Below are 72,089 nucleotides of genomic sequence, written 5' to 3'. Positions count from 1 at the left end.
CTCCTCCTTTCTTCTTGAATCCGCAATGGTTTTCTTTCTCCTTGCGGATTAAGGCCTTTCCCCAGCTCCACCCTGCCGCCGCTGGAGCAGCTGTTGTCTCTTTTCTCCCTTTGTAGGGGGAATTCTTCTTTTCCTCTCCACGAACCCCGAGCTTTGCCCCCCGTTTCTTCAGACTCCGAGCGGGACATCCGATCCAAGATCACACGCTTTTTCTTGTGCCTCCCTAAATCCCCGAGTAGCCGTTGGACACTCGACCCCTTCCTTCAAAGGACTGTCAAAACTCCGCCCCGGGAGGGTTTCATCTGAATTAAATATTTGAGACTGAAATCAAAACTTTGGCAAAGAGGTCGATGGGCATGAATGAGATTACTCCTCAAGAGTCGATGATATGCTGTTACCGTATATATCCCGAGTTTTCAGCCAATGATTATTGCTGGATCTGCACTGTTGATTGAATGCAGTGTGGCACCACTTGAACTGCCATGGCTCATTGCTCTGGGATCCTGGGAGTTGTAGTTTTGCAAGGTCTTTAGCCTTCTCACAAAGTCTTCTGGTGTCTCACCAAACTACACATCTCAGGCTTCTTTAGTTTTGAGCCATGGCAGTTAAAGAGGCGTCCCTTCAGGGAGAGAGGGCAGGTTATAAATATATTATTATTATTGTTGTTGTTGTTGTTGTTGTTATTATTATTATGTAAAGGTAAAGATTTCCCCTAACCTTAAGTCTAGTCATGTCCATCATATCCGACTCTTGGGGTGTGTGTGTGTGCTCATCCCCATTTCTGAGCCGAGAGCCGGCATTGTCCGTAGACACCTCCAAGGTCATGTGGCCAGCATGACTGCATGAAGCGCGTACCTATGTATGTAGCGTGTTTTTTAACTGCTAGGTGGGCAGAAGCTGGAGCTTATTATAATTATCTTTATATTATGATAAAGAGCAATACTTAAAAAACAGGGGAAATCCAGACTGGAAATAATCAGGGCCAGCCAACACCAACCAACAAAGGATTCTCCCAGGCAGGAAGCAGCCAGGCTTTGACGCTGCAAGGCCATTCAGTGCTAATCAGATATATAAATCTCACTTACCTAATTTCCAACAGACCTCACAACCTCTGAGGATGCCCGCCATAGATGTGGGTGAAACGTCAGGAGAGAATGCTTCTGGAATATTGCCATACAGCCCGGAAAACTCACAGAAACCCTATTATTATTATTATTATTATTATTATTATTACTACTACTACTATTATTATTATTAAAATGCATTAGTTCTCTAGTTGTGTGTGTGTGTGTGTGTGTCAGGAGGGAGTTGAGAAACTGCAAGTCGCTTCTGGTATGAGAGAATTGCCCGTCTGCAAGGAAGTTACCCAGGGGACGCCTGGGTGTTTGATATTTTACCATTCTTGTGGGAGCCTTCTTTCATATCCCAGCATGGGGAGCTGGAGCTGACAGAGGGAGCTCAACCCGCTGTCCCCGGACTGGAACCAGCAGTCCTGCCCGCACAAGGGTTTAACCCATTAGTCTTCGTCTTCTCAAAGGACGTCTTTGCCCTCCTTATAAATGTATGCTTTTAATGGGCTGAGCTCCGTGTTTATTTTTTTTTTTAGTACCTTGGAAGTCTTTCCATGTAAAGAGACGATTTCCTGATCTGCAGCAGGGCGAGCAAAAGGCGGTCTTCTCCTTCTGTAACATTTTGTGGCCTTCCTTGCTGGGAGGTTTGGAGTCTGCTCCTCTTTTGCAGTTTTACTTGTCCTTTGCGGCTGGTTTCACGGATGGAAACTCCTGTCGTCTTCCAGGATTTGAATCCAGGCCCTTTAAAATACCTGGTTCCTCTGAACGCCTCACAGCTCCCGCCCCAAAGATACTTGCAAAATATATTCTGGGGAAACAGTGGTGGCCAGTGGCCTCGCATCAAAATATAACACAACATTTACCATGTTTTGTGTTTTGTTGCATTTCTAAATCCTTAACAGGCTCAGGAGAATCCACTACCTGGAGAAACAAATGGATCCCGACCCAGAAAGGCAACTCAAGACGTTCAGGAATGGATGGATGCCTTGCTTCAGCTCTGCCGCGATGTTGTTGACCGAAAGATATAGGAGTGTGGGTCAAAAAGTAATGCCTCCATCGCTCTAAACTTTATTTCTTTCACAGCTACTGGACTAGCTATATATGATATGATAGCGGGAACGTTACTCTACTGATATACATATATTGTTTTTCAGATTGACTTATGAGAACTATGATTCTGAAGCTAAAAGAAAGAGTCGCCATTGAGTCTCAATTAAATCGCCATTGAATTTCTGGCAAAAGAAGGTTGCACACCCAAGGAAATCCATAATCCCTAGGTTTCTGGGGAGGCGTTGGGTGAAGTTGAATGGTAGTTTTGTGTAGAGGACAGTCCAGGCTATGATCTGTGGCAACTTCTGCTGTTATATGTTAATGCATAACATTTTTATGTCACAGGAGGCAAAACTTTTTGATCCACTCCATTCTAAGACTTCATTTTTCCGGGGAAGACAGCACTAGTGTATCTTAGAGAGGAAAACCTGGACCTAAGAATTCGGATTTCTTATGTGCAATGTGTTAAACCCTTGTGCCGGCAGGACTGAAGACGGACAGGTCAGAGGTTCGAATCCGGAAGAGCGAGGATGAGCTCTCTATGTCAGCTCGAGCTCCACATGCGGGGACATGAGAGAATCCTCCCACAAGGATGGTAAACCACCAACATCCTGGCGTTCCCTGGGCAACGTCCTTGCAGACTGCCAATTCTCTCACACCAGAAGGGACTTGCAGTTTCTCAAGTTGCTCCTGACACAAAAACAATTGGACGCAATGATTTCTTTGTGGCACAGGAGGCAAAACTTTTTGACCCACCCCATTCCAAGACCTAATTTTCTGGGGAAGACAGCAATAGGGTATCTTAGAGGAAAACCTGGACCTAAGAAGGCCAATTTCTTATGCAAGGAGTAGGACCCCATTAAACGCAATGATTTATTTATGACACGGGAGGCAAAACTTTCTGACCATTTCTTATGTATGAACCCCATTAGACCCAATGCTTTTGAATGACACAGGAGGCAAAACTTTTTGACCCACCCCATTCCAATACTTCATTTTAGGGAAGACAGCACTAGTGTATCTTAGAGAGGAAAATCTGGACCTAAGAATGCAGATTTCTTATGTATGAACCCCATTAGATGCAATGCTTTATATATGACATAGGAGGCAAAACTTTTTGACCCACTCCATTTCTTATCTATGATGAACCCCATTAGACCCGATGCTTTTGAAGGACACAGGAGGCAAAACTTTTTGACCCACCCCATTCCAAGACTTCATGGATGTGGATTTCTTATGGATGAACCCAATTAGATGCAATGATTTATTTGTGACACAAGAGGCAAAACTTTTTGACCCACCCCATTTCTTATGTATGATGAACCCTATTAAGCACAATGCTTTCCATGACACAGGAGGCAAAACTTTTTGACCCATCTTATTCCAAGACTTCATTTTCCGGGGAAGACAGCACTAGAGGAAAATCTAAACCTAAAAATGCTGATTGATTAATACATAAATCCCATTACACTCTATGAACTTTATTTACCACTAAATACATAGCTATTGTTTCCCCATCAGCAAGCTCAGTTTGATTCAGGATGGAGGGATTCTGTTGACTTCAACTAGAACCATTTAAATCAACTTAGAACCATTTTAATTGTCTTCCTAATTATCTCGCATTTCTCGGGGAAGTTTTACTCCGGTTTCAGTTCTGATTTCGAAACAGAAGCCGTCTCAAGAGGAAGGAAGGAGCGAGGTTGGCATCAAACGTGCCCATCAAGTCAAACCCCGAGCACTGGTTTTCCAGGCTTGTTTGCTTTAATAAATGACCCTAAGTGCCAACAATAAAGCAATAAAGGAATGATTAAAATTGTCCAGGAGACTTTGAAGGAGGAAACACACTCACTCACAGTCACACACATATGCGCGCGTTATAAAAGGTATTTTAAAAAAATCAAATGGTGAAAAGGTCACTTTCTTTTCCACGGCGTTGCAATAAGACCCAATATTGGGGGGAAAGTGGTGAAAACCTTTTCTGTTTTGGAAGCAAAGTCCCATCTCAATTGGTGAGCGGCAGTTTTGAAAGGGCGAAGTTAAACTCTTCCAAGTCCCACTTATGTCAGTGGAAAGGCTGCCTCCTATTCCTTCTCCTTTCGAAAGCTCACAACACTCTTACATTGGGACCCTAGACATTCCCATTTTAGGGAAGGAAAAGCGAGGCAGAGAGAGAAAAAGACAGACATGCAAAGAGAGATTTGCTTCAAAGTGTTCAAGGGAGGCTAAGGCGCGAATTGGTTTCCCATTTCAGTATCCATCACACTTCCCAAAGGATACCCAATGGCTTATATCTTAATGCTAAATGGTTCAACTTTTCTAGTTTGAGGATATAGCCGGAGAGCAAGCCTAGAAAGAATAACACTATGTAACATAATGTTTATTCCTGGGTTATGAATGTCATTTTCTAATTGGGTCTGTCTTAAAAAACATGGAAAAAGTTTATTAAACTGCATCCTGCAGCACATTTTGCTGTAGTTTTTCAATGACCTCATAGAGTTTCAACCAAGTCAACATAATAATAAATAATAAATAAACTTTATTTATATTCCACCCTATCTTAACCAAATCAACATAATAAATAATATAATAAAATTTTATTTATATTCCACCCTATCTCATAATTTATTATCAACATAATAAATAACAATAAATAATATAATAATATCATATAATAATATAAATAGTAATAATAAAACTTTACTTATATTCCACCCTATCTCAACCAATTCAACATAATAATGCATAATAAATAATATAATACATAATAATATAATAAAACTTTATATTCCACACTATCTTAACCAATTCAACATAATAAATAATAAATAATATAATAAATAACAATATAATAATAAATAAATACAAATAAAACTCTATTTATATTCCGCCCTATGTTCCAATGGGAATCAGGGCGGATTACAACACACTAAAAAAAACATAGAGGCAAACGTTCATTGCCTCGCGACAAAAGCAGACAAAGATACAATTAACAATCCTTCCCAATCCCAAATATAGTTTGCGGCAGTCAAAGAAACCAAGTTTTTGGAGTATAACAATTACTTTCAAAGTAAGTATCGCACAATTGAAATAAGGAAATAAGACTTTCAAACCAATAACAGATCCCCCCCCCCCCCATTTTAGTTACATAGTGTAATATCACAAAGACCAGCTCGCCTCACAAATTACTGGAGGGCATACAAATTGTGTTAGGGTCTATATCTACACTGTAGAATTAGTGCATCTTGATCCCACATTAAGTGCCATGTCTCAATGCTATGGAATCATATTAGTTGTAGTATATGATGAGACACCAACACTCTTTGGCAGAGAAGGCGAATACTTTGTAAAACAGCAACTCCCACGATTCCACAGCATTGAACCATAAAACATTCACGAAATGTAACTTCATACATCTGAGGAAACAGTCTATGAAATAATATGCTACCAAATTCCTTCTCTCAGCCTCTCTTTCAAGGTCTTTTTGCATAAAAAAACTCATCTGGAATGTCAGCTGTACAAAATTCAAATTGAACCGGATTAAATGGCAGTGTGGACTCAGATAACCCAGTTCAAAGCAGACACTGTGGATTATCTGTCTTGTTATTCTGGGTTATGTCACTGCATAGAAGGGCCCTTTGTCCCTGAATTCAAGATTAATCAAGCCTTCAAGTTAATTCCTCTGAGGACTCTTCCAGACAACCCTATATCCAGGAATATCAAGGCAAAACATCCCACAATATCTGCTTTGAACTGGGTTATTTGAGTCCACACTGCCATATATCCCAGTTCAAACCAGAAAACGTGGGATTTTTTGCTATTCAGGGGAATAGGGCTGCCTGGAAGGGCCCTAAGAATGTGATCCTACAGCAAGCAAGATTCTCCTTAAGGTCTCAAGAAGCATACCTTATTAACCAAAAGAAAACGGAATCAACTACATCAATTTTACGTAGCCCTTCCGCGGAATTCGGAGTGAAGGAAGGCACAAAAGAGGATGCGGAGCGAAGGGTGATAGTAGATACTCTGCCTCGGATCCTCTGCATAGTAGATACTCTGCCTCGGATCCTCTGTGCATCTCCAAGGGTTTGTCTAATAAGGAGACCCCCCAGAATGCCCCTCCAATCGTCCCCACCTGGGGAAATGCCGGCTCTACGGGGCAGGTTGGAAAGATGTTGCCTTTTCGGGGCTTCTGTCGTCTTTTTCTGCTGCCCCGTCTTCTGGAAAAGGGAAGGAAGGAGGACGTCTCTTTCTTCGGCAGGGCTGAGAGGAGGCGTCGGGGTTCAGGGAGACCCTCAAGAAGCCAGAGAAGGCAGGCAAACCGAGACCAGGGGTGGCCAAAGCGAGAGAGACGTCTTCTTCCCGGCTCGGTGGGTCCTTTTGATCTCTGCGGTTCGCCGGCAGTGGGGGGCGCAAGAAGACAGCAGTTTGGAGTAAGGCTTCCTCAGTAAAGGGAGGAGGAGAGGAGGAGGAGGAGGCGGATGTGGGATCACAGGGATGGAAAGGGTGGGGAGGAGGGAGGGAAGGAAGGAAGGAGGGAGCAAGGGGGAAGGGAGGGGCAGCGCCGGGCATGCCCAGGTCGGCGCACTCCCTGCTTCTTAAAGTGTGGGTCCCCACCGCAAATGGGGTCCCCCTAAGCTCAATGTTGGGTCACGAAAAAAAAATGGCGACAGAGAAAGGGCAGTATTTACAGTGGACGCGACAGAAAATGCTTCAGCTGTACTCCACAAGAAAAGGAAAATCAGTCACAGAATCATAAAGTTGGAAGAGATCCTAAGAAGCAGGAAAATCACATTTAAAGCACCCCCCACAGATAGCCATCCAGCCTGTTTAAAAGCATCCAAAGAAGGAGCCTCCATCACACTCTAGGGCAGGGAGTTCCACTGCTGAACAGCTCTCACAGTTAGGAAGTTCTTTTTCATGTTCAGGTGGAATCTCCTTTCTGTAGTTTGAAGCTATTGTTCCTTACAATGAATGGTGTCTTGCAATTGAAGAAATAGGTAAAGGTAAAGGCTTTCCCCTGACATTAAGTCCATTCGTGTTCGATTCTGGGGGCTGGTGCTCTTCTCCATTTCTAAGCTGAAGAACTGGCATTGTCTGTAGACACCTCCAAGGTCATGTGGCCAGCATGACTGCATGGAGTGCTGTTACCTACCCGCCAGAGCAGTACCTATTGATCTACTCAAATTTGCATGTTTTCAAACTGCTAGGTTGGCAGAAGCTGGGGCTAAACAGTGGGAGCTCACCCCACTCCTCAAATTTGAACCTGCAGACCAGTATTGAAGAAATACTGCTATTTTATTTTGTGGATGCACCCCAACTCTCCTGCCTCAGTCCCTAACTAAAATTACAAAGTCAGAAATACTTTATAAGTAATATATATATGCCTTTCATAGTTAGGTCAAGCATTGCCTCAGTATCCAATTTCTGATTTTCCCAGTTCTAAAAGGCAGAGCCAATAATCTTGATTCAGCTGAATGAATTATCTTCCACCTCTATCTCTGTTTCCTCCAGTCAAGAGAGGGGGATAATTCAAAATGCTAGACTAAAACTCCCAGCACTCTTTACTGTTTGTTGTGTCTCCAAAGCCATTCAACATCTGGGAAGCTTCACTGTTTCCCCCATCCCTGGTTTAGAGGGTAATGGGTATTACTTTACTTCAAAATGTGTTTAAGTAGCATTTATTACATCTCTATGCCTCATTCTGTTGCAGGAGATTCTAAACTTCTAAACTAGGAGGAAAAATAGAAGGAACCAGAAAAAGAAGACTGCGAGTCTGCAAGATTTAAGCAAGACTGCCAAGGATAGAACTCCCATTCATAGAATTACCACAAGTCTGAACCGACTTGATAGCAGTTAACTACTCATTGAGGACCCAAAACTGTCACTGAGGGCCTACATATAGCTTAAAAGCCATCTTTCTTTTACACTTGCTTTGGAGAATGGATTTTGTAATCTGGAAGCTGAGGCCAGTCTCAAGAAAAGCTGAAAACATGTCAATACTGGTCAATGGGGCTTTGATATAAAGTGGCTTGTATATACCCTTTATGTGATATCAAAAGATGGATTTCTTTTGCAGACTACTTTTGCCTCACATTGCTGAGTATATAGTTTTAGTAGAACTTACCAAGTGACTTCTGTCAATGAGTCCATATGATCATGTTCCCATACATGTATCTCAAATATAGGAGAGGATTTTAGAAAAGACTGCAAGAAACTATCATACCAGAACAATCTTGAATATTTTCAAACACTCTGAAGTAATAAATATAACCATGATGGTACTATTGATTCCAAGTGAGTTGTGCTCACCAAAGCTGAATTAATATTAAGAACAAAGTAGCAAGCTTTGGTCGCTATATATGTTATGGTTCCATGTGAAATAATAGTCCTGATTGTGTCAAGATTTTAACATCCATGGCAGCTAGGATTATGTTTTCTGGTAGATTGATGGGGCCACGGTAGCACAGCGGGTTAAACCACTAGCTGCAGAAAACTTGCTGATCAGAAAGTTGGTAATTCGAAGCTGTGGGTTGGGATATGCACCTACTGTAGCCCTAGCTTCTGTCAACCTAGCAGTTCAAAAACATGCAATGTGAGTAGATCAATAGGTACCACCAGGGAGGGAAGGTAAAAGGCACCCATGCAGCCATGCCGGCAAACAACAGGCTCCTTGGCATGTGTAACCAATGAATGTGTGCTGAGGAACCTCTTCTGTCATGAGGCAGGATATATCTTATCCTTTTTAAGTCCCAACTGTCAACTTGGTTGGGGGCTTGACTGAGGATTGTATGAGAGAGAGATGATTTTTAAAAACACCTGTTTGTGCCACTTTAATATGTGTAATTCCAATGTAACAAAATTGTTTTCGGCTCCAGAAAATCTTCAACTTCCTCTCTTCTAGGGAAGCTTCTCTTAAATAAGCAAACACAAATTCTCAGTATTTGAACTGAACAGAAACTACATTTATTTGAAGATTTCTCAGGTCCATATAAGCTTGACGGTTACACAGTATCTTCACTTAACTCTTGGTTCTTTTAAACATATGAAACTGTTAATATCAAACTTTTAATATTGGCTTCTTTTTTGTCACTTTAGTGTCTGTGGTTTCCTTTCTTTTAAGACTTGGTTTCTCTCCTCAGTCTCACTTTTGTTGCTCTGGGTTTGACTCTGAAGTCAAAACAAAACAACTGATAATTTCTTTCTTCTAGCACCCTGGTTAGATCATATCTTGGAGTTAAATATTCCTATTCTTAAAATACAAGGCCGAAGATTATATCAGTTACAATGGAAATCTCTGAGTCCTGCTCCTACATAGCCAGGACAGGTCGATCCTCTTAACTGACCATTACCAGACTCTTTTTGAAACTGTTTTCTCTCCTGCAGTGGCAGTTAGCCCTGCCCCTTTCTCTTCTACCTGGGGATCTGCGTCCTATAGCAATGCCTGGACTTCAAGCCACACATCAGCTAGTTTGCACTTATATCATAACATTAATAAATATATTAAAACCCACATTATAATTAGGCATTTCATTACAGAATGGAAAAAAATGGAACAGGAGCACCTCCCCATGGCCAGAGTTGAGCATCGCCTCCAGATGCTGGAGATGGAAAGGGAAACCTTTGCCTTTGTTTGTGTATTGTATGTCATTGTTGCTACTGCATAAAATACATTGAATGTTTGCCTATATATGTTTATACTGTAATCAGCTCTGAATCCCCTCAGGGAGATAGAGCAGAATATAAATAAAGTGTATTATTATTATTATTATTATTATTATTATTGTTATTGTATTATTGACCCTATACTGTACAATAGTTTCTTCAGGAAGACAGTAGTATCCTTTAGGCCCAGGTCTTGTCCTAGTCAATGGTAAAGGCATTTTTAAGAGGTGGACATTTAAGACCTGACTAGCTGGGAAGGAGTAGGTTTGTAATGGGAGTTTCTATGAGTTCTTTCATTGAAATACTTTAAATATTTTTAATCAGGTTTTTTTTAGTATTATGTTATAATTTGTTTTAAGATTGTGTGTGTTGGTGCTAATTGACTTAGAGCAAACCCATGCATTTCGTATCATTTTCTTAGGCAAAGAACATGCAGGGATGGTTTTGCTGGTTCCTTCCTCTGAAATACAACCTACATTTAACATGTTTTTATTCAACCCTCTTTTTTAAGCTTGTGAGTTGGCTGGAGTTTTATTTTGCCAAAAGGTGAAAGACAGAATTATAAGTAAGCAAATAAATAAATAAATTCCTTTTGCTTTGATGTCTAAACATAAGCAATACCGATTGATGGTGGACCAATAAAATCTCAAACCACTGATGTCAGCTTCCCAACACCAGCACTGAGTCATCTTGCCTTCACTACAGCTTTAATGTTAAGCAATTTTTTTTTGTGGAAAACTGTAACACAAAGCTATACAGTGCGGAATATCTTAATGCATTTCAACCTTTACTAGATCTTTTTTCCTTTTATGTGCTTTTATTTGCAAATGAACTGCTGCATGGTATTGTACTGATCCCATCTAGTTCATTTTTGTTGATATTGTTTTGCTCATTTAAGTCTTGATTAAAGATCTTCATTGAAGTGTTACGTATTTTTTTTGTATTCATTAGCTTGTTGTCTCAATATAATTATTCTAAGGTCTCCAAGTATCCAGAATCAATTCGCCACTTGTCCCATAGCATTTCCACTTATTTTTATTAAACCTCTAAATGGCACGTAGGATCCAACTTGAAGACTGTAGTATTTTTGCAAGAATTTTCCATGTTGTCTCCCACAGAACCTTAGCAACTCTCATAAACTTACCAGAGATTCTTCAGAAAGATCAATAGTGAAATTGAAATTTCCCTAAAATAAGTTGTCATTAATAGTCTTCTGAGAAATGTTTTGCATTATTTGATGTGCAACCAAAGGAGATAATTATTATTTTTTGCACTCTGAACAAATTCGGTGTTATTTATTTATTTATTTTACATTTGCCATTGCTTTCTGAGAAACAATTAATGGAAATGTAGAAAATATTGTCTTTATGGTAGCATCTATCTATGAAATTCCTTGCTCCAAATTGTTCACTTGCTTGGGGCTCTTCCAGACAGGTCCTATATCCCAGGATCTGATTTAGGATTTTCTGTTTATCCCAGGTTATCTGGCAGTGCGGATTCATATAATCCAATTTAAAGCAGAAAACCTGGGATCTGATCCTGGAATATAGGACCTGTCTAGAAGGGCCCTTAGCTTCTATGGAGGCTGGGAACTTTCATTTTTAAGCAAGCATTTTGATATTGCTTAATTTAGCTTATTTCCGGTTAGTGTTGGCTTTTTGTGAGTGCGAGTTTGTATTAGTGCTCTTCTTGCTATTTTAAGTCTGGTGTTTGTGTTCTAATGACAGATTGCTGCTATTTTTACCTTAGTGTTTATTTTCCTCGTTTCTATGCAGTGTGACTCCTTTTTGGAAAGAAAAGGCAGGATATGCATTCCTTCCCCCCAAAAATAAAAAAATGGCATTCTGTGTTCATGCATGGCAATATTAATATGGAAGATACTAGACAATTTCCCAAATTAATGGAAGTGGTTCATAGAAAATGTCAATTGAGTTGCCAGACTGAAATATGGAGAGAGCTCCTGTCTCTTTAAAGGTAACAAGCATCATCTGTTGAAATTCCCTCTTCTCTATGTTTCTATGTGTCTTCAAGTTATCTATCAACTGACGATGCCTCCATCTTCTACACAAACTTTAAACCATTTCCAGTTTTAATATTCAATCTGCCAACTTTTCCAGCATAGCATTAAATGTAAGGTGCAAAGTGTGTCCTTAAGTGATAGATTAAAGTGAAAATTCAAATGTGTTTCACACTGATGTTACAAAGTTTGTAAACAACTGTTTTTGATTCATTTTAAGACAATTTTTGTATGTGATGATATGATGCTGTTCCTTTCATTTATGGATATTAGTAACATAGGGCAGAATATAAAAAAATGTATCTTTGGGGCAAAACTTGGAAACCTTATTTTTGGACTATACCTGCTAGAACATTTCACAGGTGGCTACAGGGGGTAGAAGCTGGAAGTCCTATTCTAGGAAAGTAACTTTTCTGAACTCATAACTGGTGAGCAGCTGAGGCTCTGATTTTGATATGGCAGTGTAGAAGGGGCCTGAGTGAAAGGAGAGGCATTCTTGTTGCAAAGACGGTGTGCAGTTTGTTTCTCACGAATGGCACAGTCATCCACTCAGTAAGGGCCGGATCCAGACAGGTCTTTATCCCAGGAGAATCTGTGTTTTAAAAATGTGGATTTTCCTGGGGGCCTGCCCACACCCACCACAGAAAGTGTGTGCAGAAAGTTGCGACTAGCACGAGAGAACGTCTGGAGGCCCTACACCGATCTCCTGAAGCTCCCAGACCCCTTAGAAAAGTAATAAAAACTTACCCAGCCTCCATTACAAGCCTTGGCTGGTTCTCCCGGCATGTAGAAATGATGCACCAGGAGAGCGGTGGAGGGGGGTATAGGGCTTTGGGGGAGGGAGGTGAGTATTCCCACAGTTTACCGGGCTTATTTAGCCCAGTAAATTGTGGGAATACTGTATGGACTACAGTATTCTACAGCCCAAAACTGGAAATAGTGAGTTTATTTTGCGCCTTCCAAGAGGGCGTGGAATAAACCCACTAATTAATTCGCTAGAAACCAGGGTTTTCCTGGTTTGTAGTGAATTAATTTGGCACTGTCCAGATGTTGTCTGGACAGCCCCTCCTTTAATGAGGTAGATACTGCAATAAAGGTCCTGTCTGAACTGGCCCAATGAGCACAGAGATTTTTTGCATTTGTAGTGTAAACAGTAACTTTCCCAATCAGTGGTTCTGGCCTAGAGAAGGGAAGACTATTCTCTTGGGGGGACATACAAAAAAAAATCATGGGAGAAAACTCATTTCCTAAGGGATTATGGGTGGGTGGGGAATTTTTATTTTGCAGGGAGAAAGCTTTTTTCCATTCTTCCCTGTTGTTTTTCCCCCATATCTTTTGGCCCTGTAGGTTTGAAATGCTCATTACAGCCCAATTTAAGTTTTCCCCATGGCAAACATCCTTCAAATTGCAGGCCATCCACTGAGAAGGATTGCATGTTTTGGAGAGGTGTTCTTTGGAGTTTCTGAAAAGCCACATTATCTTGGTAGCAATGCTTGGCTGAGTGCCACAGTTTATTAGAATGTTGACTCCAGCTGGAGAAGAGGCAACTGGTGGGCTGAATAATGAGGCAGAGAGGGGAAAATAAACGCTTTGCTGAGCACATTTTATTAACACAGCCAGAGCTCTGGTTTCTCAGTGCATTTACTTTGTTCTTAATCTAGCTGCTAAATCTTAGAAAATATAGCAACAACCTGACTCTGGCAATATCTTGGGTGCATAAGAACAACTGAAAATCAGAAATGGGGAGAGATTCCCTAATATGTAAGAATAACTCTTAATGAAAAGAGTATCCTATGTATTCAAGTAAGCCAACACAAAGGATAATGATATTCTTGCAGTAGCAAATTATATGCCAGTTTTCAAAGGCTCTCTGGACTTTGTTAAAACTGAATAGATAAAGAAGAACTGTCAACTGCCTATGTAAAATAACTTGGTTTACACATCTCCTTATCCTTTCTTTCCATTTCTTTTCTGAAAAGAGAAACGTTGTCATTCATGCCTACTTGTAATTCACATTCATTGTCTTCACCTCAGTGCCCTGCCTTATAATCTCAAGCTTGTGTGGGTGGACAGGAGCTATTTATTGGTGAATCACTCATTTTTTGAAAAGTCGCTGCTTCAAATGTTTTAGATTTCAAAACAGATTCTAGGATTTTACTTTGAAGAGCCACGGCTCATAAACTCTTCCAATATCTGAGACAGCCAGCCTGAATCTGAACCATCCAGATGTTTTGGACGTCAACTTTCCACAGCTCCAGACCACATGGCTAATGATCAGGAATGCTGGAAATTATAGTCTAACATGGCAGGAGGGCACAAGGTAGATAGAAGCTTGTTGGCTTAGGGCGGGTGGGTTCCTGGAGTGTCAGTCCCTTTTCTGGAAAAGATGAAGACTGCTTTAATTACAAGGGTTGCATGAAAAATAATGCCTCCACCTTCGTAACTCCTCAACAGATGGCAGTACTGGTATGCGGCAGGTACTGGATTGTTCAGTAGACGCTCCTCTATAGTTCCATTTTGGCGGGAAGTCTTAGCATTGAACAATTGTGTTGTTAAAGTGCGAAGTATGGAACCCTGCACAGACGGTTGGTCAATGCAACTTAAGCAATGTGCAGTTATTGAATTCTTGACAGCAGAAGGTGTCACCCCAAAGGAGATTCATCAGAGAATGCAAGCTGTTTATGATGATTGCATTGATGTGAGTACTGTGTGTTATTGGGCGAGTAAGTTTAAAGATGTTGAGGTGTGAGCATCCAACTTGCATGACAAACAAAGAGTTGGACGTCCTTTGACAACAACTACCGAGTTTCACAAGCAAAAGGTTGACAGATTGATTCAGGATGATCATTGACTGCAACTGGACAACGGCTTCTCTTCATGGCTCTTTGTTTGTTTGTTTTCCTTGAACTGTGTGATTTTGGTGTGCTTTGGAAGAACTCTTGTTTAATCCGGGTTTTTTTGCCAGTTTAATCTGGATTATTTTCTGAGTTTGTTTTTCAAGCTAAAAAATGCTACAATCTTTGAGTTTTGACCAGAGGCACTGAAGCAAGTGTCTCTGAGTCTTGTTTACTTTGCTTTAATAAGCTATTGTTTTTGACATACTCCTGTGTCTGGCTCTTTAAGGCATCTGGGTTCCGACACATATACACACATATACACACACAAAACACATATACACAGACTGGGCCACAGCATGCATGCGCAAAACCACATATATACACAAACTCACATATATACACATATACGCAAATATATACACACATATAACTGCGCTCCATGCAGTCATGTCGGCCACATGACCTTGGAGGTGTCTATGGACAATGCTGGCTCTTCGGCTTAGAAATTGAGATGAGCACCACACCCCAGAGTTGGACACAACTGGACTTAATGTCAGAAGAAAACCTTTACCTTTACCCATACACACATATACTCATATATATACACACAAAGCACATATACACAGACTGGGCCACAGCAATGCGTGGCGGGGATGGCTAGTAAATTAATAAAAATCTACTGTTTATACAACTTGTATCATTTTATACATGTCTAACATGTCTCTCTAGCTACTTCACTATACAGACACTCACACATACACACAGTACCTTTTAACTGCCAAGAAGATATTTAGCCTTTCAATTTGTTTCTCTTCACTTTCAGAGCTTCTCCAGGTCTCTAATATCCTTTTGGAGCTCTGGTGACTAGAATGGTAGGTGGTATGCCACGTGTGGTTGCATTATGATTTTTTTTACAAAGGCACTGTGATATGATTTTTCAAGTTTTCTTTATTTTTCAAATATGCTCTAGGCTGGGATTTGATTCACCCCATATTGGTAAAGCATGTTGGATATAGCAACCTTCTACTAGCCATCACTAGTTATTTGTTATATATATAATTCAGATTGCTTACTGTATTGTAAATGTGTATATTGGTATGCAGATCTCCTTAACTCTATGTTGTAGGAGGAGGCAGACCATGTGATCAGAACTGGGACTGTTCAGGATGCAGACTTCATTTTAGAAAGGCAGAAGTCATTAGACTTTCTATGTAGAAATAGCATGCTTTTAGAAGTCAGTAGAAACTGAATGCTTTAGAAAACAGAGACTCTATTAGCCTCTTAGTCCAGAGGGATGCTTTATATTATGGACTGTTGATTAGGAGAAAGATTCACTGTGATATCTGCACAGAGAAACTACTTCAAATTCTATCTGTAACTAGACTGATAAGTAATGTATGAAATGCGTGCCATATAAATGCTGTGCTCTGCCCTGAGTCCCCTTCAGAGTGAAAGGGGCAGAATATAAATGTTTCAAATAAATAAATGTACCTGTATGGTGAATACATGAAGTCTGTGAGTAAACCAAACGGTTCTGGCCCAGACTACCTGTCCAAACGTATCTCCTGTAACGAACCATCATGAAGTTTAAGATCTTCAGGAGAGGCCCTGTTCTCGATCCCGCCTCCATCGTAAACGTGGTTGGTGGGGATGAGAGAGAGGGCCTTCTCGGCAGTAGCCCTCCATCTGTGGAACTCTCTCCACAAGGACATCAGATTGGCCACCTCCCTCGTGTCCTTTAGAAGAAAACTGAAGACTTGGCTTTGGGACCAGGCATTCAATTAATGGATAGTGGCAATTGGAAAGCAGACTTGGATATGACATTGAATTAACCCCAAACTTGGATTTGGTTTTAAACTGACGTGACTAATCTATTGTTTTAGTGAATTGTTTTTAATGTTTTTAATGTAATTGTTGTTTATTTATATGTTGATAGCATTGTACGGTGCTTATGTGAGACCGCCCTTCTTCCCCCCTTGGGGGAAGAAGGGCAGGGTAAAAGTGTACAAAATAATAATAATAATAATAATAATAATAAGTCTATTTATTTTGGTCTCTTGAGAGCATAATTTAAACCAAGATGTTTTAAGGGAGAGTAGATGCTTTTTGAGCAACTGAAATAACACATTTGAAACTCTGATATGTGTGTGTGTACATGTGTATGCATTGACATATCTTTGTCCTGAATGGTTCAAAGAGATATCTAGGTATATCAGTTTAACAGCTGAGAAGCCTAACTGTCTTGCATGAATACTAGTAGATATTTATTACTAAGGAAAAGGTTGACTCAAGCAAATTTTTAATTCTGAGGAAGATTTCTGATTTTCCCAAAATGATGGTGAATGCCATTTTCCAAAAGATTATGGAGATTTCCATTTCCCAAAAGGTTATGGCATCATTTTCCCAAAAGGTTATGATTTCTAACATGGTCATGCCTTTCCAAAGATCATAATTTCTCCAGAAACGCATTCAGTCAATATTTTCCTCACATGACTCACCATTAGTACATGGACTCTTTTCTGGCTAGTTACTGTTCATTCGCATTTATCAGCATATGTGTAATATTAGGAAGCATGTGTCAGCATGTATGTAATATTAAAGTAAATCACTTTGAAATTACTTATATTGAGCAATCTTTGACATTTTGCTACCTAATCATCTTGGTTTTGAGATCCTGCTAAAACTTGGGTTTACATTACTCTGAATGAGTGTGGAAAAGGTTGATATATGGGAATAGGTGGTTCAGATTCCTGTGTCCACTGTATCATGAAACTTATGGTGTGACTTTCATGCAGTCAGTGTATTTCAACCTGAGCCTATTACAGGGAAAACCAGCTGATACCCAACCCATCTAAAACACAGACATGTGCCTTTCATCTCAAGAACAGAGAAGCATCCCGAGCTCTGAAGATCACCTGGGGAGGAATCCCACTGGAGCATTGCAGCACACCCAAATACCTGGGAGTCACTCTGGACCATGCTCTTACCTACAAGAAGCACTGCATGAACATCAAGCAAAAAGTGGGTGCTAGAAACAATACCATACAAAAGCTGACTGGCACAACCTGGGGATCACAACCAGATACAGTGAAGACATCTGCCCTTGCGCTGTGCTACACTGCTGCTGAGTATGCATGCCCAGTGTGGAATACATCTCACCACACTAAAACAGTGGATGTGGCTCTTAATGAGACATGCCGCATTATCATGGGGTGTCTGCGCCCTACACCACTGGAGAAATTACACTGCTTAGCCGGTATTGCACCACCTGACATCCGCTGGGAAGTAGCAGCCAATAGTGAAAGGACCAAGGCAGAGACATCTCCAGCTCATCCCCTGTTTGGGTATCAGCCAGCACGTCAATGACTTAAATCTAGACATAGTTTCCTAAGATCTACAGAGACACTCACTGGAACACCTCAGCAAGCGAGAGTCCAAAAGTGGCAGGCTCAAACCCAGAACCTCAATCAATGGCTGATACCAAATGAGAGACTCCCCCCTGGGCACACAGAGGACTGGGCGACTTGGAAGGCGCTGAACAGACTGCGCTCTGGCACCACAAGATGCAGAGCCAACCTTCAGAAATGGGGCTACAAAGTGGAATCCTCGACATGCGAATGTGGAGAGGAGCAAACTACTGACCACCTGCTGCAATGCAACCTGAGCCCTGCCACATGCACAATGGAGGACCTTCTTGCAGCAACACCAGAAGCACCCCAAGTGGCCAGATACTGATCAAAGGACATTTAATCAACTACCAAACTCACAAATTTTGTATTTTGTCTGTTTGTTTGCTTTGTTCTGTTAGAAATGTAATATAATTGACTGGTTGCCCTGACACGACAAATAAATAAATAAATAAACCTGAGCTACCTCACAGTCTTGCTGTGAGCATAAAATGCAAAGGATGAGAGCTATGCACACCACCTTTGATTAAAGAAAAGCATGAAAAAATATAACAGTCATGATAGATAGATAAATATATATGTAGTCTTCAGCTTAGTCTCAGAGGAGGTGTGTCTTTAAATAACACCAGCTGATGAACATATGATTAAGACAGTGTCAGCTAATGGCTGCCACATTAATGGGGCAGCGAATATGCTATGAATTTTAAAGGAAGGGACCAAAATGCTGAGAACGCCTCTCAATAATTTCAGCACCCTGGCTAGTTCTTTAAAACTTGAACTAAAACCAGAATTGCATTCACTGTCACATTGACATGATAGAAACTAGATGTTTCAAGTAGGAGGATGCTATTTCACTTTTGCTTTGCATTTGGGCTTCCCAAAAACAACATGCTGGCAACTGTGAAGTAAAATAATGGACTAGATAGGCCTTTCATTCAAACAAGCAGAGCTATTCTTATTTTCTTATTGAAAATGCATCTCTAAGATGCCGGAAATAAGATGGGAAAAACTACCTTTACCTCTGTTTGTGTGGTGTGTCCTTTGTGTTGTGTGTCCTTGCTAATTGTACAATTGGAATTGAATGTTTGCCCTATGTGTGTTTTGTAAAGCTGCTCTGAGTCCCCTTTGGGATGAGAAGGCCAGGGTATAAATACTGTAAATAAATAAACAAACAATACATATGGAGACCAAAAAAACTGGTAGATAAATCTTACTTCGATAGTAATAAAGGGGTCACATCCCTCACACAATGCTGACTAGTTAAAATAAGAGGGGTTGTTTGGAGCACATAGTTGTCTCTTCCAACTAGATGGAACACTAAGAAGGTTGACATTGCATTCATTTCCATACCACCCAACATCGGCCAACTGAGACCATGGTCTTTCTCTGCATAATAGCCAGGACGGTCTTCCATGCAACCCATACACAAAACTAGTTTTTCAAATCCATCATGGGAAAGTACTTTTCTAGTATCTGGGCTATTCATTATTTGAGAAGCCAAAGTGTGTGTTAAGCTTTAGAGTAAAGAAAGTACATTATTTTGAAATAGCTGGGTCATATATATGAAAATGTGTACAGGACTGGCAAATCATTCTTACTGGTTGATGTATCCTTAAAATGTCCCTGAAGATATATTCAGTAATGATGGAAGAGTATCACTCAATACTGGACAGAAATATTTCTGAGTGCTAGCTGCAAACATACGTATCTTTGAAAAAATATCCAATCACAGACCATTATCCTTTTCATCCCATTGTGAGTTGACTAACGCCTATAAACATTAACTGCATATAATGGTAGATCTTGCACTAAAATATTCTCACAGGCTCAGGAAAATACAGATATAATAATACCTTGTTGTCTTGCTTTTGCCTTTGTGTTCTTGTTGGCCATGATCAGAAACAAGATGTGAGATTGAGAGGGGTCCTTGATTTGAACCACTGAATGATGTAATTTTTACAAAGTACTTCTCACTTGATATGAATTTTCACATAAAAAGGTAAGTCCCTGAACAAGACAGATATAAAATAATAAAGAATCAGATACTCTTTTCCTTGGATTTCCCTTCCGTCCCTGGACCCTACTGCCATCTTTTAAAATCAGTATGGAAATTTCATTTTAATCTTTATCATCACTAATTCCCCAATCTTTTGATTTTGGAAATGTATGAGCTTTTAAAGATCATAACTTTTGGGGAAACCAGAAATTTCCATAGCCTTTTGGAATTGTGACCCTTTTGTAAATTAATTGACATTCACACTATTTGGAATAATCATAACCCTTTTGTAAAGTATGATCTTCCTGAAAAAAATGAAATACTCATTTGAGTGAATCTTCTTCTTAGTGGTAAATATCCACTAGTAATCATGCAAGCAAATTAGGTTTCTCAGTTGTTAGACTGATATACCTGGTTATCTCTCTGAATTGTTAGGGGAAAAAATATGCCAAATGCACAAAATATATAGCAGATCTTCAGAAGTGTTGTTTCAATTGACCAAAAACAACTACTCTCCCATAAAATATATTGTTTTTAACTCATGCCCTCAAGAGAACAAAAATAGGTAGTCTTTGTCAAAAGTAATATAGTTGATTTACTTACACACTTCATGTATTCAGCATACAGGTACATTCTCTTCAGTCTAATACATTACTGAACATTGACTCAAGAAAGATTGACTACTCACTGCAGCATACTGACACTGACTACTGCATACTAACACTCCTGACTCCATATACTGTATTGCTTCTGATGCAAACTGACTTCTATTCAGAGTCTCAGTCTGAATAGTCCCAGATCTGGTCACATGGTCCCTCCCACAACCTCAAACAACATAGAGTTAAGGGAAAACTGCATATCAAAATATGCATACAATATACTAAGCAATCTGAATTATATATATAACAACTAGTATAGAAGGCTTGTAGAAGGTTGTTGTTTTCAACATTTGATCCATCAAACAACATTTGATCCCTGTTTTTTGGAGGGTCTTGTCTGAGTCCCACCTTGCCAGGAATAGTTGGCGTGGAAAAGGAAGAGAACCTTTTCAGTGGCTGCTCCAGCTCTTCTTGGGAAGTTTAAGGTGACTTCCTTCATGCTGTCTTTCATTTTTCCAGGGAGGGAAAAGTTTTCTGTTTTGACAGGTTTTCAGAAATTGACAACCAGGGCTTTTAATAGAGTAGTGTTTAGCTGATATTAACGAGTCTCAATATTTTTCATAGTTCAACATCTTATTGCTTTTGCATAAAACTTCACTGAGCTCGAAGATGGTGGGAGACGCAATGGCTGTAGACATCTTTCCTACTTTCTATGCATAATTTTTGTGTGTTTTTATCTATGACTGTATGACTATTGGTATTCTAATTTTGTCAAATCATTTCCAGTGTTGAGGGGAAAGGTGGGATATAAATGAATGAATGGTAAGATGAACATTAAAAATATTCCGAGGCAGTCATGTTGTGTATAGAGCAAAATGCAATAAAATAAAAAAGCTGTGATATCTTTTTCTGGGCCAATTCCAAAGCATTATGTAAGGATTCCAGACTTCATTGGTTTCTTCATTAGGCAAAAATGCTAAAAATCATACAGGAGAAACCAGTAGGCTATTAGGAATTGTGGGAGTTGAAGTCAAAAACACTTGGAGGGCCAAAGTTTGCCCATGCCTGTTCTATATATTTCAATGCAAGTAGAGCCATTCCCTCATCCAACAAAGTCAGAATGTCCACAGTCAGTCATAACAACTCTAGAGACCAGGGTTTCAATCCACATTCAGCCACAGAAACCTGCTGGATGACCTTGGGCAAGTCAGCCTCAAAAGGTAAACCCACTTAAAGCTTGTCAAAAAAAGGCCTTGATGGGTTCACTTTAGGGTCAGCATAATTAAGAAATGATTTGGAAGAACAAAAAGAACAGCTATCAGAACTAAGAACAGGATTTAGATTAATATATCCACTTAAATGCAAGAAACATTCACAAAACCATTATGCCAACGAAAAATAAATCAGATCTCACAACCTCTGAGGATGTCAGGAGAGAATGCTTCTGGAACATGACCGTACAACCCAGAAAACACACAACAACCCAAAAATAAATCATCTAAGCTTTTGAAGCTCTACTGGCTTCTTCATCAGGAAAAGATGCTAAAATCAAACTTTTGTCAGAGGCCTACATTTTGTCTAGATGTTGTTTTTGTTAGTGGTCCAAGATGATCTGGAGGGACATCAATGCAGACAAAACCCATTTCCCTCTTTGACCATGTAAGAACCTGGAGACAAAGAGTTGTAAAATCCAAGCAATAAAATGTCAACTCCATTAGCAACAAAAAAGTAACTTCCCTTGAAATCCAGGTTGTTTCTATCCTGGTTGCAAGTACCTGTCTCCTTTCATGGGCAGAGAACACCTTTCATGTCTTTGTCTGATGAAGAAGTCAATGGAGCATGATGTTGGTTCTGCATTTTTAGTGTCCAATAAAAGTATTGCTGACTTATGATTTTGACTGTTGTATTTTGCTGTATGACCTGCCCCCTCTTAAATGTTTTTTTCTGACTTTTTTTTTTACTACATGTAATGAGTTGCTTCTGTGGAGACATCTTTTGGCATGTTTTTCACTAGCTGTAAAAGCAATCTGTGATCAGGCGGAACAAGACCCATTCCAGAATCCAGCCAAATCAAAGGTGAGGTTCTCTTCTGGTGCCAGCCATGCCAGATATTTATCTCATGTCTCCAATTCTGCTGGTGCTAGAGATTTGACCTTAGATACCCTGCAGACACTGAGGTTGTAACATCACATACTGACTGGTGTCCTTTTCCTAAACTAATTTCCAAATGTTCCTGCAGTTGTACACCTAAACTGTTCTGTTGCTTCCCTCCAAAAAAATTCATGAAGAAAAAGTATCTTTGTTAACAACATTCAGAATTAGGGACTGTTTCACTAAGCTGGAAGAAAAATGCCATTAAATTATTTCTTTGGATTGATTTTTTGGGGTCTGTATCTTCAAAGAGGCTGTGTTTACCATTTCTGCCATCAATTCTCTAAAGACTATAGGAAATTGGCTTTTTCCTCCATTTAGTTCACCCTATTGACATAGCCTCTGTATTTCTGTTTCTATGCTATTTTGTTGCACTAGCCCTTGCCCAGCCCTTTCATAGCTGACTAGGTCCACTTCATAATTCTGGTAATTGGTATTTTGAATCCCATCTGAAACTGGCTTTTAAATGTTGTGATTGTTTTGATAGGTTTATGTTTACCTTTTATAGTGTTCCATTTTTGTATGGTTTTTGTGTCATTTGGCAATTGAATGTTTTGCCCTATGTTGAAAACCGCCCTGAGTGCTCTCGGGTATATAGGGAGGTATATAAATAAAGTTTTATTATTATGTATTATTCAAGATTATTTGGGTATCAAAAATATGGCTTGACTTAGAATCCCACTGGAGAAACATGAAATGAATGGCGTGCTCCAGTTTATGTGAAATCATATATGCACTTGATTGGGTATTTCCACTGGCCTCATTGGAACTAAAATGGATTAAATATGAGCACTTCAGTTTAAAGGGAGCTTAGGCCAGGGCTTTGGCTGCAGGTTAGGTCTAGAGGTCAAAATAATTGGGATGATGCTGTCCGTCTTATATAGCCATTGTCTTTCCACCTTTCCCACATCACCTACTATGAAAATTACCCTTTATTTTCAACAGTGGAGACACAGCTCCCTCTTAAAATATGACACAATGCAGACGTTGTATAACTTGCAATTAAAATATCCCTGTACAGGAACAGCATGGCAATTTATGGAGGTTGTTTTTATAGTTTCCACCAACCATGGAATAAACGAGATGTCTTTTAAAGATTCCATCTTGGTAAATTACGTCCACCATCATATTTTATTGGATAGAAAGTGCTTCTTGGGGTTACATTTTGGGGGCCAGCGCTGTCATAAAATAAATAGGACAGAGACATAAAATATTTTGATACTCAGGTCTTTTGCTTACAAGAACCTCAATAGACACTGAATCACCACTTTAGTGTGGCAGTGGGTGTAGAGAAAGCAGAATGTAAACATCTGAGTTGAAGTGAAAAAGGAGGGAAAATGGATAGAGGCATGGAGAAATTGAAGAATCTGGAGAGAAAAGCTCCCAGAATGTGCTCAGGTAGTTATACTTACCTAGTAAAGCCGGTATGATATAGTAGGTGGAGCGTTGGCTTCTGGAAACTAGGGCTCAGATCTGCACTTGGATATAAAACTTAGTAGATAGGTGGCCTAGGGCAAATCACATTCTCTCAGCTTCAGAAGAGAGCAACAGCAATCCCCCAAAATCTTGCCAAGAGAACCCCAAGATAAGTTTGCCGTAATGTTGCCATAAGTCAGAAATGACTTGAAGGTGCACAATAACAACAGCTAATGTTGGAAAAAGCAACCTCCCAAGCCTTTCACTTTTTATTTGTTACTGTATATATTTATTAACCTGTATTCTATGTGTATGCTGATTTGCCAGTTTGACTGTACCTCTTTGTTGTAGGAAGAGTTACAGATGTGATTGTATTGAGCATGTGCAGACTCAGGACTCCATTTTGTATTCATTGTCTGCTGAACACCTCATTAGAGGTGGATGTGTATGCTTTTAGACCTCAATGGAGGTGGATGCAGTTTGTCTCCTTTCAGACTTCAGTGAGTACAGTTATACAGTTTGGACTATATCTATATGCATAAAGACATATGAACTAGTATGCTGAATATATATAAGAAATTTTTAGTAAACCTGAGATGTTATTTGTAAAGAAGACTCTTTGTTTTTGTCTCTTGAGTATATATTTTAACTGAGAGGTGGCAGGCTAAAACCCAGAACCGCAGTCCATGGCTGATACCAAATGAAAGACTTCCTCCTGGGCACACAGAAAAACAGACTGTGTTCTGGTACTATGAGGTGCAGAGCCAACCTTAAGAAATGGGGCTATGAAGTGGAGTCCATGAGATGCGAGTGCGGAGAAGCACAAACCACAGACCACCTACTACAATGCAGTCTGAGCCCTGCCACATGCACAATGGAGGACCTTATCACAGCGGTACCAGAAACACTCCAAGTGGCCAGCTACTGGTCAAAGGACATTTAATATAATGCCAAGTTTTCAAACTTTGTGGGGGGGGGGGGTTTAAATACAATACAAATGTACTTTTGGTTCACTCCTGAAATGATAGATAGATAGATAGATAGATAGTCTCAATGGAGTGTCTATCTTTGGGAATTACAACTGAAAATTCTACTTCAAAGCAACAACCATCCTCTGCTAACCATATTTCTGTAGTGGCATGTTTTTATTCTTGGCAGTTTAAAGAAATGGTTCTTCAATTTAGTAGCTGAGTTACCGGTGTGCCTGTACATTAATGCTTGTGAATATCACTTGTACAAAGGGTTGACTTCTAACATGGTCATGCTTTTCTTGACTAGTGGTTTTCAAATGGTGGTCTCCACATGTTCATGGAGATTCACATTGGCCAAACAGATATGACATCATTTTAACCTTTTCAATAAGTTTATGGTGCACTTATTTCCAATAGATTATGGAATTTCTAATACCGAAACACCCCAAAACACATATCCTACCTGCTCTTGGATGTTAAGCAGGAGCAATCCTGGTTAGTACTTTAATGAGAGACCATTAGGTGCTGCGAGCTTTATTTTAGAAGAAGGAACTAGTAAAGTCATCTCTAGGTATTCCTTGCCTAAGAAAATCTTATGAAATTCAGAGGGTCACCATGAGTCCATAGGCAACACAAAGGTACTACCAGGGGCGGCTCAACCCATTACGCAAAGTAAGCATTTGCAGTATAGTTGATTTTGCCCAGGGGCGCTCTTGGGGGAAAATAGACCTTGACATATGCGAGTTGTAGTTACTGGGATGTATAGTTCACCTACAATCAAAGAGCATTCTGAACTCCACCATGATGGAATTGAACCAAATATGGCACACAGAGCTCCCATGACGAACAGAAAATATATATCAGTGATTGGTTTTGGGGGCGGGGGGGGGGGTGCAAAATACTGTTTGCTTACCGTTGAAAATTACCTAGGGCTGCCTCTGGGTACTACATACACATAACATATAGGAATAGTCTACTTCAACTCAGTCGGGATAAGTAGAAACATATAGGGTTATGTCCTGTGTTGGAAGAGTGAGTCCCTTGAAAAGGGCTGCTGGGAGTTATAGTCCAGTCCTACCTAGACAGCAACAAACACTCGCAGCCCTGCTAGCAGTAGGCTACAGTCATTGCCCAAATAAATAGGTGCATAAATGGATGTGGATTTCTTCTTATATCCCCTCTCCTTGATCGTTAAGTCCTGCTTTGTTTATGAGAGGTCAGAATTTCAACACTGGTTAATATTTGTTCATACTGAAAACAGATTAAACATACATAAGGTGCCAGTAAAAACAGGAAGAGGAAGCAAGAAACCCTTTATTGGCCAACGGACCTTCCTTTAAGCCTAATGTGGTCCAGAAAAGGACTCCCTGGTTTGTCCTACCTTAGTGAAGTGAACCACCTTGGAGCAGTGGTGTGAGCCTTGGACTATGGCTCTGGATACTAGCCCTTGAATCCCCATTGTTGACCTTGGGCAAGTCACACTCAGCCTCAGAGGAAAGCCAAGGCAAACCCTCCTCTGAACAAACCTTGGCCATCAAACACAGTGATAGGGTCATCAAAAATCAATTTGAAGACGAACAAATGTCAGCATTCCTCTAAGAACTACAAAGCTGATTTGTGTTTTTGAAATGGAAACACTTTATTTACTTTGGTATCATTTCTGAAATCCTAGGATCCAAGCCACTCAATTAACACTTAGGATTTTTTTTTACTTCCTTGATTTTATCAGAAGAGTTGCCAAGATTTTGATTGATCTGATTCATATTGCTTGCCGGTCCACCAGATTAGAAAAGTGAAACAACAGACTAGCTAGTTCAATCTTGTTGAAGCCACGGGGATGGAATTGAGGGCTCATCTACACTGCAGAATTTATGCAGTTTGACACCACTTTAGCTATCATGACTCACTGCTGTGGAATCCTGCGATCTGTAGTTTGGTGAGGCTCCAGAAGGTGAAAGATCTTGAAAAATTTCAACTCCCAGGATCCCATAGCATTAAGCCATGGCAGTGTAAGTGCTGTCAAGTTCTGCGTGTTTTCATGGCTGGAATCACTGAGTTGCTGTGAGTTTTCCAGGCTGTATGGCCATGTTCCAGAAGCATTCTCTCCTGATGTTTTGCCCGCATCTATAGCAAGCATTCTCAGAAGTTGTAAGGCCTTTTGGAAACTAGGCAAGTAGAGTTTATATATCTGTGAAATGTTCAGGGTGGGAGAAAAACTCTGCATTGTAGATTCACCCCAGTCTCTGAAGATAACTTCTCCAAGGTCTGCTGCTGCTGCAGGAATTTGAGTAATATGACCTCCTTGACAGATGGAATCCAGCATCTCATTAACAATGGAAAAGTGGTTGGAAGATGCACACTTTGATTTCTCCCAGAGAGTGGTAATAAATATTTATTTGCATTTTGTGCCAGAACCACTATTACTTCTTCACCAGCTCTTTCGTCCTGAATGCAACACCCTGCTGCCAGTTTGTGTGGTTTTAATTTGTCTTGTTCTTGTGAGACATTCAGTCATTTCCAATATATGGCAATTTTAAGGTGAACCTTTCACTGGAGTTGTATCTACACTGCAGTGTGACACCACTTTAGTTGTTATGGCTTAATGCTATGGAACCATGAAGTTGTAGTTTGAGAAGGCACCAGCACTCTTTGGCACAGAAAGCTGAAGACCTTGTAAAAATGCAACTCCCAGGATTCCATAGCCTTGTGCCATGGCAGTTAAAACAGTGTCAAACTGCATAAATTCAACAGTGGAGGTGCACCCTTCCAAGCGCCAAAACAGATGCTCCCAATCCCATATACTTTTTTGACTGTTAGGCTCTTTGGACTCAACCCCCTTCTACACTGCCATATAAAATCCAGATTATCTGCTTTGAACTGAATTATATGGCAGTGTAGGCTCATATAATCCATTTCAAAGAAGATAATGTGGATCATCTGCTTTGATAATCTGGATTATATGGTAGTGCAGAAGGAGCCAGAGTCTATCAACTTTATTTGAGTGCATTTCAGAGAACTGGAAAATAAATATTCTGATTATTTCCTTAATTGCTGTATCTCATCTCTAGCATGATTATAAAATAATCTTAATGCATCAAACAATGATTATGTCATTATGTTTAATTGCATCCATTAACAAATGATGTTTTGCTTTGCTGATAATTTGGGATGAATATGCAAATCCTAAGCATTTTCAAGACATTTTTTCCCGCTTTCTTTCTTTTTGGTGCCTATTCTGCCTTTAATAATATTTATATTTGCATTGGCTGTGCTTGAAAGGGGGGCATAGAAAAATAGAAAATTGGTTATTGATTTAGAAGTAGAAAATTAAATGATTCAGAACAAAACCAATCATTATTATTCAACTTGTTTGGCTATCCAGAGAATTACAAACAACAACCACAAGGAAAAACAAGGTAAGTACTGTATATTCAGTTTTCTCTAAAGGTATTTTATTAAGAGGGAAAAGTCCTTGGTGAGTTACAACATCAGAGAAATACATCATTTCAAATTTTATCTTCTAAATACAGAAAAATACATATTTTTATAATAAACCTTTGGAGTTTACCTTTGGGAAAATATCCAGGGGAAAAATATATTATGCATAATCTACACTATGCTTGTTTAAAGAGGCAGCAATTCTAAGCACACTTTCTGAATGGCTCTTGAAATATCAATTTGGTGGTCAATAAAATCATAAATCACTTTCTCTCCTTTGATACTAAACCTGCTCAGGGCACATCTACACATTAGAATTAATGCAGTTTGACACTATTCTGTCATAGCTCAATGCTATGGAATCCTCTGAGTTGTTGTTTTACAAGGACTTTAGCCCTCCCTGTCAAAGAGTTTATTTATTGTATCAGAAGTGAACAGAGGGTATAGTTGTAATGTATTTAAAAAACATAAAGTTTAGAAAACTTGGCATTATACTAAATGTCACTTGACCAGTAGCTGGCCACTTGGAGTGCCTCTGGTGTTGCTATAAGAAGATCCTCCATTGTGCATGTGGCAGGGCTCAGATTGCATTGTAATAGGTGGTCTGTGGTTTGCTCTTCTCCACACTCGCATGTCATGGACTCCACTTGGTAGCCCTATTTCTTATGATTGGCTGTGCATTTCATGGTATCAGAGCTCAGTCTGTTCAGCACCTTCCAAGTCCCCCAGTTTTCTGTGGTTGTCTCTCATTTGGTATCAGTCATAGATTGAGGTTCCGGGTTTTACCCTGCCACTTTTGAACACTTGCTTGCTGAGGTGTTCCTGCAAGTGTCAAAGTGTGCTGGTGCCTCAACAAACTATAGCTCTCTTGATTCCCTAGGTTTGGGATTTGGCAGTTAAAGAGCTCTCAAACTGCATAAAAGGCAGCATTTGGAAAGAGAAACTGGGAAGGCTTAGAAGTCACTTCACCTCACTCTATAATGTCCACTGGCAGGGGTAAGGAATAACCATTCCCTTATAGGTTAAGGATAAGAGGAGACTCTGTCTTGGCCCTTGGTGGGTCTTTGAGAAGGACCTTTCCTGTCATTAGGGTTTTCTCCCTTCTCCAGGGGTGCACCTACAATGTGGACTTAATGCCATTTGACATTTAAACTGCTATGGTTCAATGTTATGGAATCCTGAAAGTTGCAGTTTGGAGAGGCACCAGCACTCTTTGACAGAGAAAGCTGAAGACCTTCAGTGTTAATGACTCACCAAACTACAACCCCCATAACATGGAGCCCTGGCACTTAAAGTGGTGGCAGACTGCATTAATTCTACACTGGAGATGGACCCTTTAATCAATGCCACAGCTGAAGAAGATCATTCAAAGCTTTTGAAATAAAAGTGGAGCTACCATGCATTTAAAATTGGTTCCATATTGCCAGATAATGCAGTTTGGAAGTGTGTTATATGGTCAGTATAGGGACCCATATAATGCAGTTTAACTGCATCTAAGGCCCCTTCCACACAGCTTGGTCTTGATAGGATAAAGCCCTTGGAAATCCTGGCAGAGTGGGTTCAAAAGGGGAGGGGGCAAAATAAGAAAATAAGAAACGCCACTTGAACAGCCATGTGCTATGGAGTCCTAGGAGTTGTAGATTTACAAGGTCATCTCTGGAAAAAAGTTATTAGTGCCTCTTCCTACTACAAATCCCTTGTGTCGGGAAGGTCTCCCTCGCTAGATGGCACAGTAACAGCAGGGGGTGGGAGGGTTAGGAGTTCTAGTTCTCTGGGGGCCCTTCCACACAGCCCTATATCCCAAAATATTAAGGCAAAAAATCCCACATTATCTGAGTGTGGACTCAGAAAGCCAGATCAAAGCCGATATTGTCGGATTTTCTGCCTTGAAATATAGGGCTGGGTAGAAGGGACCTTGGATCTTTGGGGGAAGATGTCAAAAAGAAAAGGCACTACTCTACTGCTTCTTTACCTTCGTTTCTTCTCCCGAGAAGATCAAGACTAGCCAAGCGGTGCCAGTTAATAGTGGAGGGGAAAATAAGGCTTTCAAGTGGCCGCAGATTACCTAACAAGTCACTGAGGGCCCTTTAAAAAAACCCTCTGCAGTTCGAAAGGATAGCCATCCATCCAAAAGCCACACCAATCCTAACGTTTGGAAGCCCTTCGAGGTGACCCATTGAAATAAGTTCTAGAGGAAGAGTAGATCAATCGACCCAGAGGTATTGTTATATATCACGACATCTATTAGCATAACAAAAGTTGTATCTTATCCAAGCCTGAATCCCTCCATATTCAGGCTGACGTCTCCCCTAAATTAACATATTTCGACAGATCTGCATGAGATTTCCTTCGGCCTGGATGTGTTTGGAATGTTGATGTCTGCAAAAGGCCAAGCCCTTCTGCAAGCTGGTTTATTATTGCAGCTTCACCCACCCAGTTAAAGCAGCCATTGAGATAGACCTTTCACACACAAATCCACTTTGCTTTAATATGTGTTTAACCACAAGGATCTATAATAATCCTACACACACTGAGATAAGCCCCACTGTGGCCCCTTCCACACAACTGAATAAAATCCCACATTATCTGCTTTGAACTGGAATATATGGCAGTGTGGACTCAGGACCCTTCCACACAGGCATATATTCCAGAATATCAAGGCAGAAAATCCCACAATATCTGCTTTGAACGGGCTTATCTGAGTCCACACTGCCATATATACATGTTCAAAGTAGAAAATGTGAGATTTTATTCAGCTGAACAGATAACCCAGTTCAAAGCAGATATTGTGGGATTTTCTGCCTTGATATTCTGCGATATATGTCTGTGTGGAAGGACCCAGAGCTGTGTTACTCTGGAACATAAAAGAGATATTGTAGCATCCTAGGGCTCTTCCACACAGCCATATAACCCAGAATATCAAGGGAGAAAATCCCACAATATCTGCTTTGAACTGAGTCCACATTGCCATATATTCCCATTCATTATCTGAGTCCACATTGCCATGTATTCCCATTCAAAGCAATTGTGGATTATCTGCCTTGATATTCTAGTTTATATGGCTGTGTGGAAGGGCCCTTAGGGCCCTTCCACACAGCCCTATATCCTAGAATATCAAGACTGCAAATCCTACAATATCTCCTTTGAACTGGGTTATCTGGGGGACCTTCTGCACAGCCCTATATCCCAGAATATCAAGGCAGAAAATCCCACATTATCTGAGTGTGGACTCAGATAACCCAGTTCAGAACAGATATTATGGGATTTTCTGCCTTGATATTCTGGGATATAGGGCTGTGTAAAAGGGCCCTGAGTCCACACCCAGAATATCAAGGCAGAATAACCCACAATATCTGCTTTGAACTATGTTATCTGAGTCCACACTGCCATATATCCCAGTTCAAAGCATTCTGAGATATATGCCTGTGTGGAAGGACCCTGAGAGGTTGCTCTCCAAATTGCTACAAGATCCTTTTGATTCTTTGGTGCTAGGGAACATATAACATGCTGCCATTTAAACCAAAGATCAGCTTTACCATTGATGTCTTGGAAGTTTGGAGGATGATAAAGCACTCCAAGTGCTATGTTTTATGTGCTTACTTATTAACAAATCCAGAGCCTTTCCACACAGCCATATAACCCAAAATATTAAGGCAGAAAACCCCACAATATCTGCTTTGAAGTGGTTATCTGAGTGCATACTGCCATATTTTCCAGTTCAAAGCAGATAATGTGGGATTTTATTCAGCTGTGTGGAAGGGGCCTGGGTTATCTGAGGGCCCTTCCACACAGCCATATATCTCAGAATATGAAGGCAGAGAATCCCACAATATCTGCTTTGGACTGGGTTATCTTGATATTCTGGGATATAGGGCTGTGTGGAAGGGCCCTCAGTCTTTGCATTTTAAAATCAATTGGACTTAAAGGAGGGGAAGAATGGACACGAAGAGTGAGTGCTCTATACTGTAGAATTAATGCAGTTTGACACCACTTGGACTGTCATGACTCTTTGTGGTGGAATCATCATGTAATTTTACAAGATTTTTCACCTTCTGTTCCAAACAGTGCTTCTCACCAAACTACAAATTTCAGGATTCCATAGCCAAATGCCATGGCTCCTTAAGTGGTCTCAAACTGCATGCAAGACTGTAGAAGCACCCAAATGATCTTGTAACATAAGAAAGTCGCAGGCATTTATGGTAGTAGGAGGGTTGGGCATTGGAGCCCATTTGACCCAGTGCACACAGAGTAATATTAAATATCAGGTACACATCTTAAAGCATAGGATTATGGGGAGTTCAGAAGAAAATTAAGCAAAGGAAGAAAATATATCTGGAGAACTTTAACTGAACCACATTTTAGTCTCTACTGGAATAGACTCACTGATAGGAAAATGAATTATATAAGTCCCATTGGTTGTAAGGACTAAAATTGGATTTCATCTCTGCAGTAACAACATAATCTTTATAGGAAATATATTCTACTTACAGTAGTCCTCTCCATCCAGCTCCTCTCTTCGAAAATATTAGTTTTTGTACTGGAAACAGATGCTAGATTTGTTTGTTTGTTTAGTTGCCCTTCCCAGCATCCCCGCTTTCACTCTATTACCCCTTTTCCTGGAGGGTATTGGGGAGCTACACTTGCCTTTAGGGTTTCCGTTGTAATGCTTTTAATTTTTTTTTGTCCTCTACAAATCCCTCAAACATTCCCATAAATTCTTTTACCAGACTGGAAACATTATTAGTTGAAGCTTGAACGCCACCGACATTCTCGAGAGTTACAAAGGGCATTTAGAGGTAGGGTTATTTGATATTCTGCTGTATGGTGAGTGAAGAAAAGGGGTTTCTGCCTGCACAGTAAAAAAAAGCAAGACTATTAAAAATCGATTATACATGGCAAAGAGATCTGTTAATTCATACGAGATGAGCAAACAGACAAGACAATTTCTTGATCGCCTTTAAGGACTAACACGTTTCCTTGGGCACGTTTGGTAGATGGCAATAATAATAATAATAATAATAATAATAATAATTTATTACCTGACTCTCATCGAGACTCGATATTATATTATTGTTATTATTATTATTATTATTATTATTATTATTATATTATGTCTTACCTGCCTCTCTTCAAGGCTCAATATAATAATAATTCTACTATATAATATTCTATAATAATAAAAATAAAAATAAATTCTTACCTGCCTCTCCTCAAGGCTCGATAGTATTATAATAATACTATATATTATATAGTATTATTATAGTGTATTATTTCTTCCCTGCCTCTCTTCAAGGCTCGATATAATAATAATAATAATAATAATAATAATAATATATTATATATTATATAATAATAATATTTTACCTTCCTCTCTTCGAGGCTTGCTAGCATAATAATAATACTAGATATTATATACTATTATTGTACTATATAATAACAATTGTTATTTCTTCCCTTTCTCTCTTCAAGGCTCGATATAATAATAATTATATATATATATATATATATATATATAATATCTTACCTTCCTCTCTTCGAGGCTTGCTATTATAATTATAATAATAGATATTATATACTATTATTATACCATATAATAACAATTGTTATTTCTTCCCTGTCTCTCTTCAAGGCTCGATATAATAATAATAATAATAATAATAATAATACTATATAATATTCTATAATAATAAAAAATTATTACCTGCCTCTCCTCGAGGCTCGATATTATTATAATAATACTATATTTTATATATCATTATTATACTATATAATAACAAAAGCAAAAATAATATATAACATTATACTACTAATAATAATAATAACAATAATAATAATGGCAACCCATTTTAGCCTTAGTCTGAAGTCTGTTTCTGAACTGAAGGCCACCAATTCTTGCGCCAAAGAAAACTTGTGAGCCTTTAAAGTACCATCCGACCCTTTGTTGTTTGGGTTGCGAGAAAAGACAGAGCTAAAAAAAACCCAAAGCAAAATATTCTAGTAATCGTAGCTCGAAATTTGGGTAGCTTCGCTTAGGCAGCACAGTTTCTGGAGGATTTCGGTCTAGTTGGTCCTTATCAATCATCTTCGGATAGTTTGCTCTTTATTTCCCTCTGTAAAGGAGAAAAGAAGAAGAAAAAGAAGAAGACAGCAGCTATTGCTTTGAAATAAATTATCATTAGGCACAATCCGGATTGGAGGCAGGGAGGCCATCAATCAAGCTGTCTTGCCGGGTCTTCCTCCCTCCCATCAGTATTGCTACTAATTCCGGGGTTGGAGCCAGATGGCCCAGAGAAGAACGGGAATCAATGGCGCATTAGAAAGGCAGGGGGAGGGGGATGAACTTCCTTCATCCCAGGAGTTGCCCGACCTTCGAGAGCGCCTTCTCCTTATCCTAGAGGTCGCTCAATGTAACTTTTCCACCAAAGGGGACGGGAGGAGGGGATAATTCAGGAAGGGGTGGAGTAAGGAGGTGTGGGGGAACCCATAATAGGTGTCTTAGTCCCACTTGGGGGGTGGACCAGGGATAGGGGGAGGAGGACACCTATCTCGTGAGTCTTGCAAGTTCTTGTCCTGTCGAGAGCACCCAAGGGTGACTCGGGTTCGTTGGGCATCTCCATCCGCTTTCCCTTTTCTTCCTCTCTTACCCCCCCCCCCCCCAACCCCAGGCGGAGGTATACACCTGGCGCATCTCTCCCCCTCCATCTCCCACCTCCTAACTCTCTCTCCTCCCATTCGCCTCCCCTTTAACTCTTCCCCTCTGGCTCTTCCTTTCATCCTCCTCTGCCCCCCGGCAGGCGTTTCTATTTATCCCCCGCACTCCCTCCCTTTCCCACCCCCCGGCCGTCCAGCCAGTGGCGTCACCAGAGGTAGGGGCAATGACGCCGGCCCCCATTCAGGGATGACAGCTTTAGAGAGACGCGGGCCATGGTGAGCTCCCTCGCAGAGCCGGCGAGGCGCACGGGAGGCTCCGCATCCTCGCAAGGTCATCCTCCTCCTCCTCCCCACCCCGTGCCCCCCCTCTTCCTCCTCCCCCCTGGATCGCACGGGCCCGCTGCGCCGTTCTGGGCATTGGCAGGAGGGCAGCCTCGTCGGGAAGGTCGCGGGGGCGAGGCGGCGGGCGTGGATGGGGCTCGGCCTCCCCTGGGCGCCATGGACGCCCGGAAGGAGATCTCGGTGATGTTCCTGGAAGGAGGCGCCCTCGGGCCCCGGGCGGGCAAGAGGGCGTCGGGCTTGGCAGAGGCCAGCGGGCAAGAGAACCCGCAGGACAAGGCGATGCTCCGGAGGGCCCGGGAAAGGGCGGGAGGGAGGCGAGGAGGAGGCGAGGAAGAAGAAGAGGAGGAGGAGGAAGAGGAAGAGGAGGAAGAGGAAGTGGAAGTCCTGCCGGGGACAGGGACGGTCCCTGAGAGCCGCTCGGCCGCGGCGGCGCTGCTCCTCTCGGCCGGGCAGCCGCCGCAACCGCCGCCCCCTCCGCCCCCCCTCCACCGCCTCTCCGCCAAAGGCCAGCAGAGCAGCTCGGACACTGAGTCGGACTTCTATGAGGAGATCGAGGTGAGCTGCACCCCGGACTGCGGCACCGGCAACGTGGAATACCTCCAGCATGGCAAAGGTACCTGCACTCTCAAAAGGGCCAGCCTTCCCCTCTTTCCCTTCCCCTGGAGCTTGGTTGGTTTTGGTTTTGTCAGGTGGGGGGTGAGGTGGATGGAGGGGTTCAGGTAGGCTGCATCGGTCAAAGGTGAGTGGGGAGAAAAGAGAGAAAGGAAGGAAAGAAGGAAAGAAAGCAGGGAGGAGGGAAAGGAGGATGGGAGGGAGGGAGGAAAGAAGGAAGGAAGGAAGTAAAAGAGGGAGGAAGGGAAGGAGGAAGGGAGGAAGGAAAAAAGGAAAAATGATGGAAGGAAGGAAAGGAGGAAGGAAGGAAGGAAGGAAGGAAGGAAGAAAATAATGAAAGAAAAAAGGAAAGAAAGGTGGAAAGAAGGAAAGGAGGAAGAAAGGAAGGAAAGAAAGGAGGAAAGGAAGGAAGGAAGAAAGGAAAGGAAGGGAGGAAGGGAGGAAGGAAGAAAGGAAAGAGAAAGAAGGAAAGAAGGGAGGGAAGGAAGGAAGGGAGGGAGGAAAGAAGGATGGAAGGAAGAAGGAAGGAAGGAAAGGAGGGAGAAAGTTAGCAAAGAAAGAAAGAGGAAAGGAAGGAGGGAAGAAAAGAAAGACGGAAGGAAAGGAAGGAAGGAAGGAAAGAAAGGAAGGAAGGAAAGGAAGGAGGAAGGAAGGAAGGAAGGAAGGAAGGGAAGGAGAAAGGAAAGGAGAAAGGAAAGGAGAAAGGAAAGGAGAAAGAAAGTAGTGTCCTTCAAGAAGGAAAGAAGGAAAATAAGACTTTTGTCCTCTATCCAGTTTGAATGCTCAAAACCCTAATTTGATACAATGGGGGAGGCATGAATGGGGTCTGCTGCCCCTCATCATGCGATCCCTAAAGCACTTAAGGGTTAAAAGAGGAGGAGAAGGAAGCGGCCCCCTTTCCTCCGACCAGGCTCAAGCGCCTTGAGGATCGCAGTCTCTGTTTGGATGTTATTATTCTCCCCTCTTTCCCTGCCACGACACCCCCTTCCCTTTCTTTAACCCCTTCCCAGAGCGGAAGGCTGCGGGGCTTCAGCCTCTGAACTGCCCCCAGAGAGAGACCCGCCATCCCCGGCACCTATCTCCCGCTTTGAAGTCTAACGACGTGTTAATGCAGGGCATGGAATGGCATCCTCGGTGCAAGGGGGCATTCTGACCTCTGCAAAGAAATGGGAATGAATTCCCCCAGAAGGTAGAGGGCTGCAACAACTCCTCCCCATCCCAGCGCAGCCCTCCCCCCCCCCCCCATTTCCAAGGCGAGGCGGAGGAAACGAGTTCCCCCAGATTTGGGCGAGATCAAAAGAGGCCCGCTTGCCCGCTGGCCAGGTTTCCCGCTTGGGGAATGCGCGCGCTGATTGAGAAGCCAAACCTCCCCCTCTCCCTCCTTCCCTGCAAAATTGCGGCAGGCAGCCCCATCGCTGCCCCAGGTCCGGTTTGGCACGTTGGTCCGAAGTCCCCAATTGCCTTCTTCCGGCGGCGCCAGCTCGGAAGGAAGTCATCGCCCTGTCGCCGAGGGCTCCTAATTGCCACTTTGGTCTGGGTCGGACAGGAGGAGGGCTGGGGGCACATGAAAGCCCAAGGCCGGGAAAAGGGGGCCTGCTCATCTCCTCCCGCCCAGACAGGCCCACGCCTTCCACACCTCCTCAGATCCCGACACTCCTTGGAGGAAGAGGGTAGATCAGGGCCAAAAGCCCCTGATTAGGCCCAATAGGAAGGAAGGAAGGAAGGAAGGAAGGAAGGAAGGAAGGAAGGAAGGAAGGAAGGAAGGAAGTCTCTGCAGTCCACTCCTTTCCCACCTTCCCCTCAGCTCTAAGGGGGAGAAGCGGGGAAACCAGAGCCAAAGCCTCCTGGTTGGGCCCACTGGGGTTCCTTTGACCTCCACTGTCACGGGAAAGAAAAATCTCCACGGGGCCCATCTTTTCTGTAGTCGCTTGCATTTCCCTACCTATCTTTCTTCCTAGTATAATTCCCGGGTGCCTCCAAAGTCAATCCCATTGCGGGGTTTCTGTGGGTGAGGTTTGCACTTTCTTTCATCTGAGGCTGAGAGAGTGTGACCTGCCCGAGGTCACCCAATGGCCGAGCGGGGATAAGAGATCTGTCTGGTGTACCTTTTGGATTTTGGATTTTTCTTTTCGTATCAGGAGCGTCTTGAGAAACTGCAAGTCGCTTCTGGTGTGAGAGAATTGGCCGTCTGCAAGGACGTTGCCCAGAGGGATACTCCCGGGTTTCTAATGTTTTACCATCCTTGACTTCTTGGATGATCCAACAGGAACACGAAACCGGTAACACTTTCACTTCAGGTGCTGCGGATAAGCGACCCCCCCCCCCCAAGAATGGGGGGGGGGGGAGAGACACCTTCCCATATTTTGTTTTGGTCCATTCATCCAGTTGTGGTGAAAAGGAAGCCAAGGAGCATTCCTCAGAAAAACACCTGAACTTTGTCATTTACGGCACGTTTGGCTCCCCATCTGTGGAAATCCCTACGGTAAACACAGAATCAACCCCAACAGGAGGGAATCTGGGACAGATAGGAACCCTAATCATCTTGTTTCAAGCCTTGACTAAGCCTGTGGCTTGAAAAAAAAGCTTCCCTTGGATTCCTACAGCCCTCATTTCCAAGTAAACGGACTCGCGTCCTTATGAAACCCAACCCGGCTTACATAGAATTCGCCTGAGTCCCAGGGCCTGCGTTCCTATGTGCCCTCATATCCCCTGTCCATTTATGGGGACCCCGCGAATTTCACAAGGTTTTTCTTAGGCAAGGGATACCCAGTGCTGCTTGTGCCAGGTCCTTCCTCTGAAATATCGCTAACAGCTTCCACTTGCGACCCTTTACCCTCAATACTTTTTTACATTATCCCGGATATATAGGTATATAAAATAGATATAAAAACCAACAATTGGCTGATTTTGAGAAACTGCAAGTCGCTTCTGGTGTGAGAGAATTGGTCGTCTGCAAGGACGTTGCCTAGGGGACGCCTGGGCGTTTTACCATCCTTGTGGGAGGCTTCTCTCATGTCCCTACATGGGGAGCTGGAGCTGACAAATGGGAGCTCATCCCACTCCCCAGATTCCAAATTACAACTGCCTGCACAAGGCTTTAGCCCATTTGCAAGGCCTGCTAAAGAGGTTGGTTTTGCTTTTCAAGAAGTACTGCTGAAGCATTTTCTGCAGTGCCCACTCTAAACACTGCAGAACAGATTTGTGTGAAACAGCTACTAGATTTACTGTTGTCAATTTTTCAGGACCCCCCATTTGAGGTTTAAGACCCACAGTTTAAGGAGCAGTGGCCTGCAAACACCTAGTATTCGTTGGCGAGCTGTTACCCAAGCCCTAACCAGAGCTGGCCTTACTTAGCTTCCAAAATCAGGCAGAATCTTTAGGATATTGGTTAGGTTCGGCTCTCCATTCACTGAGAATGCCTCCCACGGAAATGAATCAGGTGAACTCTAAGAGGGGACTTAAGATCCAGTTGGAAACCCACTCGCCTTAGACCGGACCAGAGCGTTGCTGTGGTTGTCCCATCCACCTGGGCTAAGTCTAGCCCAGAGGCTCACTGAGGCCCTTCCACCGGCCCAAATGGTTTATTTGGGGCACCCCTTCTTCTCTTCCTCTCCTTCCATCCCACACCGGGCAGAAATGGCGGGGCAAGGGGGGCGAAACGCGTCTCCTGGTCCTTTCTCTTGCTGGACGGCTCCCTCTTGCCTTCCTCTTCCAGGGCAGGGCTCAGAGGCCTCGACGGGGAGCCCCAGCAGCAGCGGCGGAGGCGAGCCCCCCAAAGGGAACGGAGGAGGAGGAGGTGTTGGGGGCGGAAGCAGCTCGCAAGGATCTTTGGCCTGCAGCGCCAGCGATCAAATGCGCCGCTACCGGACGGCTTTCACCCGGGAGCAGATCGCCCGCCTGGAGAAGGAGTTCTACCGGGAGAATTACGTCTCCAGACCCCGGAGGTGCGAACTGGCAGCCGCCTTGAATCTCCCAGAAACCACCATTAAGGTATGAGAGGAGGAGGAGGAGGAGGAAGAGGAGGAGGAGGAAGAGGAAGAGGGGGCTCCCAAATCAGGAGCTGTCAAAGGCTGGATCTACACTGCCATGTCAAATTCCTTTGCTTTGAACTGGATTATATGGCAGTGTAGACTCATATAATCCAGTTCAAAGTAGACAATGTGGATTGCCTGATTTGGTAATCTGGATTATATGGCAATGTAGAACCAACCATAGTGACCATTAGCTCTATATCACACACATGGACTAAGCTTCTAGAGCTATTGACTTCAAAGCTATGCAGAGCTGTGGACTTCCGATTATTTGCTTTGAGCTGGATTATATGGCAGTGTAGACTCATATAATCCAGTTCAAAACAGATAAAGTGGATTACCTGCTTTGATAATCTGGATTATATGGCACTGTACAACCAACCATAGTGACCATTAGCTCAACATCAAACACTGGGCTAAGCTTCTAGAGCTATTGACTTCAAAGCCATGCAGAGCTGTGAACTTCCGGTATTGGCCCTAGCCAATTATTAGGTCGTTATCACCACCACCCAGATTGGACCACCGAACAAGGCCGTCTTTATTTAAGTTAGGTCCTTTCTACACTGCCATATGATCCAGATTATCAAATCAGATAATCCAGATTATCTGCTTTAAACTAGATTATATGAGTCTACACTACCATATAATCCAGTTCAAAGCAGATAATATAGATTTTATATGGCAGTGTAGATCCAGCCTTGCTGGAGGACCTTGAGATTCTCGGGGGGGGGGGGGGATCAATCCAAGACCCATTCCCTTTTGCAACCTATCCTCTCCCACACTCTACTCCTCCAGGTTTTAGGAATCCAATTCCCAACGTTGCTTTGGTTTATAATAAAGGATTCTGAAAGCTGACGCTCAAAACACCTGCAAGACTAGAGTCTGGGAAACACTGTCAGCCTTTGCTCTTCCAGGTGTTTAGGTCTTCATTTCCCAGAATTCCTGACTGCTGGCCAATATGACTGGGGCTTCTGAGGTTTGAAGTCCAAAACACCTGCATATCCGAACATTGCCAATAACCAGCTCCTCTTACATTATCATATACAATCTAGATTATCTGCTTTAAACTGAATTATACGGCAGTGTAGAAGGGGCCACCGAAGGGAGAGGACATGACTCACAAGACGAGACACTAATGCTTGGTAAGGTAGAAGGCGGCAGGAAAACAGGAAGATCACATTACACATGGACAGACTCAACCCATTGCCTTGAGTTGGTGGTAGGGTGACTTGGAGATCTCTCAGTCCTAGAGCAGCCATAAGTTGACTTGAAGACAGTTGACAACAAAACCCTACTGATCTTTGGGGCTTCACCTTCTAATGCAATGATTCTCAATCTGTGGGTTCCCAAGTGTTTTGGCCTTCAACTCCTAGAAATTCCTGCCAGTTTACCAGATGTTAGGATTTCTGGGAATTGAAGGCCAAAACATCTGGGATCCTACAGGTTGAGAACCACTGTTCTAATGGGAGATCCTGTTTCCAACCCAATCCAGGAATTGGGAAATCAGTGCTACTAAAATCCACAGCAAAGCAGCCCTAAAAGACTTTGTGGTAGTCCATAAACTGAAAAACTACCTTTTGGATACCCATTTCCTATTCTTGATGTCTACTTGCAGTTTTGTCTATTTGATATCAATGGTCATTACTTCCAAGTGTGGGAAGCATGGTTGAATGGATGGGCGGACATTTGGGATATAAAACAGAAGCTGGGTTCCATATTAGAGCATTATCTATGTAAGGGCAATATTTTCTCAATACAAGTTGACTTCAATAGCCTTTGGATCAGATAGTGGACTTGTTGTTTCCCACCTATGACAACCCTATTATAAAGCTATCATTGGGTTTTCTTGGCAAGATTTGTTCAGAGGGTGTTTGCCTTTCCTTCTTCTGATGGTGAGAGAGTGGGACTTGCCCAAGGCTAAGACTTGCCCAAGGAGAAGGTGTGAGAGCGTGACTTGCCCAAGGTGACCTTCTACTGAGCCATATAACCCAGAACATCAAGGCAGAAAATCCCACATTATCTGCTTTGAACTGGGGTATCTGAGTCCACACTGCCATATATTCCAGTTCAAAGCAGATCATGTGGGATTTTATTCAACTGACATATGCGAAAGGGGATGAGAAGAACCTTAGTATAGAAGGTCATACTCTTGAACTCAAATCCACTAGTGTAGAGAGACTTACTTTTATGTAAATTTCACAATAATTTCACTGCAATAATGGGATTGGTGGGTGCTGTTTATAAGCATACCAAGGGCCCTTCCACACAGCCCTATATCCCAGGATATCAAAGCAGAAATTCCCACAATATCTGCTTTGAACTAGGTTATCTGAGTCCACACTCAGATAATGTGGGATTTTCTGCCTTGATATCCTGGGATATAGGGCTGTGTGGAAAGGCCCATAGACACTGCTAGTGCTTTTGCATGACGAAACCCTGCAAGGATTCAAATAAAGGACTATTTTTTTCCCTTGAAGGGTTGCATCTCCCATTAATATCAGTGGGATCCTGTCTCATTATATAGTCAGGGGGTATTTCAAACATAGTAAGAACATATTGCATAGACTGAACATTGGAAAGGGAATAGAACAAAGAAGCATTTCTATGCAGTTTGCAGTAGTGGTGGCGATAACTATAACCTCTGTCTTCCACATAGCTTGGAAGACCTAGAAGATGTTTAACAACTAAGGAAAGAGTCAGGCAAGTAGATGCTGTAGAAGCATATGGCAAAGGCACACAGAAAGAAAGGAAAAAAATCTGTAATCTAGTTGCTATGCCAGGAACTGGGCAAAGGCCATTTCTGTAGATCTTGAAATCTCTGCAAGAGTATTCCTCATAACTGAATGTGGAACTCCCTTTTGGTTGTAGGGTTGCTGTGAGTTTTTAGAGCTTCATGGCATTTTCTCCTGACATTTCACCCACATCTATGACGGACATTCTCAGAGGTTGTGAGGTCTGTTGGAGAAACTAGGCAAGTGAGGTTTATGTATCTGTGGAATGTCCAGGGTGGGAGAAAGAACTCTTGGCTATTTGAGGCAAGTATGAATGTTGAAATTGTCCACCTTGATTAGCATTGAATGGCTTTGCAGCTTCAAAGCCTGGCTGGTTGCTGCCTGTGGACATTCCACAGATATATAAGACTCACTTGCCTAGTTTTCAACAGACCTCACAACCTCTGAGGATGCCTGCCATAGATGTGAGTGAAATGTCAGGAGAGAATGCTTCTGGAACATGACCATACAGTCCGGAAAACTCACAGCAACCCAGCATTCTTTTCCTTTGTCATCTTAATAATCCATGACCATCTTTATGGGGATATAGTTGACCCTGGTCAGAGAACAGACTCTCCTTCCCTCTCTCTGGCTGGACCTACATTGTACATAATGGAGTTTGAACTGCATTATAGGGTCAGTGGAGATCATCTATATCATGCAATTTGAATACTCCACATACAGTGTTTATTTTGTTATATTTAAATAGTATAGAGGGGATCTCTCTCTCTCAAAAGTTAAAGATATTTTAAAATATGAAAATGGAGCAGATATGTTAGGGAAACTAATATTGTGTAGCATTTTTAATTTTTTTAAAATTGAATTGTTAACAAAAGCATTGCATGAGGCTTCCTCTGGAGTAATCAAAGGAGAAGAGCGTCTTCTTTGCCTGAGTGACCCAAAAGTGTCAGAAACAGGGAAGGATTAACCAGCGTTTAGGGCATCAAGGGAAGGGCTGAGGTGAGAAATTTCCCATTGCCGGATTTAGTTTACTATGGAACCTATGGTGCCAAACTGAAAGTGATGCAACCAAACCAAGTTTCACAAAAAATGAAGTCCCACTATAGAATACTTTCCAGTTAGAAAAGGTAGGAGGGGAATTCTCACATTGATTCAAATGGAAGCATACAAAAATAAACATTATTTTCACCTTGCTGTACATTTTGTTTCGTTTTGAAATAAATAAATAAATAAATAAATAAATAAATATCTGACTCTCAGGCTTCTTCCACACAGCTGAATAAAATCCCACATTATCTGCTTTGAACTGGGATATATGGTAACGTGTACTCAGATAACCCAGTTCAAAGCAGGTTTTGTGGGATTTTCCACCTTGATATTCTGGGATATAGGTCTGTGTGGAAGGGCCCTCAGTTAACTGGCACCCATGGATATTGGTAGATGCCCGGTAAATGTAATTTCTGGCTGAAGAGTTACTATTAAAAATAGGCCTAACTAATACTCTACCACATACTATAAGACCTGTATTGTCGTGGTATTAATTGTTGAACTGCATTACATAAAAGCAAATGAGGACAAACCAAGACAAATCAGAAATGATTGTTTTTTCAATTTTTATTTAAATCTTTGATTTTTTGCCGGTTATTTGAGAGTTCCGGTGGGTGGGTTCTGGATAACTGAGAGTATACTTGTCCAGGGAGGCCCAAAACTCACAAAGGGTTTTCAGTATTAAATAGCTCATTTACAAAGGAAATGCATTTACATTAGGTGTGGAAAATCAGCTCGGAAATGGCATCCAACATATATTTATTGTGACAGAAGTGAATTGAGGGTACAGTTGTAATGCCTTTAAAAACACAAACACAGTTAAATACTTGGCATTATACTAAATGTCCTTTGACCAGAAGCTGGCCAGTTGGAGTGCCTCTGGTGTCGCTATAAGAAGGTCCTCCATTGTGTATGTGGCAGGGCTCAGACTGCATTGTAGTATGCGGTCTGTGGTTTGCTCTTCTCCACACACCCTTTGTAGCCCTATTTCTTAAGACTGACTCTGCATATGGTGCCAGAGCATCATATACAGTATATATAGGACCTCTTCCTTAATTTTGGCTCACCTTGTATATGGGGACACTAAAATCCTCGACACTCTTAGGGTCTCTTAAGTCTGAAGCTGCACTCCTATAAATAATACAGATTGAACTGCATTAAATGGGTCCACACTACACTTTGTAACATGATTTTTGTTCCTGAGTAATAAATGTAATTTCCTAATTGGTTCTATCATTAAAAAAAAATATGTAAAAGGTTAATTAAACTACAAAACCTTAATTTTTGTGAGACATCCTGCAGCATAAAGGCTATATAGTTTCTCAGTGAATATCCCATCCAGTCTCAATCAATTCCACATAGTTTGTGACAGCCACAGTTTCTGGAGTATAACAACTACTTCCAGAATAAATACTGCACAATTAAATAGGAAATAACACTTGCAAACCAGGAACAGGTTTTTTCTCTCTCCAAATGTTTTAAATAGTAAAAGTAAAGGTTTCCCCTTGACAAAATGACTTTCATCACACTAGAGCAGTGGTTTAAATCCACTTTAAATCTGGTTTCTGTCTCCTGCAGAAATCTCCAGTTTGTAGTTTAGCGAGGCTGTTAAAGGCTTCTCCCTAAACTACAAACCCCGGAATTCTGCAGGAGGCAGAAACCGGATTTAAAGTTGATTGATTTCCTAGTGTGATGAGGTCCTAAGCCTAGTAATGTAGGACTCTGGAGGGGTGGTGGTGGTGCTCATCTCCATTTCTAAGCTGAAGGCATTGTACATAGACACCTCCAAGGTGATGTGGCCGGCTTGACTAAAGGAGACTGCCGTTACCTATTGATCTACTCACATTTGCATGTTTTCAAACTGCTAGGTTGGCAGAGCAGGGGCTGACAGTTACATAGTGCTATCTAAAGCAGCTCAGACTGCATTATTTGGCAGTGTAGATCCAACCGAAGTGCCCAAGACAGGGCTTACTGGCATGAGCTGGGCCCAAGGAGGTCAGTTTTATAATGGCAAAGCTTCCTAAAGATAGGTTGCTGTGAGTTTTCCAGAACCATTCTCTCCTGACATTTCACCCATATCTATGGCAGGCAATCTCAGAGGTTGGGGGGTCTATTGGAAACTAGGCAGGTGAGGTTTATATATATATATGTGGAATGAGATACATAGCTGGACACACAGACAGGCAGACAGCCAGACAGGACGGATAGATAGAAAGAAAGATAGAGCTCATTGCTGCAGGATGTCCTGCAAAAATCAAGCTTTTGTAGTTTAATTAACTTTTTACACGTTTTTAAATGATGGAACCAATTAGAAAATGACATTTATAACCCAGGAACAAAAATCGTGTTACATATAAAGCAACTCAGACTGCATTATATATACCATTATATATAGCTCCAGCCTTAGAGAGCCTAAGAACTTCAAGGATTTTAGTGTCCCCAAATACAGGGTGAGCTGTAAGTAAGGAAGAGGCCCTATATATAGGGAAGTGAGGTTTATATAGTTATGGAATGAGATAGATATATATCTATATATAGATATATATCTCATTCCACTGATGTATAAACCACCTTTGCTTAGTTTCCAATATACCTCACAACCTCTGAGGATGTCTGCCATAGATGTGGGTGAAACGGCAGGAGAGAATGCTTCTGGAACATAGCCATAGAGCAGGGAAAACTCACAGCGTTAGGGAGCTTTGCCATTATAAAGCTGACCTTGAGAGGCATTAGGGAGATTTTATATATTATTCCTCAGATATGTATATATGCATGTATTTGAGGGTGGTGAAGACCTCAAATGAAGACCTTGAGAAGCTTTAGGAAGCTTTGGTACATTCCACAGATGTGTGTGTGTGTATAGGGTCACACCATACTCAAATGAAGACATTGAGAAGCTTTAGGGTTAGGGTATATATGTATGTATGTATGTATGTATGTGTGCCTATATATTTTATTTATTTGTTTGTTTATTTATTTACTAGCAGTCCCCTGCCATACGTTTCTGTGGCCCAGTCTGTGAATATACGTTTTGTGTGTGCACACGCATATATGTGTTTTATGTGTGTATATGTGTGTGTGTATATATGTGTGTGTGTATTTGTATATATGTGGTTTTGCGCATGTATTTTTATTTTTTGGCTTTTTAAGTCTCTTCCGCTGTGTTTTTCAGTGTTTTTATGAGTGATGGTCACTCGCTGGCCTGACAGGGGTATTGTGTCCAAATTTGGTGTCAATCCGTCCAGTGGTTTTTGGGTTATGTTAATCCCACAAACGAACATTACATATTTATTTATATAGATTTATTTAGAGCATTTGTATCCCGTCCTTCTCAACCCCTGAAGGGGAACTCAGGGCGGTTTACAATTGGCAATCATTAGATGTCGACAAAGAAACAGTCAAAGAACGACAATGAACACAAACAGGTCAACAACACTAAAAATGCATTAAGAGGGGCTGCTCAAAGGCAAGATGGATGGATGGTATCCTTGAAGTGACTGGCATGACTCTGAAGGAGCTGGGGGTGGTGACGGCCCACAGGGAGATGTGGCGTGGGTTGGTCCAGGAGGTCACGAAGAGCAGAAGCGACTGAACGAATAAATAACAACAACATTAAAAATACACTAAACATATTGGCCCTTAAAATATTAACACAACCAAGTCTGAGTCGGCAAATCCAAATCATGCATATATACACACACATATCTGTGGAGTGATACATAAAAGCTCCCTAAAGCTTCTCGAGGTCTTCATTTGAGTGTGGGGTGACCTTGGAAGTCCTTGCTCTGACCCTTCTGTGGCTGTCCCTTCTTGCAGGTGTGGTTCCAAAACCGTCGGATGAAGGACAAGCGGCAGCGCCTGGCCATGACGTGGCCCCACCCCGCCGACCCGGCCTTTTACAGCTACATGATGAGCCACGCCGCGGCCACGGGCAACCTGCCCTACCCGTTCCCCTCCCACCTGCCGCTCCCCTATTACTCCCCGATGGGGCTGGGGGCCGCCTCGGCTTCCGCCGCCGCAGCCGCCGCCGCCGCTTCCCCCTTCGGCTCCCCGCTGCGGCCGCTGGACACCTTCCGCGTCCTCTCGCACCCGTATCCGCGGCCCGAGCTGCTCTGCGCCTTCCGCCACCCCTCGCTATACGCCGGGCCCACGCAGGGACTGGGAGGCGGCGGCGGGGGCGGCGGGGCGGCGGCGGGCAGCCCCTGCTCCTGCTTGGCTTGCCACGGAGGCGGGGGCCAAAGCAACGGCTTGCCCCAAAGGCCGCCGCCGGCCTCGGACTTCCCCTGCGCGGCGGCCAGCACCAGGACGGACTCCTTCCTGACTTTCACGCCCTCGGTGCTGAGCAAGAGCGCCTCGGTGGCCCTGGACCAGCGGGAAGAGGTGCCCTTGACCAGATAGGAAGCGCCCTCTCAGGTTCCCCCCCCCCCCCCCCGCCCCGGTCCCCTCCCCGGTCCCAGAACTGCCACCCCGTCGTTATTTAATTGCAGACAGGGATGAGACTCTCCCAAACGCCAAGGAGGGAACTTTGAGCCAAACCAGCGCTTTGTTTTGCCTTTTTTCTTCCTTTCCTTCAATGGAAGGATTTCTGTGCCGCCGGGATGCGTGGGAAAATACAATAGAAAGCATAAAGGACTTCACCCAAGGAACACCCTTTGGACGAAGCCCCGTCTACCCTGGCTATTCCATGCCATTCAAACCGCAGAAGCCAAACAAACTCTCACAAACGCAGGGGAAACAAAGCTCTTTAATGCGCATCCCTTTCTGTGGCTTGTGTGTCATAACCATCCAAATCTCAAGGAGCCCCCGTGGAGCAATGAAAGGTCATCGGTTCTAATCCGTGGGCGCAGATGAGCTCCCTCTGTCAGCTCCAGCTGAGAGAAGCCTCCCACAGGATGGGAAAACATCAAACATCGGGAGTCCCCTGGCAACGTCCCCGCAGACGGCCAATTCTCTCCTACCAGAGGGTACTTGCAGTTTTTCTCAAGTCGCTCCTGACATAGACTAAAAATCTAAATCTCAGACTAAACCCAGGACCACTGCACAGAGAGACCACTTTCTTCAATATCGGTTTGAAACTGCATTAAGAAGTCAGTGTAGACGAGGCCATAGGAAGGATGGAAAAGATGATTTGCACCGATTGTCCCCTCCAAAAGAGCTCAGACTTTTAAAAAAAAATCTCCGCAGGACTGGTTGATTTCCAGCCTAACGGGGTCAGGATGCCAACCAAGCCTGGCATGAACTATATTGTTGAAGGCTTTCAGGGCCGGAATCATTGGGTTGCTGTGAGTTTTCCAGGCATTATGGCCATGTTCCTGAAGCATTCTCTCCTGACGTTTCACCCACATCTATGGCCGGCCTCAGAGGTTGTGAGGTTTGTTGGAAACTACTGGGGTTTATATATCTGTGGAATGCCCAGGGTGGGAGAAAGAGGCAAGTGTGAATGTTGCCATAGATGCAGGCGTAAAGTCAGGCGAGAATGCTTCTGAAACATGACCACACAGCCCGGAAAACTCACAACAACCCAGTGGCATGAACTGCTTCTGCATAACCTTGTATGCGACTGAAAGGAGAATACTTGAAGAGACTGTCGAGCCTAACAAAAAAATTAAAAAAAATGTATGCCTAATGAAAGTAAAGATCTATGCTTTGCCAGATTAAAAAAAAAAGGAAAACAAAAACCGAAGGGCCTCTGTGGATTTCCAGTTCGTTATTCCGGTGGGTTTAAAAACGGCTGATAGTATCGAGGAGCTGGGGGTGGTGACAGCCGGTGTCGGAAGCGACTGAACGAATGAACAACAATTGAGGAGGATGTCAAGAGCAACTGGAAAAGAACAACACTGCATATTTTGCTGGGTTCTTTCCTTTTTCCCTTACCCCCTAATCCTTGAAATGTCACCTCTCCCTATAGTTTCCCCTTTGTTAAAAAAAAACAACAACAAAGGATAAAAGCTCAATATTTGTACTTTGGCCTCCGAGAGGCGATGAGAATAAGGACAGGAAGGAGGGAACGAAATGGGCAAAGGGAAACCCGAAGGGGGCTTTCCAAGCAGGGATTGCCCTTGCCGGTTGCTGGATGGCGACCACAGCGCCGGGATTATGCAAAAGAGGCCTGGCTGTTCTTGTGAGTGTTTCCCCCTCTTCTCTCTCTCTCTCTTTCTCTCTCTCGTGTCTCTCCGGCGAGAGCCTTCTCAGCCCAGAGAGCTGCCAAACGCTAACAAGCCGCCGAGGGAAGCGATTAAGTGACAGACAGGGCGCAAAATGCTTCTCTCTTTCCCCGAGTCGCAAATTACAACCGAATCGGGTGCCTCTCTCTGGCCTCAAACCATTTCCCTTTCACCTATCGCCTTCCCCACTCCTACAGCATTCTCACTTCCTTCTCCCTCGTTCTTTGCGAGGTTTTGAATCCGACGTTATTCTTTGACATGGCTCTATCATTTCCTTCTCTTTGTACTTGTCCTTCCTATTATATTCCTTACTAGCTGTACCCGCCACGCTTTGCTGTGGCCAACCTGCCCTCCCTCCCTCCCTCCCTCCCTCTTTCTTTCTTTCTTTCTTTCTTTCTTTCTTTCTTTCCTTCCTTCCTTCCTTCCTTCCTTCTTTCTTTCTTTCTTTCTTTGTCTCCCTCCTTCCCTCCCTATTTCCTTCCTTTTTTTCTTTCCTTCTCTCCTTCCTTCTTTTCTTTTCCTCTTCCCCTCCCCCCCTTTCTTTCCCTTCCTCTTTCTCCCATTTCTTCCTTCTCTACCTATTCTTGGACTGCAACTCCCAGCAGTCCTCCTGATCAATCAATCTATCTTTATCTAATCTATCTGGAGAATTGGTGGGAGTTGCAGTCCAGAAATAGGAAATTGGAAATATGCAGGGATTGGGATACTCTCAAAGAGATCCAAGGAGAAGAAAGCTTCCATCTTGGAAGCGGTGCATTTGTATTATCCTCCTCTCCTAAAGGGCCTGGTCTAGGGGATGCTGGGAACTGTAGTCCAGAAGGGAGTGTGGATATGCTATTGTGTGTTTTGTTTGCGGGGGGGGGGGGGGTACATTTTTGCACATGCGCTGTAGCATCTTTTGGGTTTTTGGCTTTTTAAGACCTTTTCACTGTGTTTTTCTGTGTTTCCATGAGTGATGGTCACTTGTTGACCTGATAGGTGTGTTGTGTCCAAATTTGGTGTCAATTCGTCCAGTGGTTTTTGAGTTATGTTAATCCTACAAGACCGTCAATACCTTGAAACAGCCACTGTTGTCTTTCCCCGAGTCACAACTTTAAAAGATATCTACGTTTTCCAACCTATTGCGATTGTTGTTTGCGATTAGGATTCTTGGCACTTCAGTCTTCCCCACACCTTGTGTGACTGTGGAGCAGAACAGACAACCCGGCATCTGTATGCTTGTCCACTATGCCCTGCCTCATGTACAGAGGAAGAATTGTTGGAGGCTACAGACAATGCCATCACTGTTGCCCGTTTTTGGTCTAAAGATATTTAGCCGCCTACGCTCCTTCTATTTTTCCTAGTTTTATACTAATTTATGCAGTGCTTTTGATACGAAATAATAATAATAATAATAATCTTTCCAGATGATACGTCCAATTCGATTGTGGTGCAAATAAAAAGGATTAGAGAAGGAGGAGGAGAGAAAGAGAAAGAGAGACTAATTTGTATCCAGTGTCAGTCCAAGTCAAAGGCGATATGCTCCCCACTCTTCATCCAGCACGCAATTAAATTTGATTTAAAATAGGTTCGGAGGATACTTACCGGGAAAGGAAGCTTTACTGACATTTGCTGGGCTTGGTGTTTTGTTTTTTCTACTCCAAACAATGAGAATGTGGGAAGTTCATGCCAGAATAGTCCCAGTCCCAGTATGTTTGGTTTCATGTCAAGGATTCCTGATTATCTGGTTGGAGGAAACCATTTTGCTTCAAATCACGGATCCTTGGGGAAGTTGATTTCGGAAACCTGAGAGACACATAGAAATGGGTGGTTGCTGTTCATTTCAATGGGAGCCCCAGTAGTGAAATGGATTAAACCCTTGTGCTGCTGGTAGGGCTGCTGAGCGATAGGTCTGAGGTTTGAACGGTGAGCTCCCTTCTATCACCTGGGTATCGTCCTTGCAGACGGCCTGGGCAGTCTTTGCAGGCGTTCCCTGGGCAACGTCCTTGAAGACTGCTGTTTCTCTCACACCAGAAACAACTTGAAGTTTCTCAAGTAACTCCTGACAGGACAAAAATTAATTGGAGAGCCATTGTCTTTCATCTGGCACTCAATTCAGGAGAACTTCCCACGTCCTAGCAGACTGCCTGGGCAGCTTCCCGTTCCCTGGCAACGTCCTTGCAGAAGGCCAGTTTTCTCACACCAAAAGCGACTTGAGAAAGCAAATCGCTCCTGACAGGAAAAAAAATTCCATGGGAAGCTATTGTCTTTCAACTGGGACTCACTTCAGAAGAACTTCCCACTTCCTAGTAGACGGCCTGGGCAATTTTTTTGCAGGTGTTCCCTGGGAAATGTCCTTGCAGAAGGCCAGTTCTCTCACACCAGAAGCGACTTGAGAAAGCATATCGCTCCTAACAGGAGAAAAAATCCATGGGGAACAGTCTTTCGACTGGGACTCACTTCAGGAGAACTTCCCACGTTCTTGCAGACGGTCCGGGCAATTTCCTTGTTGGCAACTTCCCTGGGCAAAGTCCTTGCAGACGGCCAGTTCCCTTACATCAGAAGCGACAGGGAAAAAAATTCCATGGGGAGCCATTGTCTTTCAACTGATACTCTCTTCAGGAGAACTTCCCAGAAGGCCACGTTCTTGAGAGCTTTGGGGGGAATTTAAGTGTTCAATGTCTCATACAAGAGAAAAGTGAGCTCTTATGTTTCAGAGCTTTGTTTTGTTTTTCAGGAGGATCCAACCCTAGAGTTCCAAAGCGAATGTGTAGGAAAAAAATGTTCATTCAAAACAAAACCTAACAAAGCAAGAATCTTGCAGACTTCGACAGAAACGTCAACTGAAAGAAAAAAGGAGAGCGAGAGAGAGAGAGATCCCTTTAACGCTGACTGTATCGTTAAATATAATTAATCTGGGCTTTAAATATTTTATGAAGGAATAAAGAAGGAAATAGTACCAATTGCTTGGTACAGTTTAAAACAAAACACAAAGGACGGGATAATTTTGTCCTGGAAATGTGGGACTATCCCTTGCTGAGAGTTATTGGGGAAGGACACTGGTTTGGGTTGGTGGCTTGTAACGCAGATTGTATTAAAAAGGAAATATGGCGAACAGACGTTTTGATGGGATGAATGGGGAACGCTGGTTTGTCATAACTGGAGGTCAGCCCTTCTTGCAAAAGTTGGCTAGCTTCCAAAAGAACAGTGACTTGCAATCTTGCCCTTTTTGAAGTCAATGTAACAATGTTCATCAATGCTTCAATGAAACTGTAAGTCAAAGTTACTGAGCTGAAGTGGGTTGGTCCAGGCTGTGTATATACTTTCAAGGTGAATCAACATGTCTACAGTGCAAGCACATCCCTAAATGTTTGTTTTGTAGAAGCCCAAAGGTCAGGAGTAATGTTGTCCTGTCTACACAGTAGTTGGTTGCCACCTTGATCTCAAAGGATATGGAAGCTTCAATAGTTTGTTTCATTATGCCAACAAAGGTTGGTATAAGGCAGTTGTGGGCAATCTGTGGCCTCCCAGATCTTGTTTATTACAATTCCCATCATCCCCGAGCAACCTGGTTGGAGATCCATGAGAACTGAACTCTAATAGTGGAAAGACCCAGGTCCTCCACTTCTGGAATAGGAGAAGGGAGCCAATATTTTTTTCAGAAGAAGGTTCCCTTTGCTTTCCTCTGATATTGAGAGAGTGTGACTAAATCAGTGGCTCCCAACCTTGACCAGGGATCACTCTCCAACATTAGTACCAAAATGGTGAGGAATCAGTTTTTGGTCAGCTTTAGATTCGGTTTGGTTATTTAGGGTGCTGATTCAGAAAATTGCATTGAATAGACCACATCAGCTCTAGTTTTTGATACAGAGCATACATCCAGTAGTCACTATCTGCTCGCCCACAGAAAACCATATTTTAGTTCTTGCAGACCACAGGTGGTCCACTGACCACAGGCTGGGAACCACTGATCTAGACCCATTCGATGTACATTCTTTGGTCTGTTTCTTTCTGTACACCTTCTCTATCTCATACAGCTCCTTCCTAAGGGTCTCACTGTTGTGCAGTCTACAGATATGGTCGTATTTGGGTTGGAGCTCAGTCCCTTCTCAAAAAATAACCGAAGTGTTGAGTTCAGGAGGGAGCTCCTTTCGAGAACCACCTTAGCTACCCATTGGCGACTATGCAGGATTCAGTACCCAAAGAGCTATCATGAGTTTGTTTTTTAATGGCATTTCACACCCATCATGCTCAAGCAGCATGGTAAATCCCTAGCCGATTTCTTGTTGACAGTTTCATTCCCGACTTCACATTCCCTTAAGTATGTGGGTTTCTCAGTGGAAGCGTTTAACAGAAATCTCACCAATTCCAAGAAGGGAGAAGAAAGGAGAAGCATTCTGGATGTTGTCCTCCAGGATCCATTGAGAATTTTGACATTTTTGTATTGTCGAAGGTTTTCATGACCGGAACCACTGGGTTGTGGTGGCCTCCCAGATCTTGTTTCCCGGGCTGTATGGCCATGTTCCAGAAGCATTATCTCCTGACGTTTCGCCTGTATCTATGGTAGGCATCCTCAGAACAAAATCTGGCTACCAGTATTTAAAAAACCTCTAAAATTAAAAACAGTAAATAAAGAACAACACGCAAACACGGGCGAACTCCAGACAAGAAACAATCAGGGGCAGCTAATCACCTCTCAACAAAGGATTCCCCCAGGCAGTAGCAACCCACCCCATCAAATGCTAATCAAGGTGGCCAATTTAAATATTCACACCTAGCTCCAACAGGCAAGAGTTCTTTCTCTCACCCTGGACATTCCACAGATATATAAACCCTATTTTCCTAGTTTCCAACAGACCTCACAATCTCTGAGGATGCCTGCCATAGATGCAGGCAAAACGTCAGGAGATAATGCTTTTGGAATATGGCCATACTCACAACAACCTTTTGACATTTTTGTTTGTTTCCTTTAAACCATGATTTCCCTCCCTTTCAGATCTGTTACTGCTTCTGTTTTGCCAAGTTTAAGAAATCTCACAGAATTAACTCCCTTAGAAACAAACAAAGATAGAGGTCCTTCATCATTGGGTGGCCACCAATTCTATTTTCTTTAGTGAGTGGGTAAACCGAGTCCCGCCTCCCATGCAAATGTTCTCTCTCTCTCTTTCTCTCTCTCTGGGGAGCCATTGTCTTTCAAAGGGGCTTTCTTTCCCCTGATCTCCGAGAGAAGAGGGGTATTCCTCCTCCCTCTCCATCCCCCCCTCTTCCCCTAGTGATTCGGTCAGAGGGCAGAGATTGCCTGAGACAGGTAAATAGGCTGCGAGGTTCGGGTAATGCCAGGCGTATTTTCAGTTAATAGGGAGGGAAAATGAGGTGTCTGGAGCGATATTGGAAAGTACAAGATCGATGATCCGTCCTCGTGTCCAATCAGCAGCCTTTAATTGACTGTATTTTCTAGGTAATTGAGCCACTCTGCCTCTAAATTGAAGTGGAAGATATAACAATACATCTTGCGGGGGGAGGAATTACTCATTACTCCATAATGAAATTTTCCTTTTCCTGTGGAGTGGGCGGTTTCTCCCTCCCCCTCCCCCCCCCTTTTCTCTCTCTCTCTCTTAATAAATACCCTAGATGGTATTGGCGGAAGGAAACATGCCAAGAGAGGATAGAAAATGGAGAGGTTAGCATAAAGAAGGGAGCCATCGGAGTCCAATCCTGGCAGAATCAATGAATCCAATAAACACCGGCCTAAGCCCTTGCACAGGAAGTGGCAGGAAATCAAGGTTTTGGGATTTATAGCCTGGAGGGGAAAGGTTCAGGCTCTCGAATTAGCTACCCACCACCACTAACCTCATCCCAGACAGGCATTCACACTTGCCCCAAACAGGAGAGATACGTGTCCTTGGGTTAGAGGGTCTCATCACACCAGAGAATGAATCCGCTTTCAATCCTGTTGTTACCTCCTGCAGAATTCTGGGGTTTGTACTTTATGGAGGGCAACTAAAATGATCAACGGTCTAGAGAACAAGCCCTATGAGGAGCGTCTTAAAGAGCTGGGCATGTTTAGCCTTCAAAAGAGATGGCTGAGAAGAGACATGATAGCCATGTAGAAATATGCTATCATAGGGAGGAGGGAGCAAGCTTGTTTTCTGCTGCCCTGGAGACTAGGATGCAGAACAATGGCTTCAAACTACAAGAAAGGAGTTTCCGTATGAACATTAGGAAAAACTTCCTGATTGTGAGAGCTGTTCAGCAGTGGAACTCTCTGCCCCGGAGTGTGATGGAGGCTCCTTCTTTGGAGGCTTTTAAACACAGGTTGCATGGACATCTGTCGGGGTGTTTTGAATGCAATTTTCCTGCTTCTTGGCAGGGGGTTGGACTGACTGGCCCATAGGGTCTCATTCAATTCATGAGGAGCGACTTAAAGCGCTGGGCATGTTTAGCCTGCGGAAGGCTGAGAGGAGACATGATGGCCATTATAAATATGTGAAGGGAAGTCATAGGGAGGAAGGAGCAGGCTTGTTTTCTGCTGCCCTGGAGACGATGGGCCCTTCCACACAGGCATATTAAGGCAGAAAATCCCACAATATCTGCTTTGATATTATCGGTCCACATAGCTATATATCCCAGCTCAAAGCAGATAATGTGGGATTTTATTCAGCTGTGTGGAAGGGGCCTAGGACGTGGAATAATGACTTCAGTCTACAGGAAAGAAGATTCCACCTGAACATGAAGAACTTCCTGACTGTAAGAGCTGTTCAGCAGTGGAACTCTCTGCCCCGGAGTGTGGTAGAGGCTCCTTCTTTGGAGGCTTTTAAACAGAGGCTGGATGACCATCTGTCTGGGGTGATTTGAATGCAATATTCCTGCTTCTAGGCAGGGGGTTGGACTGGATGGCCCACGAGGTCTCTTCCAACTCTATGATTCTATGATCCTATGAGGAGTTTTGAACAGCCTCACTAAACTACAAACCTCACAATTCTGAAGGAGACAGAAACTGGATTATAAGTGGGTTTATTCTCTATTGTGATGAAGAAGTAGGAGTGCTATCTTAGGAAGGGGAAAAGAGGAGGGAAGGAAGGGAACCAGTACCCAGCTTAGTCTTCCAGCCCTTCGGAAAATGCCACTTCCCATCCAACCCAATTCGGCTCCAACAGGCCGGCGGGCGGGTTGTTAGCGCGTGATTGATGGCCTTATTAAAGCGTGTTCTTGTAAGTGTGACCGAACGGATTGCCTTGCATATGTTTGGAATAATGCTCATGTTAAGCAACTCAGGAGAGAGAGAAAGAAAAAAAGAGGGAGGGAGGGGAAAAAACAGACGAGAAGGAGAGATCTTGGACCTTGGACGTTCATTTGCTCCCTGGGTATGACTTTTGACAAAGGCAGAGAAAGACCTCGTAAAGCAGTGGTTCTCAACCTTCCTGATGCCGAGACCCCTTAATATAGTTCCTGGGCCCCCCAGCCATAAAATTATTTTCGTTGCTATTTCATAACTGCAGTTTTGCTACTGTTATGAATCGTAATGTAAATATCTGATTTGCAGGACGTATTTTCATTCACTGGACCAAATTTGGCACACATACCCAATACGCCCAAATTTGAATACTGGTGGGGTTGGGTGGGGGTTGATTGTGTCATTTGGGAGTTGTAGTTGCTGGGATTTATAGTTCACCTACAATCAAAAAGCATTCTGAACTCCACCAACGATGGAATTGAACCAAACTTGGCACACAAAACTCCCATGACCAACAAGGGTTTGGTGGGCATTGACAGAGAGTTTTGGAGTTGTAGTTCATCTACATCCAGAGAGCACTATGGACTAAAACAATGATGGAACTGGACCAAACTTGGCACCAATACTCAATATACCCAAATGTGAACACTGGTGGAGTTTGGGGAAAATAGTCCTTGACATTTGGGACTTGTAGTTGTTGGGATTTTATAGTTCACCTACAATCAAAGAGCACTCTGAACCCCACCAACGATAGAATTGGGTCAAACTTCCCACATGCGACAGCTTGTCAGAAGCTGGGGCTAACAGTGGGAGCTCACCCCACTCCCTGGATTCGAACCGCCGACCTTTTGGTCAGCACTGCGCCCCGGGGGCGGGGGTCCAAAAGGTGTCAAACTGTATTAATTATATGGTGTAGATGCACCCTAAGTGAGCTACTAGCGGCATCTAAGGAGCTCATTGAAGTGCTGGACCTGAGAGACCAGGATTCGATTTGCCTTCCAATCATGGAAACCCTCTGGGTGACTTTAGGCGAGTCACACTCTCTCAGCCCTCAGAGGAAAACAATGGCAAAACCTCTTGGGGAAAAAACACAGATATAAATGGGAAAGGTCTTGAAGGCAGAGAACAACCCAAAAAAAAAAGGGTGGGAAGACCCTTCTTTGCCACAAGATAATAACAATGAAGAGCTATATAAAGACAGGGAATTACGGAAATTATCTCCTTGCCCATGTTTTGTTTCTTTTCTGGCTTTGCTTCTGAAATCGACAGTTATTACTCCAACACATCTAATCTCTAGAAAGGCTTCTGCCAACCTAGCAGTTCGAAAACATGCAAATGTGAGTAGATCAATAGATACCGCTACTTTGGCGGGAAGATAACGGAGCTCCATGAAGTCTTGCTGGCCACATCACCTTAGAGGTGTCTACAGACAACTCTATAGGCTCTTCGGCTTAGAAATGGAGATGAGGACCATCCCCCAGAGTCGGGCAGGACTGGACTTAATATCAGGGGGAAACCTTTACCTTTACTTGATGAATTATTTAACGGCATAACGAGGAGGAAACACGTTGGAAGTGATCTATTCCATTAGAGGATTTACATGCTTTGAATGCAGAAGGTCTCGAGGTCTATCCTCGGTGTCTCCAGCTGGAAAGAAAGCAGGCAGACAAAAGTAGGAAGGAGAGGAGAGCAAAAGCTTGTGCCAAAATGTCGCTATAAGACAAAATCAACAACCACAATAGACCAAGAGACGGATCTAAGGTGAGACACTACAAGGAAATCATATCCAGAGCTTGCTTTCAAATGATGAATCCAAGATTTAGGGTCTAAGGGCCATTCCAGACAGGCCCTATATCCCAGGATCCCAAGTTTATCCCAGATTATCTGGCAGTGCGGACTCATAATCCAGTTTAAAGCAGAAAACCTGGGATCGGATGGGATGCCCTATATCCCAGCATCCGATCCCAGGTGTTCTGCTTTAAACTGGATTATATGAGTCCACACTGCCAGATAATCTGGGATAAACTAGGGATCCTGGGATATAGGACCTGTCTGGAAGGGCCCTAAGACTCCAGTCCTACATATACACCTACCTGGGAGAAAGACCATGAGAACAACTCTAATAAACCATTCAGTCTTGAAAGTTGTATTTAATATTCAGGCTGTTGTTGTTAGCTGCCTTCAAGTGTGAATGAATGAAAGACCTCAAAGTCATCCTGTCACCCACAACCCTACTCAAGTCTTGCAGAGTTAGGTGTTTCCATCTCCCTTTCTTGAATGTATCCACTTGGAATATGTTGTCTTCCTCTTTTCCTGCTGCCTTTCTCCTTACCAAGCATTCTTGCCTTGTGAGTCCTGTCTTCTCGTTATATGGCCCAAGAAGGACAGACTGAATTGAGTCATTTTAGCCTCTTTCTTCATTGCCATATAAAATCCAGATTATCTGCTTTGAATTGGATTATATGGCAGTGAAGACACATATAATCCAGTTCAAAGCAGATAATGTGGATTTTCTGCTTTGATAATCTCAATAATATGGTAGTGTAGAAGGTGCCTCAGCTTTAAGTGAGAGCTCAGGCTTCATTTGCTGGAGGACCCACTTATTGGTCTTTTTAGCAGTCCATGGAACACTCATCTAGCATCACATTTCAAATTAATTTTATTCCTCACCATTTTTTTCACTGTCCAGCTTTTATAATCATACACAGAAATGGGCTTTGACAATGCTATCTTTAATATTCAATTATGTATGTGCACTTCAGGATCTGTTCATGCCTCCATGATCTACTTTCAAATTATGTAAATAATACACTTTAAGAGTCTTCACCAATACTGTAGTGTAGTGTATTGAAGGCTCTTAAAGTCCGACAGGTATTTGGGACTTCAGGGCTGGATCCACACTATCTATATACCAGAATCAGATCCCAGATTACCCTGAGGGAGATAGAGCAGAATAATAATAATAATAATAATAATAATAATAATAATAATCTGCTTTGAACTGGATTATATGAGTCTACACTGCCAGATAATCTGGGATAAGCAGATAACCTGGAATCAGATCCTGGGATATAGGGCAGGGTAGATCCAGCCCAGGTTCCAGAAACCTATGCCAAGTTTGGTCAACAGTCAGGAGTTCTGGAAGCTCAAGAATGAAATGTCCAGAAGACCAAAGGTTGGGAAACATTACTGTAGTAGAACATCCAAAGTTAACATTTCAGGTGGGCTGTGCAAAACAATAGAGAGCACCCGATGAACCAACCTGGACACAGCATATTATCTGAGAACACAGGAATGCTGGACTACTCTTACAACCACACAGAGAAGCCACTGAAATCCACATGCATGTGGACAATTTCAACAAAATGGAGGAAACCACTAAAATGAACAAAATCTGGCTACCAATATTTTAAAAAACTCTAAAATCAGAACAGTAAAGAAAGAGCAACAAAACAAAACAAAAGCCAGGGAAATTCCTGACATGAAACAATCAGGGCCAGCTAACACCTCCCATCAAATGATTCCTTCAGGCGGAAGCAGCCAGGTTTGGAAGTTTCAAGGCCATTAAATGCTAAACTAGGTGACCAATTGCAACATTCACAGTCACCTCAAGCAGACCAGAGTTCTTTCCCCTTCCCTGGACATTACACAGATATATAAACCTCCGTTGCCTAGTTTCCAACAAACCTCACAACCTCTGAGGATGCCTGCCGTAGATGTGGGCGAAACGTCATGAGAGAATGCTTCTGGAACATGGCCATACAGCTCGGAAAACTCACAGCAACCGAGTGATTCTGGCCATGAAAGCCTTCAACACAATATAGAGAGAATCATTTCGAGCCAGAGTGGGAGTTATTGGGACCAATGGTTTGATAAAGTCAAGGCTGTGATCTTCCCTCAGATGTTGTGAAACTCAAATCCCCAGTATTCGTTCCCATTAGTTAGAATGTCTATGGCTACTGGGAGCTGGAATGTGTCTAGAGGAGGGCGACTAAAATGATCAAGGGTCTGGAGAACAAACCCTATGGGGAGCGGCTTAAAGAGCTGGGCATGTTTAGCCTGAAGAAGAGAACGCTGAGAGGAGACATGATAGCCATGTAGAAATATGTGAGGGGAAGTCACAGGGAGGAGGGAGCAAGCTTGTTTTCTGGAGACTAGGACGCAGAACAATGGCTTCAAACTACAAGAAAGGAGATTCCATCTGAACATTAGGAAGAACTTCCTGACTATGAGAGCGGTTCAGCAGTGGAACTCTCTGCCCCGGAGTCAGGGGGTTGGACTGGATGGCCCATGAAGTCTCTTCCAACTCTATAATCTGGAAGGCCCTGCTCACCTCTTCATTGTTAAACACTGGTTATTTATCCAACCCAATAAGTCTCACCGAGCTCTTACATTATACCTGGGGCCTTTCAATCATTGGGCCACAGTCTCATGGGCATGGTCATTGGGGTTTATAGCCAGTTTGCTAAACCACCATCTCCTTGGGGATAGTTTAAACATTTTCCTTGGTGCCAACACTCTGCTAGACCATGTTTTGCTTGGTACATAGAAACTTGAATAAATGTTTTGTTGTAGGTCACCTCTCCAAGTAAATGCCTTTTGGAAGAGAAGACGGTGCCAACCCACCCCCTTCCAAACGATCCTCCCTACCATCTGCTCTTCTATTAACTATTTTTTCCTGGGGAGGGCATTCACTTCCACTTGGATTGAGATTGGTTTAACCCTTTTGAAAAACCAGAGTAGGCATTACTGACTGAAGAAGGTCTCCCCCCCTTTCCTTCCCCAAGTTACCTCCTTGTTTGGGAGCAAAACCTTCCAGGACAAACCCTGGAGTCATTCCCTGGCCATAAAGCCAGAGCCTGGAGCCTCCTTGGATGGAGCAGCCCGAGGGAGGGAGGCTGTTGTGCTTGGAGAGAGCGAGATTGCCACTTTAAATATAACATGAAAGTCGCAAGCAATTATTTAAAACAAGGCTGTTTAGAAAAATATTTGTATTTATTGCAGCTGCTCGATTGGCCTCGTTAAAGCCGGAGAGCATTTAAATTGCGTTACAACCTCATTTAAATCCCGCTCCGTTCCAGCAGGATGAGGCGCCTGAATAGACCAATCACTCCGTAATGATGATGAATGAGAAATTAATGCAGAGACAAGCGAGACAATTTAGGCCTTCATCTGTTTAAATAGCCTTTCAAGATTATTCGCAATTGCAGGTCACCGATTTAATCAATTGTCCAATCTTGAGAGAGTCATATCCCTTTTTTTGCATCTTCATCCGGATTATTTATTGCGGGGAGAGAGGGAGGGGCAGAGGAAACAAAATAACCAAACAAACAAGGCGAACAAACACAAAATAATAGCGTTAAAAAGGTTGGCAGTAATATAAACCATTATCAAATGGGGAAGCATTTGCAAAATGAAGGCTGAAAGGTCTTCTGAAGACCTCTAAGGGTGTCTGCACTTAGGCATGGGCCCCTGCTGGATGTGGCCCCCTGGGCTCTTTTCTCAGACCCTCCTCTCTTTCACCATCCCATCCTTCCTTCTCTCTTTCCTTCCCCCTTACCACTATCCCTTCCTTCCTTCTTTACCTCCCTCTTTCTCCTTCCCCCCTTCCTTCTCTTTTACCATTTTGTCCTGGCTTCCTTCCCTCTTCTCTCCCTTCTTCCTTCTCTCCCTTTGCCCTCCCTTCCCCTCCCTCCCTCCCTCCCTCCCCCCTCCCTTCCTCCCTCCCTTCCCCTTCCTTCCTTCCCTCCCTCCTTCCTTCCTTCCTTCCTTCCTTCCTTCCTTCCTTCCTCCCTTCCTCCTTCTCCTCTCTTCTTTTTCTCTCCCCCTTCCTTCCTTCCTCCTTCCCCTTCCTTCCTCCTTCTCCTTCCCTTCCCCTCCCTCCCTTCCTCCTTCCTTCCCCTTCCCCTTCCTTGCTTCCTTCCTTTATCCCTCCCTCCCTCCTTCCCTTCTCCTTCCTTCCCTTCCCTTCCTCCTTCCTCTTCCTTCCTCCTTCTCTTCCCCTTCCTCTTCCTTCCTTCCTTCCTTCCTCGTTCTCCTCCCTTCTTTTTCTCTTCCCCTTCCTTCCTCCTTCCCCTTCCTTCCTCCTTCTCCTTCCCTTCCCCTCTCTCCCTCCCTCCTTCCTTTCCCTTCCCCTTTCCCTTCCTTGCTTCCTTCCTTCATTCCTCCCTCCCTCCTTCCCTTCTCCTTCCTTCCTTGCTTCCTTCCTTCCCTTCCTCCTTCCTCTTCCTTCCTCCTTCTCTTACCCTTCCTTCCTTCCTTCCTCCTCCTCCACTTCCCCTTCCTTCCTTCCTTCCTTCCTTCCTTCCTTTCCCTTCCCTTCACATTTCCCTTCACATTTCCCTTCCTTGCTTCCTTCCATCCGTCCTCCTTCCTTCCTTCCTTCCTTCCTCCTTCCCTTCCTCCTTCCCTTCCCTCTGGGGCCCCATCTACACTGTTATTATATGATCAGTGAAGAGACTCATAGAGTGTAGATGGGGCCTCAGATCTATTAATGGTTCTGTTTCAGGCTGATTTTGAACTGTACTGTACTGGATACATTTTACTTCCATGGACATTTTAACTAATGGTTTCCAGTGCTTAAATCTGTGGCTAGTCACACCTTTTGAATTTTACCTCCCACAAAAGGTTGCAAATCTATATAAACTTTCCTGAGGCAGTAAAACCATCAGAGATCTATGAGACTTATTGTACTCAAAGATGAGTGACTTGTAGTTCTCCTGTTGGAGATGCTTTAATTTTAATCTGTTTGTACGGTTTTCTTCTTGGCAGTGAGATATTATTATTATTTTTTATGGACACAAAAACACAGTATATCACAGCAAACGAGATATATATGCTGGATTTCATATCACAAAATCACAAGTCGAACACTTCCCAAGAGTCTAGGACTGTCTGATATATTTTCAAATGATGCGCACAGATCTAAGTAAAGTGGCTTTTTGCAGTTGACAGATTGTGATTTTGTCAATGTTTATTTTTTCCAAATGTTGGCTGAGATCTTTTGGTACAGTCGATGTACTGGTTTATGCCAGAGGCTTTGCAGTTCGATTTTGAGGTCCTGATATTATTATTATTATTATTATTATTATTATTATTATTATTAACACAACAAGATGAGTACACAGAAAACAAGATCACTCTGGTGGCTGTTTATTTATTTATTTATTTATTTATTTACTCAGGGCAGAGCACAGCATATACACAGCAAACATTCAATGCCAGGACGCAGATTCACATACAATACATAAACATTAAATTTTTTTATCAAAATATTACAATACACCATTTAAACCGTCCTAGTCATCCACGTCAAATCGTTGGCCTGGTCGTCTTTCCTACTGCCACTTTATTGCCCTGTCCCGAAAGCTTGGTCCCACAGCCAAGTTTTTATCATCCTTCTAAAGGACAGGCGAGAGGGGGCTGACCTGATCTCACTAGGAAGGGAGTTCCATAGCCAGGGAGCAATCACCGAGAAGGCCCTGTCTCTCATCCCCAGCAATCATGCCTGTGACAATGGTGGGATGGAAAGCAGGGCCTCCTCGGAGGATCTTAATCTCCACAATGGTTCATAGGGGGAGATGCGTTCGGACAGGTAATTTGGGCTGGGGCCATTTAGGGCTTTATAGGCCAAAGCCAGCGTTGTTGTATGGATCACACATCAGACACTTCCCAAGTATCTAGGACTGTGTGATGCATTGGTGAATAATGCATGCAGATCCCAGTAAAGTGGCCTTTTGCAGCTGACAAATAGTAATTTTGTCAGTGCCGATTGTGTTTAAGTGCAGGCCAAGGTCTTTAGGCACTGCACCCAGTGTGCCGAATGGCTTGTGCCAGAGTCTTTGCAGTTCAATCTTTAAATTCTCATATCATGTCAATTTTCCCAGGTATTATTATTATTATAGGAGGACAAATCCCATCACCCTTCACCATAGGACCTGCTGGTTAGGGGATGATGGGTGTTGGAGTCTAAAACATGTGGAGAGCTAGACATTTTCCACTTCTCTTCTAGAAGGCTGAACCTTGTTTGCAGTCCTTGGGATGCGCATTCCATTTCCTACTCATTGAACTCAATAGTCCACTCTGCTAGGAAAATCAGAGCAGAAGGAGGAATTAATTGCCTACGAGATTTCATCAGGAGCAAGGGAGGAGCTGAGAAGAGAAATCCTTCCTCTCTTTCTCAGAGCTGTTTTACATGGCAATTCTCCACAGAGTGCGTTTGCATCATCAACAAAATAAGCCTAACGAACTCAGTTGCTCGAAGCTCCAAGGACATCCCCTCTCCGGAGCGACTTTGATGTATTGCTGTCCAATTAGGATCTTTAATTGGTGTCCTTTGGGACAAACAGACAAGCCTGGAAGCGGGACAGTCAGCCGCATTGGCGCTGACTGGCAGATTCTCTGCAGTTCAGGAGCCCTGACTTTTGTGGATGATAATGATGTTGATAATCATCATCATCACCATCATCATAAGAACAGCACCTTGTTGAGAAAGCAAGCTCTCAAAGAAGAGTGAACAACAACTTTAAAGTGAGATGATAAGAAAAGGTATTTTGGAAACCAACACCAACTTCCAAGAAAAAACAAACCTGAGTAGGGTGATCTATGGTCTGGATCAACGTATTGCTATTTAGACCAGTGGTTCCCTACTTTTTTTGAAACCAGGGACTACTTTGACCAGGGACCACTCTCCAACATCAGTACCAAAAGAGTTATAAATCAGTTTTTGGTCAACTTTAGATTTGGTTTGGTTTTTTGGGGTGCTGATTCAGAAAATTGCACTGGATAGACTACATTAGCTCTAGTTTCTGATGCAGAACATATGTCATCCAGTAGTCACCATCTGCTAGCTCACAGAAAACCATATTTAATAAGCCTCAGCAATATAAGAGGGTTTTGCGAGACAAGTTGTTCTTGTTGCAACGCTGTAGTAACGGTGAGGTTGCGGACCATATTTTAGTTCTTGCAGACCACTGGTGGTCCATGGACCACAAGTTGGGAATCATTGCTGTAGAACTATTACAGTTTAACACCACTTGGGCTGCCATGACTCAATGCTATGGAATCATAGGAGTTATATCTAGTTTTACAACGTCTTTTATTGTTGGGTTTCATTTCTGACTGCACAAGTCTCCAGCTCTCAATGAATAGTTAGCCTTAGAGTGAGGGGCTCTTTCCCCAATTTCCTCTAGCAAGTTTATTTTAAGAAGGGTTTTTAGAAGGGGGTTGTCTTACTCATCTTTGCGTGCCACTATTTATTTATTTCCTATATTTGTATATCACCCTTCTCAGCCCTCAGGAGACTCAGGGCGGAGTCCTCCCCCTTTGAATACTTAGCAATGTGATCTCTTTGGGGAAAACGTAACTTCCTCTTTAAAGGTATTTTTTATTGCCCTGGCAAAGCCATGTGCTCAGAGTTCACCATATTGGCCCTCTTATTCCTTTGTCTTCTCTAGAGTGAGGAGGCATCTTGCCATTGTCCAGGCAAGATATAGTAGATATGGTTACTTTGATTCTTTTTCCTTTTTCTTATCCTTAGAAGATAGCTCAGTGAATCTAGTTAGCTCCAAGAATCTTACCTGTCTAGAATGGATTTCTTTTGACTTTAATAAACATATTATTTTTGATCCTATGAAGTTGTGGATCAGCAATCCTGTTCCATTCTGTTGAATGGAAGCCAATCCTTGCTCACTACATGTGAGTTTCTGCTGCTTATGAATTGTGCATCTAGCACTCTGCTATATTTTTGGTGGAATCACCCCCAGAGAGGATTATTTTGAGCCTAACAGCTCCTGATTCCCAACACTATTACAGTTTAACACCACTTGGGCTGCAATGACTCAGTGCTATGGAATCACAGGAATTATATCTAGTTTTACAAAGTTTTTTGCCTTCTTTGGCAAAGTGTGCTGCTGCCTTGCCAAACTGCAACCCCTATGATTCCATTGAGTTGATCCATGGCAGTTAAAGTGATGTCAAACTGCATTCATTCTACATTGTATAGATGCACTTGAGCCTACGAAAGCTTATGTTAACAACTACCTTTTCTTAAATAGTTTCTAAGGTGTGAGAAGAGCCCTTCACTTATATGTTAGGATGTTATAGAAAGAGGCTTGGTGGTTGGAAGTCTCTTTAGAAATGTGCCCTATATTTAATATCTTCACCTGAATAGTGGTATCTGATTGAAAATATACACCCATCCATTGAGAACATTGACTTATTGTCAATTCCATGGAACCAGTGGAACCTGTATAAGTATTCCCATAGAGTCACTAAATCTATTCTAGCTGGAAATAATTATTTGATTCAAACCAATGAAAGATTCACATATACATGGAGATAATCAATTGAGTTAATTTAATGGTGAATTGCTGGCATCAAGGAGTCATTAGATGCATCAAACACAATGGACTGAAACCAGACAAGGTACAGGACTTGCAACTGCAAAATCAATGGAATTTCCGTCATGCTGTATTTATTCTCCCATTTTTAATAAGACCCACATTCCGCTGAATTAGCCTTGAACAGCCTGATGTTTGTCAAAGGAACATTCAGCAGAAAAGCTTCAAGAACTAAATACTGAATGATGAGAGAAATCAACTGAAATACATATCCTTATATACTACTGTCCTTAGGACTGGTATTGCATGTGTTACCAGAGGGACCAATTAATTCATGGATTTTTGTTATAGTTAAAAGTTCTTTTTATTATTATGAGCATGAAGATTAAATGGGGAGCTTTAATCAAATTTGAAATGGCTCCCACGCTCCACATTTCCCGATAAAATGGTATTGGATTTAAATTACCAGTGTGAATCTCGTGAATGAGATGATGCCATTGAGATGATTTGCCAAACAATTAATGATTTGTCTATGATAATTAGTCAAGAGCAACTGCTGCCTTCATCAGATATCCTGGAAATATCATTTGAGTAGAATTACTGCATTCTTTGTTTCAAATGGCCGCTTCATTGATTGCTGGGTTAAAAGCCAGGCAGTTAATTGACTGGCACTCCAATCATAAATCCATTTACAGGAAGGTCTCACAGATTCCAGAAAGGAAATGCATTTCACACAATGGTGTAAAACTACCTTTTAGCTATAGCACATGTATATTCTTTGTGGCTTCAAAAAACAAAATGTCCAGCAATTAACTTTTATTTGCTTCATCATCCTAGAGTTCAGTGCACAAACACAAGTATTTCATCATAATCCTTAGTTGTTGTTTATTGTTCAGTCACTTCCAACTCTTCGTAACCTCATGGACCAGCCTCCATCAGAACTCCCTGTCAGCTGTGGCCATCCCAGCTCATTTAGAGTCAAACCAGTCACTTCAAGGATACCATCCATCCATCTTGTTCTTGGTCAGCCCCTCTTCCTTTTTCCTTCCTTTTCCCCCAGCACCATTGTCTTCTCCAAACTTTCCTGTCTTCTCATTATGTAGCCAAAGTACTTCAATCTTTGCCTCTAATATCCTTCCCTCCAATGAGCAGTCGGGCTTTATTTCCTGGAGTATGGATTGGTTTGATCTTCTTGCGGTCCAAGGCACTCTCAAAATTTTCCTCCAGCACCACAATTCAAAGGTGTCTATCTTCCTTCCCTCAGCCTTCCTATGGTCTGGCTCTTACATCTGTAGGCTACTACGGGGAATACCATTGCTTTAACTATGCAGATCTTGGTTGCCAGTGTAATGTCTCTACTTAATTATTTTATTGAGATTGGAAATTGCTCATCACAATTCTAGGCAGTGCAATAAGCTACTATCAATGATTACATTATTTAGATATATCACAAAATTTCCCTAATTTTATTGGATGAAAATCTTATCTTTTTTTCTCACCTCATAAAGCTCCAAAATGAAAGTTCTCATAATAAGTTCACACTCTTAGGAGTTAAAGACCAGTTTATGAACCTAGAATATTTTCCAATATTCAGCAAAAATTGACTAACCCATTATTATAAAGAAATAATATTGATCTATGCTATGCTAGTATTTTGAAGGATATATTATATATAGGATGCTGGTCTAAGAGCCATTGACTGCCAGTCTTTGGAGAATTTGCAGGAAACTATGGAATAAGATATCAGATAATTTGAGAAACACTATTAAAATGTATTCAGGGGTGGTTGTCTTAATCCTGCAGCAAAATATAACAGAATCCAAAACCCATCAAAGAGCTATACATTGGTTGACCAACTGAAATGCACACAATGCATCATGCAAGCTTTTAAAGCTCTACTGGCCTTCATCACAAAAAGGTGTTTACAAATCGTAGATGAGAATATCAGAAATGATGTCATAATCATAGGTGTGCGTAAAGAAGTCAGTCGACCACTGAAAGCTTGTATGATGCATTGTATATGTTTCCATTGGCCAAAAAAAAAAAAAAAAAGCTCTTTTGTGGATTTGCAGGTATGAGAATGCTAAGCTTGGGAGACAACGGAAAGAGTTTGAGGCCTCTTCCATACTTCCATACTGAATAAAATTCCACATTATCTGCTTTGAACTGGAATATATGGCAGTGCGGACTCAGATAACCCAGTTCAAAGCAGATATTGTGGGATTTTCTGCCTTGATATTCTGGGTGATATGGCTGTGTGGAAGGGACCTTAGTCTTTATTTCCGTATTCACAGTACACTTTCCTATTGTGGTTCTTACAATATAATTCTTGACTCTACCATTACAGAAAACAGAACTGCCATTTCTGATATATAGTAACACTATCCAGATATTATGTCATCACAATGCATAACTGAGAATGTGGCTTTAGTTAGCTATATTGCAGGTTTTTTATTTGCTAAATATGTGTTTCACCATTCCTCCAGATATTCAGTGATCATTGCAATGTCAACTTCATTTTTGGCCATCAGTCATCTCAGAAATAATGCAGTCACTCTTGAGTCAGTAAACTCCTGAAATTCACATGATTTAGCTTTATTATGAAGCTGGACAACACAATGATCAATCACTACTTTTGACAGCTGCAATTGTGTAAAGATCTTTAGCAACAATTTTGCATGGATTTGTGATTAACTGTTCTGTACACTTCTACAAAGCCTTCCCTTGGAAGGCTCAAACTATGCAGCTTTTCTTTTACTCTTTTTCAAGAGAAGTCTCTTTTGTGGCTCTTTAAATTGGATAGTTTGGCATGGTTTATTTCAAGAGGGAGACAAAGTGATTCTCATGTCAAAATGATGTGAAGTTCAATCTTGGTAGAAAAATGTGAAATTCTAAATAAGAGTACGTTGTGCAATATATACTAGCAATCTTTCTTTCTCTTTAACATTCACATCAAGTAAGTGCCATTATTCATAACATCTTACATCTTTAACCTGATGTTTAAGCCAAATGCTTACTATGAACATCTGTGGCACCTGGACTATATCCTATATTCATTTCCTTTAGTTTTCCTAAGCATCACATACACTGTGTCAAATTAACCTTTCCCGCCTCATTCTTTCAGCATTTAATCTTATACTTTTAACACAGGAGTGAGCAAATCATAATCTATCAGCTACCATTGATTTCCAGATCTGCCCTTGTGCCCACTTTGCCTCTCTGCTCCGCAATAGATATAATATTTTTGGAGGAGGAAGTAGAGACAATGAGGTTCAAATGGCCTTATTATGCCAATTTCTCCAACCTGTTTAGGTCTATGTGGACTTTTTTCAAAAAAAAAGAAGAAATGGAAATTAGGGTTGGATAGACATGCTCGGAAATTATTGAAATTCGGAAAAAACATACGAATTTGGACATCCGAACCGGGTTTTGAACCATGCAGGAAAAGTGATGGTGGTTGGGGGGGGGGGGGGTGGTGGTGGTGGTGTCTGAATTTGAACCTCTTACCTATTTTTTTCCGGAATTATTCTGTAATGTTCGGATGTCTCCCAAGGTTATTTTAATTTTCACAACCATTAAGCAACTTTGGTAAAGCCGAAAAAGCATAAAGAAAAGCAAGGGAACTTTAAAAATCTATTTCTTTCGGCTGGTGCTGCCAGAAGGGATGTGGTGGGCGTGGCTAATCACAGCCATCTTAACTGTAGTTCAGGAAGGTCAGGCCCCCAATGGTAGAGATTGCAAAAGGCCCTGTTGTTAAACTACATTTCCCACAATGCACACCTGCTCAGTAGCCAACTGATGGCTGAAGGACCCAAAAATAGCTGTCTGTAGCAGTCTTCGTCTAAATATAAAATAAACTGGTTGAATCTACAAAGAGGCCCAAAGAAAGCAAACAATTTCTGCAAAGCCAAGAGAAGATAAAACTGCTTAAAAAAACCCAATCCTTTTGGTTTGGCCTGATTTCCATGAACAAGGCACTGGGATAGCCAGCCACAGCCAGCCAGCCAACCTTTTACAGCCAGTAAGTAATGATAAAATAAAATGATTTATTGCATCTGCAAACAGGAATAAATGGATGGCTTGAATCTAACCCCCAGCATCCCCTACTTCCGAACTAAGTTTAGACCCAATTTTTTTAATCAACCAAGCCTAGTAGAAACTCATTCAGTCATTTCCAGTGTTCAATATTTTATTTATTTATTTATTTATTTATTTATTTATTTATTATTTGAACTTATATGCCACCACTCCCCTGGGGCTCGGAGCAGCTATATATATAAGTATATAAATACTTCCTCCGGATTGTGAGTGTGTGCGCAGAAACTGAATAAAATGGTCAGCAGCAT

The 72,089-nt window shown here is 42.4% G+C and overlaps 1 protein-coding gene and 1 long non-coding RNA gene across 2 annotated transcripts in view; one reads left to right on the top strand and one right to left on the bottom strand.

The window, feature by feature from the left end:
* Positions 1 to 635, bottom strand: part of LOC132779764 (uncharacterized) — a 6,659-nt gene extending 6,024 nt beyond the window's left edge. The window contains exon 1 of the long non-coding RNA XR_010910194.1: positions 1 to 635. This exon is cut by the window's left edge and continues 17 nt beyond it. This is a non-coding gene — a long non-coding RNA (uncharacterized lncRNA).
* A 34,647-nt stretch (positions 636 to 35,282) lies between these two features.
* On the top strand, positions 35,283 to 48,449 carry EVX1 (even-skipped homeobox 1). The gene is made up of 3 exons (XM_060782023.2): positions 35,283 to 36,217; positions 39,932 to 40,206; positions 47,843 to 48,449. The coding sequence occupies exons 1-3, from the start codon at positions 35,536 to 35,538 to the stop codon at positions 48,422 to 48,424; spliced, it is 1,539 nt and encodes a 512-aa protein (XP_060638006.2). The 5' UTR covers positions 35,283 to 35,535; the 3' UTR covers positions 48,425 to 48,449.
* The last annotated feature ends 23,640 nt before the right edge of the window (positions 48,450 to 72,089 follow it).

This window comes from Anolis sagrei, chromosome 6, assembly GCF_037176765.1.
Source record: "Anolis sagrei isolate rAnoSag1 chromosome 6, rAnoSag1.mat, whole genome shotgun sequence".
Classification (NCBI taxonomy): domain Eukaryota; kingdom Metazoa; phylum Chordata; class Lepidosauria; order Squamata; family Dactyloidae; genus Anolis; species Anolis sagrei.
This window is presented reverse-complemented; position numbering and strand designations above follow the sequence as displayed.

Bases quoted from the DNA above. Each gene is read 5' to 3' on its own strand.
- EVX1 (XM_060782023.2), top strand. From the start codon at position 35,536: ATGGTGAGCTCCCTCGCAGAGCCGGCGAGGCGCACGGGAGGCTCCGCA. The intron at 36,218-39,931 runs GTACCTGCACTC...TTCCTCTTCCAG, and splicing joins ATACCTCCAGCATGGCAAAG to GGCAGGGCTCAGAGGCCTCG. The intron at 40,207-47,842 runs GTATGAGAGGAG...CCCTTCTTGCAG, and splicing joins TCCCAGAAACCACCATTAAG to GTGTGGTTCCAAAACCGTCG.